This window comes from Phocoena sinus, chromosome 11, assembly GCF_008692025.1.
Source record: "Phocoena sinus isolate mPhoSin1 chromosome 11, mPhoSin1.pri, whole genome shotgun sequence".
In the NCBI taxonomy this organism is placed as follows: Eukaryota; Metazoa; Chordata; class Mammalia; order Artiodactyla; family Phocoenidae; genus Phocoena; species Phocoena sinus.
The window spans coordinates 52,079,978-52,140,925 of record NC_045773.1 but is presented as its reverse complement, the minus strand read 5'-3'; the positions used below and the strand labels follow the sequence as shown (position 1 = coordinate 52,140,925).

Below are 60,948 nucleotides of genomic sequence, written 5' to 3'. Positions count from 1 at the left end.
GAATGCTGATGTAAGATTCTGTAGTTCAAGACATGTTTATGGGGAAGATGTACTGATCAAGGTAAATTCCTTTGACAAGGCAGTGAATCTCATGTACTCGTCTCTTAGAAAGAAGATCAGAAAGCTTAATAATCCTATTAAGTCAAACACTTTAAAATACTAACAAATCTTATTCATTATATGATAAATACAAATTTAAATATAAGAGAATGCAACAAGTTATTTGAACCTGAATGCAGAGAATAAATACTTTATTAACTGATTATAGTTGAAAGTCACAAACAAAAAAGGGGTATATTAAGGCAGAGCCATATATATATATATCTATAGATATATATATATATACGTAGATATATATATATATAGACAAATCCAAAGACTGTTACCTCTTTACATTTTAACAACCTCTGCATTTTTCTTTTACACATTTAGGCAGTGTGCTTTCTTTTCTTCTCAGTTAAAGAAACAAATCTTGACCAATATTTCTAAATCATATTTTGATGACAACTTACAGGATCATGAATTGAGACAATGGCTAGTGTATGAAATGCTATCTGATCATTTTCTCAGCATATTCCATGTGTGGTGGTATATTTACGTTGGTGTGGAAAATCTGACAACTGATCTTCTTTTCCAGCAAAACTAACACATAATTTTTTTTAATGATTTTTTAATAGTCTTAACTAAAATAAGCTTGGACTTCCTTCCAAATAAGTCGAATGCCCAAAGCATATTATTTTCTGCCCTTCTCAAACCCTCCTATATGTTTTAAGTAGCCTTTAGAATATGATCACATGGCTGTATTTCAGATCTATAAATTTGAGTTCTTCAAAATCCAAAATTACTTCCTTACGCAAAGTGGCAATGCAAATAGCAATCCTACATAGTGTAGGATAATTTTTCTTCTGTATACTTCCCTTTTATAAAATGGGCAACCACATACACAAAAAAGACATGAATTTATTAGTCCATCTGAAAAAGCACTCCAGCTCCCTAATTCCACTTTTGAAGGAGAAGGCAGAGGCAAGTTTACATTATCCCAGAAAACTGAATAAATGGCTTTATTTGGTATCTTCAAGAAGCTTCTCCTTCCGTAGGAGATGTGGGTGTTGCAGGAGAAGCTGTAACTGGTTTTCGTGCAATCCTGTCTAGTTCCGCGTGAACATCTGATAGGACAGGTTTCTGGCCTATTTAAAGAAAAAGAAACCAAGATTTAGACATAAGTCAAAATATCCTTAACACCAATGTGTCTTCATTTAACAATTGCCAACAGTTTCATTAACTTTATCTAAAACACAGTTATATAAACATCCTTAATTTAAAAATAAATTCTCTTTTTCTTTTTTTCTTTTTTGGCCTCACCACGCAACATGCAGGATCTTAGTTCTCTGACTAGGGAGCGAACCTGCACCCCCTGCAGTGGAAGCACAGTCTTAACCACTGGACCGCCAGGGAAGCCCCTAAATTCCCTCATTTTAAATTGTGGGGTCTGTTATCAAATAGAAGTAAAACTAGCACCTACCATTTAATCTCATAAAGGTATACTTTTTTAAAGGCATAGAATAAGAACAGTAAAAGAGAAAAATAGCAACAAAATTTCGGAATTTGGAAAGATGAGTGAGTGGTAATTAAATCAGCAGTACTGAGAAAGGTAATCTTCAACACTGAGAAGCCAGAAAATAATTCAATTTATACCCAGAAACCTGTAAAATGTTCAAAAATGGTAGCTGCAGGTACTTGTGAAAAAGGTGGCAAGAAGGTGTGATTAAAAAAGGAGAATGGGGGCTTCCCTGGTGGCGCAGTGGTTGAGAGTCCGCCTGCCGATGCAGGGGACGCGGGTTCGTGCCCCGGTCCGGGAAGATCCCACATGCCGCGGAGCGGCTGGGCCCGTGAGCCACGGCCGCTGGGCCTGCGCGTCCGGAGCCTGTGCTCCACGGCGGGAGAGGCCACAGCAGTGAGAGGCCCGCGTACCGGAAAAAAAAAAAAAAAAAAAAAAAAAAAAAAAAAAAAAAGGAGAATGGGTTAAAAAGTCTGCTTGAAGAGCAATTATAAAAACAACAAAAGGAAAAGACTTCATCAAAATTCAAAACTTTTGTGCTTCATAGGACACTCAAGAAAGTGAAGGGATAACCAACACAGGGGGAGAAAACATTTGCAAATTCTATATCTGATAAGGGTCTAGTAAAGAGAATATATAAAAAACACTTAGAACTCAACAATAAGAGAAATAACCCGATTTTAAAATGGGCAAAGGATTTGAATAGACATTTCACCAAAGAAGATATACAAATGGTTATTAAACACATGAAAAGATTCTCAACATAATTAACTATCAGGGAAATGCAAATCAAAACCACAATGAGATACAACTTCACAGCCAAAATGATGGCTCTAACCAAAAAGATGGACAAGTGGTGATCATTTTATAATGTATAAAAATATCAAATCACTATGTTGTACACCTGAAACTAATATATTGTAAATCAATTATATTTCAATTAAAACACACACACACACACAAATAGAGAGACATTTTGGACTTGGTTAAGCAAAACCAAAAAAAAACAAAACAACTAAAACACAAAGATGAACAATAACAACTGTTGGAAGGGATGGAGAAAAACTGGGGCCCTCATAAACTGCTGGTGGGAATGTAGAATGGTATAGCATTTTGGAAAACACTTTGGCGGTTCTTTAAAAATTTAAACATAGAGTTACCACATGACCCAGCAATTCCACTCCTAGATATATACCCAGGAGAAATGAAAACATATGTCCATCAACTGATAAATGGATAAATAAAATATGTATGCATATCTATACAATGGAATTTTTTCAGCAGTAAAAAAAAAACAAAATATTGATACATATGCTACAACATGGATGAACCTCGGAAACATTATTTTAAAGAAGGCATATACTATATGACTCCATTTATATGAAATCTCCAGATAGGCAAATACAAAGAGACAGAAAACACTGTTTGTTGCCTAGGAGGACTTCAGGGGAGGGAAGAATAACTGCTAATAGGCTCGGCGTTAGGCAAGGATAACTGCTAATAGGTTGGATGTTTCTTTTTAGTAAGAAGAAAATGTTCTAAAATTAGATTACGGTAATGGTTTACGTATGTCTGTAAATATACTAAAACTTTGAATTGTACACTTTAAATGAGCAAAGTTCATGGTATGTAAATTATATCTCAATAAAGCTGTTTAAAAAAAAAAAAGCTCCAGGTAACTATACCTGACTTTTTGGCAGATGGTGGTAAACCACTGCTTCCACCTCCAGCCCCACCTCCAGGGCTACCACCACCAACACCAGGGCCTCCTGGGGAACCAGTCTTTTTACTCAGCAAACTATTGAAGAAATTTGCCAGGACACCTTCACTTGTAGCTCCAGCTACAAAAAAAAAAAGGTTAAGATAAAAAACTTGTACTCAAAGCATTCAACTTTTCTATAAATTATTATTGTAGAATTATACACAGAAAACGTTCCAAATTCAAGTTTAATCTTTTGAGGCTGGGTAACTTCTCTAATCTACTCATATATAAAACAAAATATGAGTGTTAAGAGCATAAGATAATTATTAAAAAATTAGAGAGTTATTTTTAAAAGGCATTTAAAACAGATTGTTAGATGCAAATATATCTCTCTTTTGAAAGGCATTCTTCAAAAATATAACTTGAGAAATATTTGCTTCAAGTATTACAAAAAGTTACCCAATGCTATATGAAAACCAGTAGGAGTTCTAAGATATTAATGGGCAAAGGATAGCAATAAACAATTCACAGAAGAAAAATACAAACAGAAAGGAAGTACTAGGGGGGAAAGCTCTTATTAGTTAGTACTTAGAGAATGCTGATTAGGTTGTGGGCAAACTGCAACACTCAATGTTGATGACATGTAAATTGAAAAATCCATTTGAGAAACATCACCAAAAGGCATAAAAAGGTACAAACTCTCACCTACTAATCCCACTTATGGCAATTATTCCTATAGAAATAACTATAACGCATATAGTTTTTTCCTTTATGTTAACTGCAGATAACCCATTATAGGAAAAACATGAATTTCTTCAATGACCTACCATAGCAGAATGATTAAATATAACACAAAGCTTTCATAAAGCTCACAGCACAGAGATGATATGTTAAGACTACACCGTAAAATGGTTCACAGTCTGATTAACTATGAGATTGTATTGACAGACACAAAGATTAGAAGCTATTGAATAAAAATGAAAATAGCTAAAGCAAAATGTGGAATGACTCTAGGTAGATTTCTATTGTTAAATGTATTGTGTTGCTTTCTCTAAGAAAGAGAGAAATGTACCTTTCATGTTTGGATCAATTTTTTTTGACCCAGCAGGGATGGGTGACACGCTGGCAACATTGGACGACACAGATCTGTTTGGTGTTCGAGGGGAGCCTCCTGGGACTCTTGGCGAGGCATCCTACGTAAAAATAGGAAAGCCATAATTACAGAACCCTGACACTTTCAACTTCACAGACATTATCACAAAAAGAAACTACTTTGCAACTGTCCCCCATATCTTCTACTGGTCCCTTTACGCTGCAAGCCCTGGGCAGAAGCGTTTAGCAATTGTGCCCTCATTATTAGAATACCAGAGACCCACTGCATTTTAGAATACTAACTTTCCCTTCAACGGAAAAAGAAGAACATATTGAATATGAGGTGTGGTTATGAGTATAAGCTTGGGAGTCAGATCTGGACTCCAATCTGGACTTGCATCCCATCCCACCAGCTGTAAAACCTCCGGCAAGCCATGATGTCCTCCAGAGCCTCCATCTCCCCACCAGCAAAATGGGGGACCTGCCTCATCTGGCTGTGGTGAGGATTTATAAAATAGCACATATAAATGGTTTGGCACAGTAACTCATGTGGGACAAATGTTGCAAAATAGATATTTATGATTTCAATATTCTAAAAGGGAGTGAAGTTTCATCTTTTAAAATCTCACAAATTCCAGGAGAATCCTTAATTCAAGTTTATATCAAAGCATACCCATTTGAGACAGGTATATAATTAAGAAAAAAAGAACTAAAACAATATGCACTGCATTTTAATAATTTTGTCAAAATCTGTAATACTGACCACAGGCCGTCCAGCTGCAGTTGGTGGTTGCTTTGCTAAAAGGGACTGAAAAACACACAAAAACTCTAGGTTAGATACTGAGGCATGTATTGCTGTATTTTTAAAGAAAATATGTACAAGAATAGTTTAACCATTAATCATACTAAGTCTATTTCTGATGTAATTTCATACCTGTAGCTTCATAAGAAACACTTGGTCATCTTCTGCCACAATTTCCTTCTCATGCACAAACTGAAATGAGCAACGCATAAATGAGCAAGTCTCATATATTATGTTAATGCCATTCACAACTTACTCTCTAGATTAGAATAATTTTTTTAAAAAACACCAAGAATATGAACATTACCTAAACCATATTTACATGGGTGAGCTGCCCTCCCCAAGGCCCTAAGCAGAGTTGTCCGATACCTATCTGCAATAATATAAATATTCTATATCTGTGCTGTGCAATACGTTAGCCTATAGCTACTGAGCAGCTGAAATGTGGCTACTGTAACTGAGAAACTGAATTTTAAATTTTATTTAGTTGTACTTAATTTATATTTAAAAGCTGTATGTGACTAGTAGCTACTGTATTAGACAGCACAACCTGAGAGCCACAGGCATATCAGTCATGCTTATAAAATCTGCTAAGCAACAGTTAGGTGTTTTAAAAGGGCCAATAACATCCCAGCTGAGTGAAAATCAACTTGTCCCTGGTTTCCCTGAAATAAAAACATAATGCCTCTTCTACCGGCTGAATAATAAGAAAAAAAAGGAGTTGCAAATGTCTCCTGCTCCTCCTATTTCTGCACAAGGCATGCCATAGTCTACTTTTCCACCCAGTAGCCAGAGCGATCCTTTGAAAGGTTAGGTCAGATTATATCACTCCTGTGCTCAAACTCGCCCCCCCACCCCCATCACTTTCCATCCCACTCAGCATGAAATCCAAAGTCCTGACTGCAGCCTAATGATGAGGCCTGTCTCTCCTACCACTCTGGTCCTCTGAGGCTCTTCTCCAGCCTCTCTGGCCCCCTCACACACTCCTGCCTCAGGGCATGTGCACTTCCTGCTCCCTGTGCCTTCAACATTCTCCCCTCTCATCAGAGACATGCCCTCATCATTTCTAAAACTGCAGCCCTCCCCACCTCGGTCCTCTCATTCACCCTTCCCTCACTCGGCTTCATTTCCATAGCACTGATCACCACTTGAGAGGTGGCATATATACTGATTCACTACTGCATCACCCTCCTATTCAGCACCTAGTGCCTGAACAGTGGCTCAATAAATATTTGCAAAATGAATAAAAGACAACTTAGAGCACAATTTTGCTGGTAAAAGAGAGAATGGGAAAAATTGGGTTTTTTTTTTTGATGTGTGCATTTCTTTTAACAGACATCCAAACCAAGTAACACACCAACTGATTTTTCATTTGACATTACTCTTCTTATTTCTAACTACTCAATGTAAATATTTGGGTTCTTAATTAAGAACTTTATTATATGTTAAATCAAAATTACTTTTTCCCGAAACACGTTCAAATTAGCCAGTGAGAAGTACTACATGCAAACACTCATTTTTATACAACTTTTCATAAGCATCTATACTATCTAACCATAAAACACCATATACTGCTTAGCAAAATCAATATATATAAAAGAAGAATACCTTCTGAAACGAGATTTAATAGTTATAAGAATGACATGTAACAGTACAGACTAAAATTAAATCTAGGAACCTGGCAGCCCCTGGACAGCCGTGGGCTAGTATGAATAACTAATGACCATGAAGATGCAAGATCTGCCTAGACAGACAGAAGCCAATACAATTATTCTAACAAGGTATTCTCGGCTTTTGGTTGAGCTCTAGGTTGTAAAGTACACAACTTGATAGAAAAGGACCCCCCTTACCTTTCTACCTACAATCTTAAAATTATGGACTTCCCCCTCAGTTTAAAAGCCTAAATATTAAGACTATATACTAAAACTGTTACCTTTCGGACAGGTGGTTTAGTTATGATGTCTTCAAAATTATCTTCTGCTTTTAACATTTGAAAATTTTCATGTAATATTCCTATCTTCTTATCATTATCCCACCCTGCTGGACTAGAAAGAAATGCACATGACAAATTCTCAAGCGTTTATATAGTCATTCTTTCATTCAATCCATGATCATATTAAGGGGAATATTTTTATGAAGTTAAATTTGACCAATTATGGAAAATTAATCAGTTTTATTATAATGCTCAAGTTTACTAATTTCTACTTAAAATTATTATCAATCTTCCTGATTTTAAAACTGTCATTACAGGTTTCTTGGGGAGAAGGTGGTAATTATTTTTACCTCCCAATTTATTCAGATAACTTTTCAAAGCATGTCTAGATTATACATTGGGTCCTTTATGTATCATAACCAATTAGTGAGTAGATACACTGATATATGCACCCAATAGATAGTTTAGTTATAATAGCAAGCCTTTCAAAAGGGTTCAGGCCAGCAGTAAAACTAAAAGGCAAAGATAAATCAAGGCAGGTTATAAATAAAACAATCTAGGAACAGATTCTCACCTACTCATCATGGAAAAGTCTACTGGTCTCACTTCAAATGAAAATGAGATGATGATGACGCACCATCGAACTGGAGCAACAACACATGATAAAACAATACATTTAAGAGTATACTTACATAAATACTGCATCTTTTTCCACAACAATAGCAGGAATCTTATAGGGAAATCCATAGAGTTTCTGAACAATGTATTTATATACTAAATCTATATTTTTGTTTTCTTTTACTGAAGTGTAAATAAGTGCTGCACCATCTGAATGAACACCGTTAAAGAAATTTTTGGACAAACTCCATCAACAGGTACCATAAAATTTTGTGTTCTCAGCTTAGCATTTATACATATTGGTTTCAAAAATAATTTCCAAAGGTATAATTACATGGTAATCAAGACTTTCAAAACTATAAAATACTTATATACAGGCTAAGATGCAAATAAAACTATCTCTACATAAGTGATTTAACTTAGGAGGGCAAAAAATCTCATTAGCCAAGAAAGTAAAGGTAAATTTAATAACTGACACCACTACTACCTCTACATTTAAAGCATATGAAGAGGCAATTTATTTTTGTCTTTAACCTTCATAAACTTCATGAAGGAGGGATATTTTTTACCAAAAACTGTTTTGCCTTTTCAACAAAAGTGGTTTGCACTAGTGTCTCTTATAGTTTTTACTAGTCCAGGAATTAAGACTTTGGGGAGAAAGCTCAGGAGATCCACTGAACAGAGAAGATGAACCATCAAGAACCATCAGGAAGCTTTCAGGAACAATCCAAGGCAAAAGTAGACTTCATGACCAAAATGCTAGCACTAGCCATTGGGTCTCAAGAGAGATGGTGACTCAGGCCAAGAGGAAATGATGAGAATAGTCTAACTTCTGAATTAGGATACTCGCACTTTCTAGGAAACAAACCAAGGCTTATGAACCTTAAAATGGTATTGGCTAAATACTACTTGTCATAATACTTAATTTGGTAGAAACAAACATCATAATCTTAAGTAAATGCTTAATTGTGTGAACTTTTCATGAATGATCTTTCTCACGAGAGCCAATTTATAATTTGGAAGATTTACACAGCTGGAAAATTTACAATGCAATTAAAATTTTTTAATTTTTAAAATACAGATGATTTTGAATTGTCCTCACTGACACACACACACCCCTCTTTTTTTTTTTTTTTTATTTATTTTTGGCTGTGTTGGGTCTTTGTTGTTGCATACAGGCTTTCTCTAGTTGCGGTGAGCCGGGGGCTACTCTTCACTGCAGTGCACAGGCTTCTCACTGCAGTGGCCTCTCTTGTTGCAGAACATGGGCTCTATGCGCATGGGTTTCAGCAGTTGTGGCTCACAGGCTCTAGAGTGCAGGCTCAGCAGTTGTGGCGCATGGGCTTAGTTGCTCCACGGCATGTGGGATCTTCCTGGCAGGGCTCGAACCCGTGTCCCCTGCATTGGCAGGTGGATTCTTAACCACTGAGTCACCAGGGCAGCCCCCCCTCTCACTATCTTGAAGTGATTTCTTGTTTTGTATTCTTTTAAAATCAACCAGCTCTACTAAAGGTCTGTAATTATTGTAGTGGACACTCTCCTTCCTGATTACATCTCTATATGTACATTTCCAAGTGTAGCTTTAAATAAATGTTTAAAGAGACTATTCTCAAATTTTCTAATCTGCAAAGATAACAAAAAAGGCTATCAACACCTACTTCAATTACTTCTTTTTGTTTTCTTTTGCAGACAAATGCCCTTTAATTCAATCCAACTAACCATTATGTGACATGAGAAGAGAAAGTGCCATGGAGGACAAAGTACTGAAGGAAAAAGGGAAAAGGGAAACTCCCAGTGTCAAGTGATCTTATTCATTATTCAACGAGGCTCTTGCCAAGTGGTCCTTAAATTAAACGTCCATTAATGACGATGAAAAACTACAGAGACTGTAAACATGTGTACATTACTTATTCCTGTCTACTCCTACTATCTATCATTTCTTCACTTTTCAGACCCAAAAGCTTTGATTGGTGAATGCAAATGCAAAACATCTGATCCAAGGGGGCAAGTGAGAACACCTCTCTTCGGTGCTCTCAAGCTGTCTGAAGTTTTCAACACGAAATTCTCTTAAAAGCATTCACTCATTTTATCCTTTGTTTAGTTGTAAATGTTATTCACTGGCTCATATAATCCTTGCAACCTAGACTACACAAGATTCCTTATGCTAGGTTTTTTAACCTTGTGATCATCAGAATTACCCAGAAAAGCTTTTTTAAAATTCAGCATAGATTCTCCAGCCTCCCCTTGGAATGTTCCAATTCAGTAAGTCTTAGATGAGCACAGCCAGATTTAAAAACCACTGCATTAGACTATAGTGGAGATAACACAGTAAACAAATTAAAAACAAAAACACACAAACCCAAATATTGATCTTTCCCTACCACCCACCCCCAAGAAATGAATACCAGTTTTCTGCAAGAATGTTTTCAATGCCAACTCATTAGAATTTTCTACATAAGTCTGATCATTATTTTTCTTAATCACAGTAGTTTAAAAACAGCAAAGTTACATATTTCAATACTTGCTTTTATATCTCAAAATACCTAGATATAAATGATTTGGGAATTGAAATTTCCAACCAGAGGCAGGAGGAAAAAAGTTTATGGAATTTCTGAAGTCATCGATTTATTCCTTTACTTAAACAAATAAACAAGCAAACAGCTAAGGAACACTGCGCCAATCAATGTATTAAAAGGATACACTGTAAACAAAACTTCCGGATATGAGACTGAATAAAATCGAAATGCTCATCTCTGTAGTCATGTTCTTTCTCCAACACACTAATGGCATCACACTAATGAGTTAAAATAATTTTAAAAACAATATTAACATTAAATAATAATATAATGATTTAAACAGTTCAATGCTGGGTGAGGGAATATCACAAAACTACCGCTCTGATACAGTGACAGATCAGTAGAACCTAGAATACTAATCACTCCTATATGTCTAGAGACTTTTAGTTGGAGTCGTAAGACTAATGAATACTTTTATTTCTTTAAAAAGCTCTGATTTCTATGATATATTGAATGCGATGAGAACACCAAAGAGGAAGTTTTAGTACATAAAGGAATGAAGAATAACAGGACAAGCTTATAATGGGCGGTCATACTTGCTAACTCAACGACTTATGTCCTAGAACAAAGTTTTTAAGATCTAAAATCTATTCTAGTTCTATAAAGCACTCTGTATATCCAGGGAGTCTGCACCTCTCACTATTTCCCCTTTGTTCCTCTGCTTATTTGATAGCTCTTAATTGACCTTTATTTCTTTTCTGGTGCTTTTATTCACTCTCACTTCAATTTCACCAACAGCAAAAAAGGGGAATTACAGGCTATTTCTGAAATGTCACCTGTACAATCAATGAAACAATTCTGAATTCTGCTTGCTACAAAAAAAAAATGTTAGGAAAAAAATTAAGGCATGTTCAAACATCATGATATCCAAATAACTTCATCAAAACTTTTGTGAATTGAAGGTTATGAAATTTAAAAATAAACAATGTCCATCATACCTAATATTAGTTTGGGGGCAAATTTCATGTCATTTTTTTTGATATGTAATTTTTTGTTATGCATATATATAACATAGGACAGTCTCCTTAAACATGATATAGCATACTGTCTATGTTATAGAACACTGAGAGTAATTATTTCAAAGTATTAAAGATACTTATTATATTGTTGACTTATGACATTTTTGGTGAAGCATAACAGTTTAGTAAACTTTTAAAAATATTTTTAACTGAAATATGAGGATCTGGCAAGAAACCTAGTCTCTCTGTCTCAATTTCAAGCGTCTTTAAACTGAGTTGAACAACCATTCTTCATCTATCCTGAGACACACATTCCCCCATCCCCCCACACACTTTAAAAGCTCTTAAACTGAAGCAGAACTGACGGTGTCTTAGATTCTGTGAAATACTGTAGATGATCTCTTTTGGCTTGAAAATTTTATGAATCTATGACTCATTTGATACTGATTCAGGTACCCTTAAAGCTTGACATTTTTTCTTTGAAAAATAAAGAGCTTTTTATAAGGCAAGTTGTGGTGTAAAAACAGGAAAATATCTGCCAATAAACAGCTCTTTGCCAAACAAAATAAAACCCAAACAAACCACAGACAAAAGGATTCTATTGTAAGAGTTTAAGCACAGTTTTATGCAAAAGATATAAGTAAGAATTAACTACACCTGACTCACCATTTGAAAAGCAGACAATAGACTTTGACTTAATTATTTTAAATGCTCCCCCCACATTCCTTTGTTATTGATAATTTTTGTAGTGTTTAAAGTAAAACTTAAGCTATATTTAAAATTTTTTATCATTTTTATTCCAAAGGTGAACAAATTCCACACCCTCCTTCACTCAGATGTGAAAATTTTACATTACAAAAGACATAATAATTTTAGATCTCAAAAGCGTTTATATGTTCTGTAATTATCTTAACTATTCCATGGCTTACACAGTAAAGACATACTACTTAGGACCAAATGGGGAGAAGATGAACTTTAAATTATTTTTTAAAGGAAATTTGATTGTATTATAAAGTGTATACAGTGACAGAACTAAATTAACAGAATTTTTATAATAGTAATCCTACCAGAATCTCTTAAATAAAAGGCCTTTGATAACTGCATATCAACTTTACATAATGAGTATTGATACATCTTTAAAATTAAGTCTATTTTATTTTAAGTACATTTTCTAATATCAAGATATTAGTATATAAAACTTACTGTGGAAAAATATTTTATTTTATGAAATTGATAGTTTTCATCTTACCTGTAACTATCTCCACTAAACTGACTATACAATTTGAAGTCTAACTGGAATTAGGAAAATGAAATTTGATCACAAATTTTAGAATATCTGAAGTAACATTTTCTTTCAAAGAAAACTATGATTAAGTTCACAAAACAAACATGTGAATATCATTCAATATTATAAACTACTATATCTACTTATTAAGAAAAGTTACCTAGGAAAACTAATGTGTCAACTCCAAAAGGAGCCTAGAAAATAAAACAGTTGTTCATCCTTGGTTAGTATCAGTAGTAGAATCTGTAGGAAGCAAACTAACCTTTGTGCAAACTACTAGTACTGGAATGCCCAAGTTCTGTGTAAGTGTATCTGCACCCAGAGGTAAAACCACACTGTCGTCTTTGTCTTCCTGTGATGCGGTAGTTCTTCTCTGAGGAGAAGCTGGGAAATCTTCTCCTGGCTCTACATATTCTTGAAAGTCTCTAATCACTGAAAATCAAAGTAAATAATTTAATACATAGTTTAGAAATGGCTTTTTATTTCAGCAGGTAGCTTTTCTGCCGTCTAAATACATATGTTACTAGAGTTCACACTTAGTCTTGTGTAAGAAACAAAAAGGTTTTGAGAAATCCAATTCAAAGACAGTACAGAAACTCTGGACCCACATTAATTATCAAGAGGCAGAATAAAACACTGAGTGGCTCCAAAGAGTGGGGTTCAATGCAGGCCTGGTTCAATCTGTGCAAATTACTGTGGGCAAGTCACAACTGAGCTCTGTCCCTCTACCCTCTCTAATTCACAAACAGCGCTGAAAGGATAGAAGAAAAAATAAATACGTGGTGGTGGGGGGAAGGTTTCCACAATCTAAAAGACAGTTCCAGATGGCTTTCTAATATTAACTTCCTTTCTCAAAACCCTTTATTCAGGTCTCCCCCTCTTTACCTAGGTGCAATCTTGAGCCATGTTTACCCTATAACCCCCATAAAAACTAGGGAGATATTATCAATACTAGTAAGTTTTTAGAAATCGTTTGCAAAATTGTCAAAACCTTTACTCAAAAAAAGTTAATGTGGGGGCTTCCCTGGTGGCGCAGTGGTTGAGAGTCCGCCTGCCGATGCAGGGGATGCGGGTTCGTGCCCCGGTCCGGGAAGATCCCACATGCCGCAGAGCGGCTGAGCCCGTGAGCCATGGCCGCTGAGCCTGAGCGTCTGGAGCCTGTGCCCCGCAACGGGAGAGGCCACAGCAGTGAGAGGCCCGCGTACCGCAAAAAAAAAAAAAAAAAAAAAGTTAATGTGGGAGAGGAACCAAGATGGCAGAGTAGAAGGACGTGCTCTCACTCCCTCTTGCAAGAACACCAGAATCACGACTAGCTGCTGTACAATCATCGACAGGAAGGCACTGGAACTCACCAAAAAAGATACCCCACATCCAAAGACAAAGAAGAAGCTACAATGAGACGGTAGGAGGGGGCCAATCACAGTAAAATCAAACCCCATAACTGCTGGGTGGGTGACTCACAGACTGGAGCACACTTATACCACAGAAGTCCACCCACTGGAGTGAAGGTTCTGAGCCCCACATCAGGCTTCCCAACCTGGGGGTCCGGCAATGGGAGGAGGAATTCCTAGAGAATCAGACTTTGAAGCCTAGTGGGAATTGATGGCAGGACTTCGAAGGACTGGGGGAAACAGAGACTCCACTCTTGGAGGGCACACACAAAGTAGTGTGCGCATCAGGACCCAGGGGAAGGAGCAGTGACCCCAGGGGAGACTGAACCAGACCTACCTGCTAGTGTTGGAGGGTCTCCTGCAGAGGCCGGGGGTGGCTGTGGCTCACTGTGGGGACAAGGACACTGGCAGCAGAAGTTCTGGGAAGTACTCCTTGGTGTGAGCCCTCCCAGAGTCTGGCATTAGCCCCACCAAAGAGCCCAGGTAGGCTCCAGTGTTTGGTTGCCTCGGGCCAAACAACCAACAGGAAGGGAACCCAGCCCGACCTATCAACACTCAAGTGGATTAAAGTTTTACTGAGCTCTGCCCACCAGAGCAAGAGTCAGCTCTACCCACCACCAGTCCCTCCCATCAAGCCTCTTAGATAGCCTCATCCACCAGAGGGCAGACAGCAGAAGCAAGAAGAACTACAATCCTGCAGCCTGTGGAACAAAAACCACATTCACAGAAAGATAGACAAGATGAAAAGGCAGAGGGCTATGTACCAGATGAAGGAATAAGATAAAACCCCAGAAAAACAACTAAATGAAGTGGAGATAGGCAACATTCCAGGAAAAGAATTCAGAATAATGATAGTGAAGATGATCCAGGAACTTGGAAAAAGAATGGAGGCAAAGATCGAGAAGATGGAAGAAATGTTTAACAAAGACCTAGAAGAATTAAAGAACAAACAGAGATTAACAATACAATAACTGAAATAAAAACTACACTAGAAGGAACCAACAGCAGGATAACTGAGGCAGAAGAACGGATAAGTGACCTGGAAGACAGAAAAGTGGAATTCACTGCTGCGTAACAGAATAAAGAAAAATGAAAAGAAATGAAGACAGCCTAGGAGACCTCTGGGACAACATTAAACGCAACAACATTCGCATTATAGGGTTCCCAGAAGCAGAAGAGAGACAGAAAGGAGCAGAGAAAATATCTGAAGAGATTATAGTCAACAACTTCCCTAACATGGGAAAAGAAATAGCCACCCAAGTCCAGGAAGCGCAGCAAGTCCCATACGGGATAAACCCAAGGAGAAAAATGCCGAGACACATAGTAATCAAATTGGCAAAAATTAAAGACAAAGAAAATTATTGAAAGTAGCAAGGGAAAAATGAAAAATAACATACAAGGGAACTCCCATAAGGTTAACAGCTGATTTCTCAGCAGAAACTCTACAAGCCAGAAGGGAGTGGCATGATATACTTAAAGTGATGAAAGGCAAGAACCTACAACCAAGATTACTCTACCTGGCAAGGATCTCATTCAGATTTGATGGAGAAATCAAAAGCTTTACAGACAACCAAAAGCTAAGAGAATTCAGCACCACCAAACCAGCTCTACAAGAAATGCTAAAGGAACTTCTCTAAGTGGGAAACACAAGAGAAGAAAAGGATCTACAAAAACAAACCCAAAACAATTAAGAAAATGGTAATAGGAACATACATATCGATAACTACGTTAAACGTGAATGGATTAAATGCCCAAACCAAAAGACATAGGCTCACTGAATGGATACAAAAACAAGACCCATCTATGTGCTGTCTACAAGAGACCCACTTCAGACCTAGGGACACATACAGACTGAAAGTGAGGGGATGGAAAAAGATATTCCATGCAAATGGAAATCAAAAGAAAGCTGGACTAGCAACACTCATATCAGATAAAACAGACTTTAAAATAAAGAATGTTACAAGAGACAAGGAAGGACACTACATAATGATCAAGGGATCAATCCAAGAAGAAGATAAAACAATTATAAATATATATGCACCCAACACAGGAGCACCTCAATACATAAGGCAACTGCTAACAGCTATAAAAGAGGAAATAGACAGTAACACGATAATACTGGGGGACTTTAACACCTCACTTACACCAATGGACAGATCATCCAAAATGAAAATAAATAAGGAAACACAAGCTTTAAATGACACAACAGACCAGATAGATTTAATTGACATTTATAGGACATTCCATCCAAAAACAGCAGATTACACTTTCTTCTCAAGTGCGCATGGAACATTCTCCAGGATAGATCACATCTTGGGTCACAAATCAAGCCTCAGTAAATTTAAGAGAATTGAAATCATATCAAGCATCTTTTCTGACCACAACGCTATGAGATGAGAAATGAATTACAAGGAAAAACACGTGAACAACACAAACACATGGAGGCTAAACAATACGTTACTAAATAACCAAGAGATCACTGAAGAAATCAAAGAGGAAATCAAAAAATACCTAGAGACAAATGACACTGAAAACACGATGATCCAAAACCTATGGGATGCAGCAAAAGCAGTTCTAAGAGGGAAGTTTATAGCTATACAAGCCTACCTCAAGAAACAAGAAAAATCTCAAATAAACAATCTAACCTTACACCTAAAGGAACTAGAGAAAGAAGAATAAACAAAACCCAAGGTTGCAGAAGGAAAGAAATCATAAAGATCAGAGCAGAAATAAATGAAATAGAAACAAATAAAACAATAGCAAAGATCAACAAAACTAAAAGCTGGTTCTTTGAGAAGATAAACAAAATTGATAAACAATTAGCCAGACTCATCAAGAAAAAGAGGGAGAGGACTCAAATCAATAAAATCAGAAATGAAAAAGAAGTTACAACAGACACCGCAGAACTACAAAGCATCCTAAGAGACTACTAAAAGCAACTCTATGCCAATAAAATGGACAACCTGGAAGAAATGGACAAATTCTTAGAAAGGTATAACCTTCCAAGACTGAACCAGGAAGAAACAGAAAATATGAACAGACCAATCACAAAGAATGAAATTGAAACTGTGATTAAAAATCTTCCAAAAAATAAAAGTCCAGGACCAGATGGCTTCACAGGTGAATTCTATCAAACATTTAGAGAAGAGCTAACACCCATCCTTCTCAAACTCTTCCAAAAATTTGCAGAGGAAGGAACACTCCCAAACTCATTCTTTGAGGCCACAATCACCCTGATACCAAAACCAGACAAACATACTACAAAAAAAGAAAATTACAGACCAATATCACTGATGAATATAGAGGCAAAAATCTTTCACAAAATACTAGCAAACAGAATCCAACAACACATTAAAAGGATCATACACCATATCAAGTGGGATTTATCCCAGGGATGCAAGGATTCTTCAATATACGCAAATCAATCAATGTGATACACCATATTAACAAACTGAAGAATAAAAACCATATGATCATCTCAACAGATGCAGAAAAAGCTTTTGAAAAAATTCAACACCCATTTATGATAAAAACTCTGCAGAAAGTGGGCATAGAGGGAACCTACCTCAACACAATAAAGGCCATATACAACAAAGCCACAGCCAACATCATTCTCAATAGTGAAAAACTGAAAGCATTTCCTCTAATATCAGGAACGAGACAAGGATGTCCACTCTCACCACTATTATTCAACATAGTTTTGGAAGTCCTAGCCACGGCAATCAGAGAAGAAAAAGAAATGAAAGAATATAAATTGGAAAGGAAGAAGGAAAACTGTCACTGTTTGTAGATGACATGATACTACATATAGAGAATCCTAAAAATGCCACCAGAAAACTACTAGAGGTAATCAATGAATTTGGTAAAGATGCAGAATACAAAATTAATGAACAGAAATCTCTTGCGTTCCTATACACTAATGATGAAAAATCTGAAAGAGAAATTATGGGAATGCTCCCATTTACCACTGCAACAAAGAATAAAATACCTAGCAATAAACCTACCTAGGGGAGCAAATGACCTGTATGCAGAAAACTGTAAGACACTGATGAAAGAAAGTAAAGATGATACCAACAGTTGGAGAGATATACCATGTTCTTGGATTGGAAAAATCAATATTGTGAAAATGACTATACTACCCAAAGCAATCTACAGATTCAATGCAATCCCTATCAAATTAACAATGGCATATTTTACAGAACTAGAACAAATCATCTTAAAATTTGTATGGAGACACAAAAGACCCCAAATAGCCAAAGCAGTCTTGAGGGAAAAAAACAGAGCTGGAGGAATCAGACTCCCTGACTTCAGACTATACTACAAAGCTACAGTAATCAAGACAATATGGTACTGGCACAAAAACAGAAACACAGATCAATGGAACAAGATAGAAAGTCCAGAGATTAACCCACGCACCTATGGTCAACTAATCTATGACAAAGAAGGCAAAGATATACAATGGAGAAAAGACAGTCTCTTCAATAAGCGGTGCTGGGAAAACTGGACAGCTACAGGTAAAAGAATGAAATTAGAACACCCCCTAACACCACACACAAAAATAAACTCAAGAGATGGATTCGAGACCTAAATGTAAGACCAGACACTATAAAACTCTTAGAGGAAAACATAGGAAGAACACTCTTTGACAAAAATCACAGCAAGATCTTTTTTGATCCACCTCCTAGAGTAATGGAAATAAAAACAAAAATAAACAAATGGGACCTAATGAAACTTCAAAGCTTTTGCACAGCAAAGGAAACCATAAACAAGACGAAAAGACAACCCTCACAATGGGAGAAAATATTCGCAAACGAATCAACGGACAAAGGATTAATCTCCAAAATATATAAACAGCTCATGCAGCTCAATATTAAAGAAACAAACAACCCAATCCAAAAATGGGCAGAAGACCTAAATAGACATTTCTCCTAAGAAGACATACAGATGGCCAAGAAACACATGAAAAGCTGCTCAACATCACTAATAATTAGAGAAATGCAAATCAAAACTACAATGAGGTATCACTTCACACCAGTTAGAATGGGCATCATCAGAAAATCTACAAACAACAAATGCTGGAGAGGGTGTGGAGAAAAGGGAACCCTCTTGCACTGTTGGTGGGAATGTAATTGATACAGCCACTATGGAGAACAGTATGGAGGTTCCTTAAAAAACTAAAAATAAGGCTTCCCTGGTGGCGCAGTGGTTGAGAGTTCGCCTGCCGATGCAGGGGACACGGGTTCGTGCCCCAGTCCGGGAAGATCCCACATGCCGCGGAGTGGCTGGGCCCGTGAACCATGGCTGCTGAGCCTGCGTATCCAGAGCCTGTGCTCCGCAACGGGAGAGGCCACAACAGTGAGAGGCCCGCGTACCGCCAAAAAAAAAAAAAAAAACTAAAAATAGAATTACCATATGATCCAGCAATCCCACTACTGGGCATATACCCAGAGAAAACCATAATTCAAAAAGACACATGCACCCCAATGTTCATTGCAGCACTATTTACAACAGCCAGGTCATGGAAGCAACCTAAATACCCATAGACAGACAAATGGATAAAGAAGATGTGGTACATATATACAATGGAATATTACTCAGCCATAAAAAAGAACGAAATTGAGTCATTTGTTGAGACGTGGATGGATCTAGGGACTGTCATACAGAGTGAAGTAAGTCAGAAAGAGAAAAACAAATATCGTATATTAACGCATGTATGTGGAATCTAGAAAGACGGTACAGATGAACCAGTTTGCAGGGCAGAAGTTGAGACACAGATGTAGAGAACAAACATATGGACACCAAGGGGGGAAAACCGTGGTGGGGTGGGGATGGTGGTGTGATGAATTGGGCGATTGGGTTTGACATGTATACAGTGATGTGTATAAAACTGATGACTAATAAGAACCTGCAGTATAAAAAAACAAACAAAAAAACTAACACTAAACTTTCTTTGGGTTATTTGTATGGAAATATGTTAATATAAATGTTTCAGACACTACATGAAATTTCTAAAAATCTTATATGTTCTGGTATAATGTTGTAAGTCATAATTCTAGTTATTTAAAATGTGTATCTCAGAAATAACTGAATTTCCTTGTCAACTGCATTATTATGAACTTTCATCAAATCTTTTTTTTTCTTTTTTTTCTTTTTAAGGATCCTCCAGTAGGAGCTGGGGCCTCAAGGATGCTTGCCTCTTTCAGAGTTTTGTTGTCTAGGGGATTGTCAGCCTCATGACTGCTCCTTTTTTTTTTTTTTAGCAGTACGCGGGCCTCTTACTGCTGTGGCCTCTCCCGTTGCGGAGCACAGGCTCCGGATGCACAGGCTTAGCGGCCATGGCTCACGGGCCCAGCCACTCCGTGGCATGTGGGATCTTCCCGGACTGGGGCACGAACCCACGTCCCCTGCATCGGCAGGCGGACTCTCAACCACTACGCCACCAGGGAAGCCCTCATCAAATCTTTAACCGTGGTCATTTTTAAGTCTTTTGTCATTTACAGGGAGTTCCGGGTGTACTCTGATGCTTTTGCAAAAATGTTCTTATAAAAGGGTTTCATCTTCAAGGAATTCATGGAAAAGACTCTGACAATACAGGTTTCTGGTAACTGACTATACTGCTGATCTGAATGAATGAGCATTTTCAGAACTCTAATGGAAAACTGACGGATTCATAAAAGTGCTAACAAAAGATCAAGATGAAAAAAATTAATTACATGGGACTGAGTGAACTGATGATGATTATAATTTTTGTGATTTTCTGTTTGAATAAAAAAAAAGTTAATGTGAATAAACCAAGAGCGTTAACAATGTATACTTTGATTTAGTAATTACTCTTCAAGGAATTCTTAAGGGACCAGTGACAGATACACACACACAGCGATTTCCATACAACTGATTTTCATGTTTAAAGGCAAAACAACCAATTTGGAAACAAATTATCCACAGCACAGGATTAAAACAGTATATGGGGGAATATTATACAGAGCCACAAAGAAGGAAAACTGTCCTGAACTTACATGGGGTCAGGAGGAGGGAATCTTGAACAGTTGAGCATGATTCCACCAGGAATAGAGGGGCATGCGTATACCTTTAGCAGCTCTGGTAGCTATTACCCTTCAAATCAGAGGCTGAAATCTAATTGGTTCTCAAGTTACAGCATGCACCAGATTTCAGCAGTTTCTGATTCAGCAGTCTGGGAAAGGGCCTGAGAATGTGTATTTCTCACAAGCTCTCAACTGTACTGATACTGATGCTGCTGGTCTTAGGACCACACACTGAAAACCACTGACTGCTATAGAATAAATTTTGAGAGGGGGGAGAAAAGCCCCAGAGGTAATGGCCAACAAGGAAAAAAAGGTATAGATTAAAAGCAGTTAGACATCCTTTTCAATAATTTAGGACATACATTCTCTTAAGTTTTTACTGTTTCCGTGCATATAAATTCCAGTAAGCTGTCAAATTTCCCCTAAAAGTTATCGGCTAACAATAGCAAAGAACAGCAGCATACTATCTGTTTATTTTCTTAAGCAAAGTGCAACACTGACATATGAAGAGCTCTCAGTGAAATTAAGAACTGTGACAAGTGGCTTACAACTTGTTAGAAATGACCCGTATCATTTTCATAATTTCCATGAAAATTTCCAACTTACATGGGCACGTACAAAATATATTATGTACTTTGTAAATCATAAAACCAGCTTAACATCTTTATATTCATGTTGTTACTCAACATCTTTATGGACATACTTCATTTTGACAAGGTTAATAAAGATTGCTCTACTTATCAAGAAACGAGACTACTGAAAATGAGCAGCTGAAGAAAGATTCAGATTTTTTTATCCTGAAAACCCGCTTTCCAAAACGAACACATACGGCCTTTTGGCGAAGAAGAAAAGGCGCCTCTACTAAAGAGTCTGCCGTTATGTGTATGTTTCCAATGTAAAACTATTAAAACAGCACATCATTCAAACTGAATTTCAAAAGCAGTACTCTCATTGAGTTTCCTTCATTAAACCTTATTCAAAGTCAAAAGTTCCTGACAATTCTGATAGTCAGCTAGGATATTTTGTCTTTGAAATCTATTTTCTAGACTACTCACACTTTTGTTCCATTTCTTTCATTTCTTCAGGAGGAATTTTCAATTTGTCAATATGTTCTCTAACAACACTTGCCCATTTCTGTAAAGAATCCAAAGCAGTCCAAGGCTTTGACATATCAACAACCAACGTAACTAGAGTGTCCTTCAGAGAAATGGCATCCAGTGAAAATTTAAGGAGGCCTTTGTGATACGGGTCTCCATCCAAGATCCATACATTACATCTTGTTTGATCTACAACAGACAAAAGAAAGTTACCAAGGCAACAGGATAAAGTCATTTCATCATCCAACTAACGATACTACTTGGTATTTTAAGGCATCTCCACAGGAGATGTCTCCTTTGGCAAGGTTCACCTACTTGAGTTACATCTACCAATTCAGTAAAGTCCTAATGAATACTCAAGAAAATGATTTAACTGCCAACACAGAAAATCAGCATCCTCTACTTCATATTTCTCAATCCCAAACCACAGACTGAATAACATGTTTCTATTCTTACCATCAGCAGATAGAGCCATGCATATTCAAGATATTATATACGAAAATGAGAAGGCAAGTGATCTATAGAAGAAAAAAATGGCTGATCAGATAAGAAAAGCTGGGGAGTAAATGCCACTTTCATGTCGAAAAATGAGACGATGGTAAAAAGAGGGCAAAACAATCATAGGATACTATTATTTCACTATCGGAGGGAAAATGAACTGAAAATTTGAGATTCTTCAAGGTTAGCAAGAAAGCTAAAGTCTGCACACCAATACCTTAAGACGTTTAAAAATACCACTATATGAATCCCAATCTCAAACCAATAAAAGTATGCCCTAACATAACTATTTACTGACTGGCATGACACAGTAGGTCTCCTAGTAAAAAATGACACACTAAGAAAAGTCAAAGACTAATATTAATATGGACAACAGTGCAACTTGGAAAGACTTCAGTAAATTTACATTACAAATAAACGACACTCACCATCCCTGTCTTCATCATGAACATTTAAGTACAAATATTCCAATCCTCTTCCTTTCTTGTACTCCTCTATTCCCTGAATTTTTCTTATTAAGCTTGTTTTTCCAGCTCCATCTTCACCTGTAAAAAAGGACAAATCTTTAAAATTACAATATGGATTATTAAAGAATGCTTTCTAGTGTGCCAAGAGAAAACCCAACTGGAACAAGCTTCAACCAAAAGGGTAATTTGATGGAAAATAACTAGGTAATTATACAGGTGAAGATGCAGACTTCACCTCCAGGATTCTCTCTCTTGGTATCTCTGCTCCTCTTGTTAAGTCTCATTTTATCCTATTACAAATGGCTTCCTCTATGGGTATTTTTCAGGAGGCTCAACTCTTATGCCATCCTCATTTAATCTACAAGGAACAAAAGACTCTCTCTGTCAGTTTTCAGTCTGCAGACTCTCAGGTAAAGCTGGCCCAGCTGGGGTTATGTGCATACCTAAGGGCCACTCATGGAGGAAGGATAATACATAAAAACTGACCTGGGCAGGGAACCGTGACTGTAGCCTCACCAAAACCATGAAGCCATAAGAAATATGTGCAAAGGAGAGGAGTGAGGATTGGGGATAGTGAGTTGGGCAAAAACAAGGGCACAGAGAATGTAGAATAGACAAAAATAAAATGTAGACTTAAAAAATATTAATAGCAAGAAATCATGTGATTTAAACTTGGCACAAATTTTAAAAGTTTAAAACTAGGCTAGCTAGTCAATGTTTTGGTGAGTTTCTTTTATATTGTGAATTTATTTAAATACTACATGTTACTATTTCATGGACTTATTTTGTTATTGGCAATATTGTGTTATTGGTACTTAATAAAGGTGAGTTTCTTGGATCTAAGGACTTATTTCTGAAGACTCATGAGTTCTCTGAGAATTTAAAAGTTATTTTCATTTTCATGTTAAGCACTTAAAAAATTCTATATGTCCTGGATCTTCTGAATAACTATCTTTATATCTAAATGCTGTCAGAAAATTGCAGTACCCACCTCTGCATTGGTGTTTATCAACCTTCTGGTACCAAGCTGAGGCCAAGTGATGCAGACGGAACAGAGAAGAGAGTGGCCACGTAGGTATGTATGCCAAACTCAAAAGAAAGTGTCCCTGAGCAGTCAGTGCTATTTTCAACTGTACTGGTCAGAATGGTTCTGAACCATTTCCAACATTTCACAGCAATAAGTATAGACTTAACTAAGCAATAAAGAACTTGCCATTAAATGAGTATTTACTTTTCAGTACTATTTTTGCAGTGAACCATTAAAATGGTCCATCAAAACACAGACTGGGTTGAAAACAGGAATATCTATGATAATGACATGAGTTCCATTATGATCATGCTTAAAATGGACATCATAAGGTTAACCAGTGAAAAATAAAATACATAAATACTTTTTTTAAAATTCATTTTATTTATTCATTTAAGCTGCGTTGGGTCTTCGTTGCTGCGCATGGGCTTTCTCTAGTTGCGGCAAGTGGGGGCTACTCTTCGATGCGGTGCGCGGGCTTTTCACCGTGGTGGAAACTCCTCCCCAGTGAATGCTGACCATCATTCATTTCACTGCACTAATGGTTCTCAAAAATGCATCAGGAGGGCTTCCCTGGTGGCGCAGTGGTTGAGAGTCCGCCTGCTGATGCAGGGGACATGGGTTCGTGCCCCAGTCTGGGGAGATCCCACATGCCGCGGAGCGGCTGGGCCCGTGAGCCATGGCCACTGAGCCTGCGTGTCTGGAGCCTGTGCTCTGCAACCAGAGAGGCCACAACAGTGAGAGGCCTGCGTACCGCAAAAAAAAAAAAAAAAAGCATCAGGATAACCTGGGGGGCTTGTTAAAACACACTGCTGGACCTCACCTCCTGGCTTTCTGAGTCAGTAAGTCTGGGGTGTGGCCCATGCATCTGCATTTCTAACAAGTTTCCGGTGTTGCTGATGCAGCTGGTCCAAGGACCACACTTTGAGAACTCAGACGTTTAGATGTCACTTAGACGTTTACTACACTAAGCCAAGCGCTAGGATTACAAAGATCCACAGGTCAAAGTTGCTGTCCTAGGAGCTCATAAATTGGAGAGGGAAAACAAACAGAAGACATTTTCAAGATACTGTCATTAGGACTGCACTAGAGATGTGCAACAAGCAGGAAACCAGAGCAAAGGGAAGATCCTGGATTTGCTTGGAAGTCAAAAAGGGCTTTGCGCAGAAAGTAACACTTCAGCCAGATCTTGTAGTGTTAATGAACCACAGAGAGTTAGTAATTCCAGGAAGTGAAAGCATATACAGAGGCCTGGAGACAAAGAAGTGTCCTTCTAGAAGGGACAAATAATTTGAATGCATGAAATTCAGAATGTAAGGGGGAAAAGGAGCCAGAAAGTGAGAATAAAAAGGGAATGCCAGATCACAAAGGGCATCCTATGCCAGGCTGAGATGGTTAGGCTTTATCCTGAAGAGTCACTGGCAGTATTTAGGTATTTTAGGAAGACTGCTATCACAGAGGTGTGGAAGAGTGACTGACAAGGGTAGGTTTGGGAGTAAGGAGACTAGATAACAGACAATTACTGGAGTCCTAGCAAGAAATGAGGTAGGCCTTAACTAAAGTATTAGTGGTGTGGTGCAACAGCTGAACTCAAAGGCTGATTTGGCTGGGAGCTGGCAGAGAGGTTAAGGGAAACACAGAGGGCAGAGAAGACCCTCCCTTGCCACAGCTACAGTCGCGCCACCCCTCCTGTTCTACCACTTACCTTTAGGTGGTTGGTCCTAAGTCTTCCTTGCAAGCTTCCACCCCCGCCCCCAACATTTGTGTCTCCCAGGGTTCCTTCTTCAGACCTCTATTCTTCTCGCTCTACATATAATTCTAGGGGAATCTCCACACAAGACTTCAACACCACCTATAATCTGGTGACTCACAGACTTCTTTCCAGCCTCAGTCTCTCCTGAACTACTTACTGGTCATCATTATTTGGATGTCCCATAAATAACTCACATTTCAATATGCACAGAAGTATTAATATCATTATCTTGCATTTTCCCCCCAAACATTCACTTACATAATTATTAATAAAAGAGTCCCACATCAAGGCCCTTATCCACTGTTCCCTCTATTTAGAACATACTCTTCTATGTGTTACCTAAGCTTCTTCATAACTTCCCTCAAATATCACTTCCTCAGGTAGGCTGTTGTCCCTAACCACCTCATTTAAAATCACAACCTCAATCAATCAATCAATAAAATCACAACCTCCTAACACCCCTACTGCTTCTTGTTTTTTCTCCATTGAACTTACTAACATAATACGGCTTTTTCTTTTTTTTGCTTAGTCACTCCCTACCCCCCAAAACTCCAGAGGAACAGGCATTTTTGTGTTTTGATAACTGCTGCATCTCCAGTGCCTATTAACTCTTCATAGTGAAAAGTATATTCCTAATCCTCCTACACAGTAGCCACTGATAGACTGTCTCAAACAACAAAAAAGTATGCCAAGATATTAATACAAGTTTCACAAATCCCTGAATGAACAAATACAAATTCTGTCCCCTTACCCACTTAGGGAGGGTTCTTTTTTTTTTGGCCGTGCCCTGTGGCATACGGGATCTTAGTTCCCCGATCAGGGGTTAAATCCATGCCCCCTGCAGTGGAAGCACGGAGTCTTTTTTTTTTTTTTTAATAAATTTTATTTATTTTTGGCTGCGTTGGTCCTTTGTTGCTGCACGTGGGCTTTCTCTAGTTGCGGCGAGCAGGGGCCACTCTTCGTTGCAGCGCACGGGCTTCTCTTGTTGTGGAGCATGGGTTCTAGGCGCACACGCTTCAGTAGTTGTGGCATGTGGGCTCAGTAGTTGTGGCTCGTGGGCCCTAGAGTGCAGGCTCAGCAGCTGTGGCACACGGGTTTAGCTGCTCCACGGCACGTGGGATCTTTCCAGACCAGGGCTAGAACCGGTGTCCCCTGCACTGGCAGGCGGGTTCTTAACCACTGTGCCACCAGGGAAGTCCCAGCACGGAGTCTTAAGCACTGGACTGCTAGGGAAGTCCCGGGAGGGTTTTTAAACTTTAGTGTGCATTAATGCAAAAGCCTCAGAAGTCAGGACAGAAAAGGGATGAAATTTCAAGTCCATCAATGTGCTTCTATATAAGAAAAATTAAAGGACTCTAGTTTACCTCCCTTTGCCCACAGCCTAGTCAAACAGAACCATCATTGGCTTCTGCTTCCATCTCTATGGAAGCAGCAGGAGCAGCAAACACACAGTGCCTACCGTATGCATTTAACCAGCAGTAATTCCAACACAACCACAACGCTAGCGGAATGATGATTACCTCCCATCTGAGGATACCTGGGGCTCAGAATTGTTAAAGTATCTTATCCAAAGTCTCAAACAGGTAGGAAATGACAAGGCCAGAATCTGAATTCATATGAATTGAACTCCAAAGCACCCTCTTTCCAATATACAACAAATAGACAATAATTAAATCTTTAGAAGACTATTAAACATACTTATTATTTTTGTATTATGACAAAAGAATAAGACACTCCTGCTTCCAGGGGTCACTTATTTTCAGAAGAAAAAGAAAAATGATTTAACGCATTCCTCTCTGTGGGCAGCCTCTGAGTGATGGATGGTTATGTTCCCATTCTCCTGATTCTACCTCTAAGGATTGGGAAAGAAGTTTGTTTTACTATACTAATTTCTTCTCTCCTGGAATTTTAAACCTTGGGGACCCTTTTTTTTTTTTTTTGCGGTACGTGGGCCTCTCACTGTTGTGGCCTCTCCTGTTGCGGAGCACAGGCTCCGGATGCGCAGGCTCAGCGGCCATGGCTCACGGGCCCAGCCGCTCCACGGCATGTGGGATCTTCCCGGACTGGGGCACGAACCCATGTCCCCTGCATCGGCAGGCGGACTCTCAACCACTGCACCAGCAGGGAAGCCCTTGGGGACCCATTTTAAGAAAAATTTTACAACATTAAATTTGGAAAAAAAGAGTATACTGCCAAATAAATGGAATACGGTAAATATGGTAGTTACAGATTTTTATACGGTAAATATGGTAGTTAGAGATTTTTTCCTCCCATTCTGTGATTTGAAATTTCTCATTTCTGGTAACAAATTATAAGTGTTCACAATGAGAATAAAGAACATTTCATAAACACATACAGGGTATAAGGAGCTCTAACGACATCCTCTCTACTTAGAGATGAGGAAACTGAGGCCAGGCCACAGTCACAAAGACTGTGGGAACATGGTGACAGTAATCCAAACCTCCCAAGAGAATCCAAGTCAACCTTCTCAAGAGTGCAACTCCCCTTTGTCCTCAGAAGAAAATACAACGAGGGAAGAAAAACAGAAGAATATCTTATTCTCAAGAATATTCTAAACCTAACAAGATTCTCAAGATGCTTGAAGACGCACTTGGCTTGCCGAAACAAAGTCTTTCTGGGAACAAAATTTCTCCCGTCTTCAACTTTAATGACATTTGGAAGTTACAGATGGTTGAAAATTAAACATTCATATTCTACACATTTTAAAATAAGTCTTAAGCCTCAATTATAATGACCATTTTCTGTTGCTGTCACTTTTTTTTTTTTTTTTACACCTAAATGAACTCTGACATGATTTGTCTTCAAATGCAGACATCTGAAAACAGATTTCCTGAAAGGTCTACAGAGGCCAATGAAGACATACTCTGTAAACAAAATCTCATTTGTTACCTACTATTTCCAGAAATCTCATCTGAGGTTATTTGCAAAGATACAGTCTTGTTCTAGGGTTATACACATCTTCCAACCACATTACTTGTTAGACTGCTTTTTCTCTCTGTCTTAACCCATCGGCCTCCCAGTTCTCTTCTCTCACTATATAAACATACCACTCAAAAGTGAACATTCACCAAGTTCATACCACGCTCTAATCCATTCCGTACCCTGCAGCTGAGTGATCTTCCTGAATCATGCCACTCTCCCTCTTAAGACCCTGAAAGGGATTCTAGTTAATGATATTCATAGGAAAATATACCAACATCTGCAATTTACTTTGAAATGCATTTTTTTTCATAGTTGCATGGTGGGACACATATGACAAGGCAAAAATAGTTAAATGTTAATGGAAGAATCTGGGTTTGGGTATATGAATATTAACTGTAAAATTCCTTCAACTTTTCCATATGTTGGGAATTTTCATAAAATGTCAGAAAAAAACCCCTAAGGGTCTTCCTGCTGTTCTCGCAGTAAAGGGCAAACTGTAAAGGCCAATGTCCCTTGCAAAGGCTCCCTCACCTTTCCTGCCCATCTCTCACCATGTCCCACCACCTGCACGCTAGGCTCCAGCCACTCACAACCTCTTCCAGTGCAGCAGAGGCCTTGCTCTCTCAACTCTAAATCTTCACACACACTTTCACTTCTTTCTAGAACATTCTTCCCCTCCCCTCACTGCACCTGGGAGAACCCTACCTTATCCTTCCTGTCTCAGTTTAGTCTCCTCTAAGAAGCTTTCTCTTACTCCAGAAGTCTGGTTAAGCACCCTCCGTACTTCCACAACATACCACACACTTCATATACTTCACTGTAGTGTGTCAGCTTATTTGTGTGTTTCCTTCAGTGTGTCACGTCTGTCCCCTTCTTTCAACAAATATTTTCTGGGCAAGTAATCTTAACAGTAAGCAAGATATAAAGTCCTTGCTTTTAAGATGCTTACAGGAAAGAAATTATCCCATTCTTAACGGGTACTTGCTTGCTTGCTCGCCAAAACCAGAAACCGTATCTTAGTCTCTCTGGGCTGCTATAACAAAAACACCATAGGCTGGGTGGCTTTAAACAACAGACATGTATTTCTAACAGTTCTGGAGGCTGGGAAGTCCAAGATCAAAGTGCTGGCAGGTTTGGTGTCTAGTAACGGCTGGCTTCCTGGGTCAGGGACAGTTTTCTCACTGTGTCCTCACATGGCAGAAAGGGTGAGAGAGCTCTCTGGAATCTCTTTTGTAAGGGCCCTAACCCCATTCATGAGGGTTCCACCTTCATGACCTAATCATCTGCCAAAGACCCCACCTCCTAATGCCATCATATTGGGGGTTAGAATTTTAACATGAATTTGAGGGGACTCATTCACCCTCTAGCACCTGTCCTATACACAGAAGATCCTTTACCAACATTCTTATCTCTTAATCACAACCACATGGAGTCTCTGTTTTCATAACTATACCTCATCTGTCATTGCTTATCCTGGGCCTTTACCACAATCCACTATAATAATTCATCACTCATACCTATAAAATTCAAGCGGCTCCCTCTCATCAATAACAGATCATAAAACACACCTCCTTCACTAAACTTAGGAAAACTTTCTAGTCACTGTACCGAGTTGTCAGTATTCAGCTGCCTTGCCACAGCCAAGCTGAACTAAGTTTGAAGATACTAAAAAGTCTGTCATGAACCTTCTCTTTATTCTATTATACAATTAGAAGGATCAAAAAATGTTAAAATTCAGGATGCCTATGTTTTGAATTGATGGACATTTAAAAATCGTCTTTAATGGCCTAACCATTCAATAAACAAAAGCCATTAAATTCCAAGTCATTTTTGGAAAACACAACACAGAGCCTAACAGTATGAGTAAAATAAAGTAAAAATTACATACATACTTCATTCTATCCAATTAATATACCTTTAGAGTGGCAAGTAGGACAATGAGGCCTGTGTGGCTTCAAACAATGGTGAAAGAATGCACCTACGTAACATCTATGAACTTTAAGAAAGTTTTATCTTCAATTCCTCAGCCTTCAGCTGGCAGCGAAACAGACACACCAGCATTAAGCGTGCCAGCCAAACAGTTAATGATCTGTAAACATATACCTGTACAAGCAGAGAGTTCCTGTTTAAACAGACTAAGATGAAAGCCCTTCTACAAAGCACTCTTTAGTGATGATGTTAAAATTATTCTCTAAATAGTTCATCTAAATGTGCATTTCTATATTAGGTTTTCTTAAAGAGGGCATATTTTAAAGGTGTTTTAAAAACAAATCAGGGAACTTCCTGGTGGTGCAGCAGTTAGCATCCCATGCTTTCACTGCTGATGGCCAAGGTTCAATCCCTGGTCGGGGAACTAGGATCCCACAAGCCATGGGGCACAGCAAAAAAAAAACCATAACTAGAGCTTCCAAGACAAGATGGCAGAGTAGAAAAATGTGAGCCCACCTTTTCTTACAAAAACACCAAAATCACAACTAACTGCTGAACAATCATCAACAAAAAAACTCTGGAACCTACCAAAAAAGATATCCTACATCCAAAGAGTAAGTCACAATGAGACAGTAAGAGGGGGCACAATCACGATAAAATCAAATCCCATACCCACCGGATGGGCAACCCACAAACTGAAAAATAATTATACCACAGAAGTTCTCCTACAGGAGTGAAAGTTCTGAGCCCCACATCAGGCTCCCCAGCCTGCAGGTCTGGCAATGGGAGGAAAAGCTCCCAGAGAATCTGGCTTTGAAGGCCATCAGGGTTTGATTGCAGCAATTCCACAGGACTGGGGGGAACAGAAACTCCACTCTTGGAGGGCGCACACAAGGTTTCATGCACATCAGGACCCAGGGAAAAGAGCAGTAGCCTCATAAGAACCTGGACCAGACCTACCTGCTGGTATTACAGGGTTTCCTGCAGAGGTGGGGGGCAGCTGTGGCTCATTGCGGGGACAAAGACACTGGCAGCAGTAGTTCTGGGGAGTACTCAGGGGCGTGAGCCCTCCTGGAGGCGGCCATTTTCTCACCAAGACATGGCCCCTCCCAACAGCCTGTAGGCTCCAGTGTTGGGATGCTTCAGGCCAAACAACCAACAGGGTGGGAACGCAGCCCCACCCATCAGCAGACAGACTAATACTTAAAGTTTTCCTGAGCACACAGCTCTGCACTAAACACACTCCCTGACACACCCTGCACACCAGACGGACAACACCCACCTCCACCCACCAGGGCAGCAGCCAGTCCCTCTGACCAGGAAGCCTCCACAAGCCTCTTAGACAGCTTCATCCACCAGGGAGCAGACAGCAGAAGCAAGAAGAACTACAGCCTTGCAGACTGCAGAATGGAAACCACAATCACAGTATGGTAGAGAAAATGAGGTGGCAGAGGGAAATGTTCCAGATGAAGGAACAAGATAACACCCCAAAAGAACTAAGTGAAGTGGAGATAGGCCATCTACCTGAAAAAAAATTCAGAGTAATAATAGTAAAGATGAGCCGAGATCTTGGAAAAAGAATGGAGGGACAGATCGAGAAGATACAAGAAATGTTTAACAAAGACCTAGAAGAACTAACGAACAAACAGAAATAAACGATAAATAACTGAAATAAAAAACACACTAGAAAGAAATAGTAGAATAAATGAGACAGAAGAACAGATAAGAAGACAGAATGGTGGAAATCACTGCCGCAGAACAGAATAAAGAAAAAAAGAATGAAAAAAAATGAAGACAGTCTAAGAGACCTCTGGGACAACACTAAACACACCAACATTCACATTATAGGGGTCCCAGAAGGAGAAAAGAGAGAGAAAGGACCTGAGAAAATATCTGAAGAGATAATAGCTGAAAAATTTCCTAACATGGGAAAGAAAGGAAACAGTCACCCAAGTCCATGAAGCACAGAGAGTCCCAGGCAGGATAAACCCAAGGTGGAACATGCTGAGACACATAGCAATCAAACTGACAAAAATTAAAGACAAAGAAAAAATATTAAAAGTAATAAATAATATACAAGGCAATTCCCATAAGGTTATCAGCTGATTTCTCAGCAGAAACTCCACAGGCCAGAAGGGGGTGGCATAATATATTGAAAGTGACGAAAGGGAAGAACCTACAACCAAGAATACTCAGCAAGGGGCTTCCCTGGTGGTGCAGTGGTTGAGAGTCCGCCTGCTGATGCAGGGGACACGGGTTCGTGCCCCGGTCCAGGAAGATCCCACATGCCGTGGAGCAACTAAGCCCGTGTGCCACAACTACTGAGCCTGTGCTCTGGAGCCTATGAGCCACAACTACTGAAGCCCGCACACCTAGAACCTGTGCTCTGCAATAAGAAAAGCCACCACAACGAGAAGCCCGCGCACTGCAACGAAGCGTAGCCCCCGCTCGCCACAACTAGAGTAAAGCCCACGCGCAGCAAAAAAAAAAAAAAAAAAAGCCCACACGCAGCAACGAAGACCCAATGCAGCCAAAGGGGGGAAAAAAATGCAATGAGATATCACTTTACACCACTCAGAATGGCCATCATCAAAAAGTCTACAAACAATAAATGCTGGCGAGGGTGTGCAGAAAAGGGAACCCTCCTACGTTGGTGGGAATATAAATTGGTAGAGTCACTATGGAGAACAGTATGGAGGTCCCTTAAAAAACTAAGAATAGAGCTACCATATGATCCAAAAATCCCTCCTGGGTATATATCCAGAGAAGACCAAGGTTCAAAAGGATACATGCACCCCAGTGTTCACTGCAGCGCTGTTTACAATACCCAGGACATGGAAGCAACCTCAATGTCCATCAACAGAGGAATGGATAAAAAGGATGTAGTACATATATACAATGGAATATTACTCAGCCATTAAAAAGAATGAAATAGTGCCATTTGCAGCTACATGGACGGAGCTGGAGATGATCATACTAAGTGAAGTAAGTCAAACAGATAAAGACAAATATCATATGATACCACTTATATGTGGAATCTATAAAAATGATACAGTGGGGCTTCCCTGGTGGTGCAGTGGTTAAGAATCTGCCTGCCAATGCAGGGGACACAGGTTTGAGCCCTGGTCCAGGAAGATCCCACATGCTGCAGAGCAACTAAGCCCACGCGCTACAACTACTGAGCCTGTGCTCTAGAGCCCGCGAGCCACAACTACTGAAGCCCGCACACCTACAGCCCGTGCTCCACAACAAGAGAAGCCACTACAATGAGAAGACCGCACACCGCAAAGAAGAGTGGCCCCTGCTCGCCACAACTAGAGAGAGCCTACGCGCAGCAACGAAGACCCAATGCAACCATAAATAAATAAATAAATTTTAAAAAATGATACAAATGAACTTATTTACAAAACAGAAACAGACTCACAGAATGAAACAAACTTATGGTTACCAAAGGGGAAAGGCAGGCGGTGGTGGGGGGGTGGTGGTGGTGGAGATAAATTGGGAGTTTGGGATTGACATGTACACACAACTATTTTTTTTTTTTACGCGTGCCTCTCCCTGCTGTGGCCTCTCCCGTCGCGGGGCACAGGCTCCTGACGCGCAGGCTCAGCGGCCATGGCTCACGGGCCCAGCCGCTCCGGGGCACGTGGGACCCTCCCGGACCGGGGCACGAACCCGTGTCCCCTGCATCGGCAAGCGGACTCTCAACCACTGCGCCACCAGGGAAGCCCCACAACTATTTTTAAAATAACCAACAAGGACCTACTGTACAGCACAGGGAACTCTGCTCAATATTCTATAATAACCTAAATGGGAAAAGTATTTGGAAAAGAATAGATACATGTATATGCATAACTGATTCATTTTGCTGTACACTTGAGACTAACACAACATTGTTAATCAACTATACCCCAACATAAAATAAAAATTTTTAAAAAACATAACTTCTCATTAGATCAAATTCTATTATAATAAAGTTATTTTCATGTCCTCATCCAGGCACTGGGCAACTTTTTCTGTAAGGGACTAGACAGCAATATTGTAGGCTTTGCAGGTCACATAAGGTCTCTGTCACATATTTATCTTTAGTTCCCCCCCTCCAACTCTTTAAAAATGTAAAAAACAAACGAACCCCATTCTTAGCTTGCTGGCCATACTAAAACAGTCTATAGGCCAAACCCTGTCCTAGTAGATGGACCAAAAGGAGAAAAGATTTGCTGATCCAATTACAATGAAATTCTCCATAGCAAATAAGCCTGTATTTCAAATTACTTGTCTGAACTCTATTCAAATAAGTCACTCTCTGTGAGTGAACCAAGTAGAGGATCCAAGCACTTAAAAGAACTTCGGTTTTACCACAAAGCAGTAACAGCCATCAACTCTCACTTCTCAGCTCAAATTTGAAAACCAAATTGATTACAAAAGAAAAACTCCACACAAAGTCACCAAAACAGTATAGAGGTAAAGGTGTGCTCATGATATTGTTTTACGTCCTCAAAAGATCTAATTCAACAATACAATGTACTGTCCATAAACTTTATAATGATAATTAATGAATTAAATATGTGAAGATCTAGGAGATGTGATTTCCAACTATAACACTGTCACCATAAGATGTGTGAACCTGGACAAGTCAGGTATTTCCATTTGCTCCCTGTCTTCTAAACAGAGGGGGAGGTAAATCCAGACAAATCTCTGAAGTGATGGATTTAAAATTCTTTGACTATTTATTACAATTCATACCTCCTTGATCAGTGATACACTAGAAAAAAATTTTTTATAAGACCTCAACAGTGTTTTAAAAAGATAACATAAAAACATGAATCATGAAAATGAGCAGTCAGAACACTAAGTACACACAATACGTTAGCAACAGCTATCTTGAACACTTCCCATGTATGCCACTGTTTGAAGTGTTTTACAAACATTACCTCATACAATCCTCAGGATAATCCTAAAAGGCAAACAGTATAATCTGAAAGATTAAGCAATTTGCTAAAGAAGGGTCGGTCAGGATTTAAATCCAGCAACGCTCCTCCACACTATTATCACTGTCACTGATCAGGAGCAGCTCCCAGTCTTCTCCCCCACAGCTCAAGACAGACAGGGATGACAAAAGGTAAAATCAAGCAGCACTCTGCCTCCCTTTCCTCCAGTTTCCTTTCCTGCTACTGTGGAAAGCTGAAGCACTGTACTCTTCCTGCTCGGCACAGGTTTGTGCCTGATGCCTGCTTTCTATGCAGGCCTTTGATTCACACTTCCACACTTCTGCAGGAAACTTTACAGTCCACAGCATCATGACAGAGAGAATTCTAACCTGCCATATTCCTTCTTTACCCAAGTAAGATACCAACATTGTAAAATTAACATTTTTGACTTGGCTTTGTATGATATAAAATAAATCATCCTATTTTACCTGAAAGCTCTGGTGACAAGAGCCATGAGGAGTCATCACTGGAGGTACTTTTGGGCTTGGACCCTCTGCATGGCCTTCCATAAATTATCTGATGACCCAGATAGGGTGGGGGGTTTTGATCTGCTGTCCATCTCACAAAGAGCATCTCCTCCCTTTCCTCAGCCGGCAAGAGCAGGGAGAAACTTAACCAGCTGTAGCATCTGCACCCGGTGACTCAAGACTACCTCCCTCCAACACGTCAAGGAGTGCACATACAGTGGAAAGTTAGACAAACCCAACCCTGAATCCTAGCTCAGCTGTGTAACCTGGGGTTCAAAGCCCTCTTCTCCAAAACAGTGAACATGCTACACAGTAAAGCACCTAGCAACACTCAAGTAACAAGCATAATATATGATACTCCCACCCCATCAGTTCCCCACCTTTGAATATCATTCAGTAATCCACATCACATTAAAATCATTTCTCTCACTCTTGCAGCCTGACTAGACATGATCTGAAAACCAGAGTTTAATTCAATAAACATTCACCAAAGCCAACAAGTGCTGATCCAATGGTTATTAACAGTTCCTAGGCTCCAGAAGGTCAAAGTCACACTAATGCAATAGTTCTTAATTAACAAACATGATATATATTGTACAATAAAACTGCCTTTAAATTAACATGCCAATTTTTAACCTACCTACTAGATAGGCAAAGATTAAAATGAATAATCCTTGGTGTCAGCAATAGTGCTAGACAAACAAGTACTTTCACATACTGATGGTAGGAATGTAGAATGGTACAGCTTTCCAAAAATACTGTTTAGTAATATACAAAAAGACTTAAAATATATATACTTTTGACCCAGCAATTCAACTTAAAAGAATTTATCCCAAAGATAATATCTGGCAAGTGGAAAACGGGGTATAACAATAATAATCTGCTTACCAATCTTATAATTATGATAGAACCATATATTTTATTCAGTCATTAAAAGGGAAGAAATCCATATCTACTGCCACACAAAAAAACCCCTCTGATACATAAAGAAAAAAAAATCTGACTTCAAAACACAAGGTATGAGCCTATTTTGTTAAAAAAACAAATATACACATAGAAAAAATGAACATTCCTATTCTCATAAATTTTTTTCTCTCTCTCTCTGGCAAGAAACACGTATTACTTTTATAATTTAAAATAGTGAACACTAATTTTAAGAGGAAGGTATGTTACACATAATTTCTTTCAGTTCTTTTAATCCCAGGAACTATGAAAGAATCTCAGTTAGGAGGCTGTAATTTGCCCCACAATCCCACAGCTTCGAATGGTAGGAAGGGCTGACTCCCACACCTGGGAGCCTCTAGTTAAGGACTCTTCCACACCTGAGCGCCCCAGGCCTTTTCACCAGGTTTTTAGCTACAGCAACACGTTCCCTTAGTCCTGCAGTGTCCTCCTCCCCACCCTACTTAGCAAAATTTTACTCAGATACCACCTTTTCCATAATAACTTATACAAGCTATTTAGCAATCATTTCAGACTGACATTTGATTTTTTTTACTATATACTTTGAGTCTTTCCCCACAGAAGGTTATAAGCTCCTGGAGGGCAGGGACCTAGTGAGCCCCGTTTCCTCCAGATGACCCAGCAGAGCATTTTATGCACAGCACGTTCTAATAAATGCTTGATGAACAAATAAATAAAGAGGTTACCTGTGCAGTGTAACAGCCACTGCCCTGACTTTACAAATAAGGCCCCAAAATGTTAGTCCATGGTCACTCAATAGTAACAGTCCCATGCTGAGCTTGGGTCTTTTCTTTTTCCTAACTCAAAGCTCCTGTGTGTTTTGCATTTTCAAAGTACTTTTGCTGACCTTCTCTCACATGGACTTCACACCAGCTGACTTACCACTGTATTGGCCGACATCTGTAGTTCTTCCAGCTCTGTTTTCTGTTTTTGACAGCAGCACTAAGGGGAAATATATGAACCACTCTTGACATTTCTTAAACCTGCATTGAAACTATACCTCTAGCTGGAATAAAGTAAAAGCTGGTCATCAATCATCCAATGTTTATTTACTGAGCACCTATTAGGGGCCAAACATAATATTCCATTAACCAGAAACCTCTATTAACTGGCACCTGTGCTTACTGATAAAATTGATGCCTGTAATAGCCTAAAGCAAGGGTCTACAAAGAGCCCACAGGCTAAATCTGGTCTGCTGCCTGTTTTTGCAAATAAAATTTTACTAAATACTGCCACACCCATCCACTTATGGATTATCTATGACTCTTTGGGGGCTACAAGGGCAGAGTTGAGTAGTTACAACAGAGACCGTTATGGCTCACTGAGCCTGGATTATTTACTATGTGGCCTTAATAGATTGCTGACCATCATAAAATACCAATATGCCACTGGACTCTCAAAAACATTTTTTAGCAGTAGTGACACATAACAGGCAATAGTTTCCTTAATCCTTTGAAAATTACCAGTCCAGTATCATATATGTGGTAACACTATTCCTTGCATCACATGCCCATAACCAATCATGCCAGAAAACAGCATCAACTGATAAAAATCTGTGTTTCCCACAAGTCATATAACCTTGGGGATCTTTAATCCCAACTTCTCCCAAAATTAAGTTTCTGACTGAACAATCTCATTATTTTTAGAGTAAGTCCTCACACAGAAAACCATTCACTTACTTGACAAGTTACTTCTCTTAACAGATCTCTAGTCCAGTGTATATCTTGAGGTTTCCTACTTGCAATAATTCAAACATAATAGAAACCAGTTTTACTCCTGATGATGCTCAGTATTTTGTGGGGTTTTTTTTGGCTGCACACTATCCTGAATTATCACCTTCGGGGAAAAATGCAGACTCGAGATTTCTTCCCTGAGTGGAATCAAACAGCCCACACATACAAAGAAACACTTTACTAATTTAAATCCAGTTGCAATATGTTCTCAAAACATTTCTTTAAAAATATACAACTCACAAGCTTTACAATTAGAAATAATTACAGAATGTCAGAAGAGATAAGACTTAAGAGATGACTAAATCCAAATATCTTAATTTACAGATGAGAAAAATGAGGCTTACATGATTTACCGGAAGGACCAACTAGTTTTCATTAATTCATGCTGGCCTTAAATCAGGAAGTTATACTGATGTCTTATCTGTAAGCCAGGCACTGTGCTGGGGTCCAGGGCTACATATGTATCTTCACCGACAATGAATTCAATTAATCTTTTATCAGTGAGATTTTTTTGCAGTGAGACAGATTACATCACAGAGAATCAGATAAAATTCCTTAATAACTGCTAGACATCTTTTTGCTTTTCCTACAAAGAAAGCTCTCTTCCTGCAGAGACAGTCCAGTGGAGCCAGGCCGCACAATTCAGAATCTTGATGTTGCCCCTTTCTGGCTATGTAACCTCACAGCAATTTACTTAACAGCTCTGTGTTTGTTTCCTGATCTTTAAGGGGATAATCACGGTATGTAAACAATCCTTATGTGGCTGGTACAGGTAAGTGCTCTATAAATTTTAAGTATCGTTGTTGTTATTTTCCTTAGGTAGTTTTCTTATCAAAACATGGTTAAGTAACCAAGGTATGGAGAAAGTGCCCTCAAAAACAGCTATTGAAATACATGTAATTGCCATCACTGTAGTAAAGTTTGATTAAATATAAAGGGTAAAGAGGAAAAAACAGTTCTTAAAAGGTCCATTTATAAGTTAAATCCTACTTAAAATACATGCACAAGAAATTTTGCCTTTTAGGGACTTCCCTGGTGGTCCAGTGGTTACGAATCCACCTTCCAATGCAGGGGACACAGGTTTGATCCCTGGTCAGAACTAAGATCCCACATGCAGTGGGGCAACTAAGCCAGCGCACCACAACTACTGAGCCCGCGTGCTCCAGAGCCCACAAGCCCTCGCGCCACAGCGAAAGACCCCTACGTGCCACAACTAAGACCCAATGCAGCCAAATGAATAAATAAATATTAAAAAAAAAAAGATTTTCCTTTTAATATTACGAACAAACAAGTTCATTAGCAAAATCTTTCATGAAACAATGGTTAAATGCTAATGCCATAGTGTTTCTGGGTTTCACTGGGGGTCAGGCCCGGGTAGAGTAAATGACTGCTTCAACACAAATGCCATGGCAACGGACGTGTCCCTCATTAAGCTACATCCTAGAATCCAACAAATATTTGGATTTTACTTTAAAATAATCATTAGTATTTTTACTCAAAGATGGCCTTTTAAAAAAAGTGATGCAGTAGGAAGAGTACGTGGCACTTCCTCCCTCGAAGGGACTTCTATCAAGTTGGAAAACCAGGCCAGAGTCACAGAAGGCAGGGTCTTTACAGCTGTGTGACCTCGGAAAACTCACTGAACAGGTCTCCAAGATTCAGTACCTCATCTATAATTGGTGTTAACATCTATCTCCCAGGTTTTGGGGGGGATGGGGAAAGGGGGACAGAGGAGGCAAACTAAGATTCGTATGAAAATGCTTTGAGGATGGCTAACACACATGCACACATTGCTAGTTCTGACCCCTTTCACCCACAGGCAGTGGGAAGGGAGGCCGTGTAGCAAGGTAAAGTTAAACTGCAATTTGTGTTTGGGGTACTTAAGCCTTGATCAATGTTCCTATTCTATACAGTTGTTGGAAATGTAAAACCTTGTCTCAGATTTGGTTTTTTAAATATGAGACTCCAGAGATCACCGTAATTCATGAAAGACATGTTAGGGCCAAGCATCCTCCTGCCTAGCACCTTCAAACTCGTAACAAAGAAAACCACAATCCCTATTTCTCTATTTCTCCCCTCTACCAGCATAAACTGAATGCGGCCGTAATATGTGATGGTAAAATGTCTTTAAGAAATCTTTAGAGGTATTCTAGAAAATTAACCCTATGTATGTAATCAGTATAAAAATCTGTTATCAGCTTTTTCCAAAGCTGAAAAGGACTTTGATGAAAATCCCAATAGTAACAGTACTCAAAAAATTTTTTTAATTTTAAGCTTGTATAACTTGATACTAGGTGGAGCTTTATGAACTATTAAGCTCATATAAGGGACTTCCCTGGTGGCCCAGTGGTTAAGACTCTGCACTTCCACTGCAAGGGGCACACGTCTGATCCCCGGTTGGGAAATTAAGATCCTGCGTGCCGCATGGTGTGGCCAAAAAATAAAATAAATTAAAAAAAAAAAAAAAGCTTATATAAAAGGAAATTTAGGGCTTCCCTGGTGGCGCGATGGTTGAGAGTCCGCTTGCCGATGCAGGGGACATGAGTTCGTGCCCCGGTCTGGGAAGATCCCACATGCCGCGGAGCGGCTGGGCCCGTGAGCCATGGCCGCTGAGCCTGCGCGTCCGGAGCCTGTGCTCCGCAACAGGAGAAGCCACAACAGTGAGAGGCCCGCGTACGGCAAAAAAAAAAAAAAAAAAAAAAAAGCATGGTGCAACCTCAGTGCAAATTAGGAAAGTTAAGAAATGAACATCTATTTAAAAAAAAAAAAAAGAAATGAACAAAACTGTCACTTTTGTTTCACTAAAAACAGAACCATGTAACTAACATCTAATGCACAGGAATAATTGGGAGGAACTTATAAAATGAAAACAAAATTCAGGAATCTTATCTTTACAATGGCAGTATTTGATTTTTTTTTTTTTGGTTTTTTTTGCGGTATGCGGGCCTCTCACTGTTGTGGCCTCTCCCGTTGCGGAGCACAGGCTCCTGACGCACAGGCTCAGCGGCCATAGCTCACAGGCCCAGCCGCTCCGCGGCATGTGGGATCTTCCCGGACCGGGGCATGAACCCGTGTCCCCTGCATGGGCAGGCGGCCTCTCAACCACTACGCCACCAGGGAAGCCCTACAATGGCAGTATTTGAAAAGAAGTCTTATTTAACTTAGAGTATTTGAAATATAACCCACTTCAATGAGGTCACTTTGTGTTAGGTCCATTTTAGTTTAGCACTTAATAGTAATTTGTTTAAACTAGTAATCTGAAAACATTTTCTGAATTTTTTTTTGCTCTTGGATCCTAACCTATATCTGCCCTATAAATATCAGTTATGTAGGCACTAACTCAATTTTTAAAGAGTTCTGATAAAATATTTTCTAATCCAGTTAAGAGACTCATCACAAAAAGTCACTGTGCTGTTATCACTTCATAAACATTACCTCATTCAGTTCTCCCCGTAACACTAGGAAGTAGCATTATTATTTCTGTAACATCCATTTTAAGGAAGAAGAAATTGAGGGTCATATAAGTCAAAGAACTTGCTTAAGATCATAGGACTAGTATGTGATAGGGTCATGAATGAACCCAGGTGAATCCGCAGTAGGTACTTTCAATCACATTAAAAACAAAGGTAGGGACTTCCCTGGTGGCACAATGGTAAAGGATCCGCCTGCCAATGCAGGGGACCCGGGTTCGAGCCCTGGTCCGGGAAGATCCCACATGCCGTGGAGCAACTAAGCCCGTGTGTCACAACTACTGAGCCCACGTGCCACAACTACTGAGGCCCACACGCCTAGAGCCCAAGAGAAGCCACCGCAATGAGAAGCCCACGCTAGCCGGAACTAGAGAAAGCCAGAGCGCAGCACCGAAGACCCAACACGGCCAAAAATGAAAATAAATAAAGTGATATATATTTAAAAAAAAAAAAGGTAACACTAATTTTTCAACTAGCTCCAGTAACTTTAAATAAGGCCAAGAATCATATACTGTAGACTGTCAAGAGTTCATGAAAAATGATTTGTTTCTATCTAAACATTCCCATTAAAAGCGGACCCTGACAAGTATCATTTGACTTCTTTGTTTCCCCTCCTGTTTTTAAATGAACATTAAAAAGTCTTGAGACATCAAAACCAAAGTTTTAAAATTCAACGATCATCCTATAAGCCAAACTTCAAATTTTCACATCTAAAGAATATGAAAGAAATTCTAAGTTACTTTGGAGCTAAGCCTGCAAATATGTGAACCTGTGAATTGTTCTCCACGTCCACCCCCAGAGTCAGTAAAGAAACAAAATACATAACTTCCAGAGAGCAGAGGGAATATAGATCAGGAGATTTGAGACGTTAGACCATTTCTCATTATTACACCCATCAGGCCGAAGGGACTGAACGAAAGGTAAACGTTTACTGCACTTTACAAATTTCAGAATTATAAGTGACAGTGAAAAAGACAGCTGCAACACGAGCCCACTGTACCCGTAAAAGCTGAATCAAATAATTACATTTATCACGACTACAACAGGCCTCATTTCTAGCTTCTGTAAATTATACAAAGAGCCAGCTATTAAATATTGATGGCATGCCATTTGCACTGGAGCTGTCGCGAAGAGCCTCCTGCTACCAATTTTTGTCATGAAAGAAAAAACGTCCTTATTTTCTAGGTAAACCCCAAGCCACTAGAATCTCTCAGATGGGGCTATCGCATTGTCCTTACCGGAGGAATCTGTCAGGGCCAACCCCAGACACCCAGGGGAGGAGAAACTTTCAGGGGAGGGCGGGTCCCTGCAGGTCCCGGGGCAGGGGTCCCTGTTCTCCTTCTCCCCCAGCTGTCAGCCACAGGTCGGGCGGCGGGGCGGGGCCAGCCCCGGCTGTCCGCACAAAGCGAGCCAGAGAGCGGCGGGCGGACACAGACCCAGGCCACGCTGGGGGGCCGCGCAGGGGGGAGCAGGTGGGAGCACTTACCCAGCAGCAGCACGTTCTTCCCCGCGGGGAGCTTGGAGCGCGAGCGGGTGGAGACCTCGCTGAGGATGCAGGACCTGGCGGGGAACAAGGCGCACGCTCAGGCTGGAGCCCAGCGCGGGAGGAACGGCACCGGCCTCGCGCGCCCGGGCGGGGGCGGCCGAGAACGCGGCGGCCTGGGCAGGGCGCCGAGCTCCGGCGGGCACGCGACCCCGGGGCGTCCCCGGCCCGGGGGTGCCGGCGGGGACCGGGAAAGGGTGCGGTCCTTACCAAAGGTTCTGCCCGTCCTCGTCGTCCCCTGCCGCGGCGCCGCCGTTGCCCGAGGTTAGCTCGTTGGCCAAGGGACCGCCCGTGTAAGTCGAGGTTAATCCCGCCGTAGAGGAACCGAAAGAGCCGACTCGCCCCACAGCCGCCATCTTAGTCGGGAACACACCGGTCCCAGCAAAGCTGAATGAGCCAGGCGGAGGCGGCGGCGGCGGCGGCGGCGGCGGAGGCGGAGGCGAGAACCCGGATATACAGCGTTCGGCGCACGGCAGCGGGGCGGGGCCTCGGGGGTGGGGCCCAGGCACTGCAGGGACTGACGGAGCGAGAGACGGCGAACTGCGCGTGCGCAGCAGGCCGCCGGCCGGCGAAGGGGGAAATGCGCGTGCGCAGGTGGCTCGGCGGGACGTCGTCCTGCAGCCCCAGTCATCCTGAGCTCAGCGGGCTGAAGCGCTTCTGGCCACCGCCTCCGCAGCCCTAGGCTGCAGCTGGGCGCGCTGGGGTGTGTCAGGTGAACAGTGCTCCCTCCCACTCTTCAGTCGGGTCCACAAACCCCGCAGCGGGTGTGGAATTCCTGCACTGTCACTGCCGTCCCGCCTGCTGCAATTGGAATTGGTTGTTCTTTGTACGTAATACAAAAGAGATTCCTAATTTAATCCTGAAATCTCCTTTCACCATTGTTCTGCAGATTCTCTTTGCCTCATTCCTGTGTCGTCTTCTTTCTTATCTTAGTGGAGAACTTTCTCCATTAGTTTTATGAGATAAAAGTGTATGGCTACATTTTTGGAGACCTGTGTATTCAATCAAGGCCCAGATGAAAGCTTAATGAAGGAACTATTCACAAAGGTGTGACTGATCTGAGGAGATGCGGCTAGCAACAGCAGGAAGATTTAGGGCTGAAGGGATGTTTGCTAGAATCCAGAGAGCTGCAGCTATAGGAAAAGCGTTGATCAGCAAGATCTTTGGCTTTGAGTAAAGGAACACAGCAGTAACCGCTCTTTCTGCCCTGCGGTATCCTGCCAGTGTCTCACATTTGCAACCCTACCAGAAGCCAGAGGGCAATCAGTGATAGTTTGCCTGGGTGTAGAATTCTTAAGTGGCAAATTATCTTCCCTTAGGTTTTTCAAGGCCTTGACCCCTTGTCTGCTAGATTTTAGTGTTGTCCCTGAGAAATCCAAAGTCATTCTGACTGCTAATCCTTTGTTACGTGTTCTTTTTTTTTTCCCCCTACTTGGAGACTTTTAGAACTTCCACAGATTTCCACTAACCCATATACCCCCTTCCAGTGCCTGCACTGGCATAATAATTATCCTGCCAGTTATAGACAATCCATACCCTTACACTAAAGCAATCTCTCCACTTGTGCAGTAGATTTCATTTCCTCTCCTCCACTGTGCTCCAACAATTCTCCCCCCTTTCGCTATATAATCATTTATTGATTTCAACTGGATCATTTTCTCTTAACCCTGCTCCTTCACCAGCTACTGCTATATTTCTTTCCTCCCTTTTACAGCAAAACTCTTTAAAATATTTGTCTTTATATGCTGTCTTCGATTCCTCTTCCCCTTTGCCCTTAGAACCCACTTCAATCAGACTTTTACCCCATGACTCCACAGAAACTGCTCTTATTCTTCTTATCAATGATCTCCTTGTTGCTAAATCCAATGGTAAATTCGCCTTCCTCATCTTTCTTGACCTTTCAGCAGCATATGGTACAGCTGATCACCCCTTCTAAATATCCTTCTTCACATAGCTTCCGAGTCACAATGTTCTCTTGGTTTTTTTTCCTGCCTCACTAGCTCAGTCTCCTCCACCATTTCCTCATTTTCCTGACCACTTAATGTTACAGGACTCCTGGGCTCAGCCTTTGTTCCTCTTATCTATACTCACTCCTTTGGTGATCTCATGCAGTCTTGTTACTTTAAATTCCATCTGTATGATAAAAACTCCCAGGTTTCTCTCTGCAGCCCAGAGCTCCATCTAGAACTCCAGATTAATACATCCAGCTGCTTTTTTTTTTTTTTTTTTTTGGCTGCACTGGGTCTTCGTTGCTGTACACAGGCTTTCTCTAGTTACTCTTCGTTGAGCAGGGGCCACTCTTTGTTGCACCGCGTGGGCTTCTCATTGTGGTGGCTTCTCTTGTTGCGAAGCACAGGCTCTAGGTGCACAGGCTTCAGTAGTTGTGGCACGCAGGCTCAGTAGTTGTGGAACATGGGCTTACTTGCTCCGCGGTTGCTCCGCGGCATGTGGGATCTTCCCAGACGGGAGATCAAACCCATGTCCCCTGCACTGGCAGGCGGATTCTTTTTTTTTTTTTTTTTTTTTTTTTTTTTTGCGGTATGCGGGCCTCTCACTGTTGTGGCCTCTCCCGTTGCGGGGCACAGGCTCCGGACGCGCAGGCCCAGCGGCCATGGCTCACGGGCCCAGCCGCTCCGCGGCATGTGGGATCTTCCCGGTCCGGGGCACGAACCCGCGTCCCCTGCATCGGCAGGCGGACTCTCAACCACTGCGCCACCAGGGAAGCCCCAGGCGGATTCTTAAACACTGAGCCACCAGGGAATTCCCCCAACTGCTTCTTCCACATCTCCATTTGGATGTCTAACAGCACGTTTCAAACTCAACATGCTCCACATTGAGCTGCTGACCTCTCCCCTCAAATCCCACTTCACCCATCACCTTCTCCACTAGGTAGCAGCTCCTTGTTGCCTGAGCTATTCTTGACTCCACCATTCCTTTCACACTCCACAATTGAATCCATTAGGAATCCTGGAGTCTCTAACTTCACAATATACCCACAATCCAACTTCTTATCACTCATTCTCTGATACCACTTTGAGCTATCATCTCTTGCCTGAATTGCTGTAAAAGGCTCTTCAACATGATAGCTGGAGAGATCCTTTAAAAAGGAGTTCCCTGGTGGACCAGAAGGGAGTTCACTGGTGGTCCAGTGTTCAGAACTTGGTGCTTTCACTGCTGAGGCCTGGGTTCAATCCCTAGTTGGAGATCTAAGATCCCGTAAGCCAGCGTCACCCCCACGCACCAGAAAAAAAAAATCAGATCATGTTACTCCTCTACTCAAAACCCCACAGTCACTGCTCATTTCAATCAGAGTAAATGCCAAAGTCCTTACAATGACCCACAAGGCTCTACAGAATCTGGCCTCCACTGCCTCTCTGGACTTTTCTGCTCCACCCTGTCCCTCAGTTTCTCCCATCCAGCAACACTGGCTCCACTGCTGTTCCTTAAACATATTGTGTGTCCTTTTGTATGTTTCTTTTTTTTTTTTTCTTTTGCGGTACGCGGGCCTCTCACTGTTGTGGCCTCTCCCGTTGCGGAGCACAGGCTCCGGACGCGCTGGCTCGGCGGCCATGGCTCACGGGCCTAGCCGCTCCGCGGCATGTGGGATCTTCTCGGACCGGGGCATGAACCCGTGTCCCCTGCATCGGCAGGCGGACTCTCAACCACTGCGCCACCAGGGAAGCCCTGTGTATCCTTTTGATTTAGCTGTTCCTTCTGGCTTGAAGGAGATAAGGAGCTGCCCAAACCAATATCTTCCCCCAGATAGCTACTTGGCTAACTCCCTCTCCTCCTCCAATGTCTTTGCTCAGTTCTCAGCCTCTCAATGAGGTCTACCCTTACCACCTCATTCAACGCTGCAACTTAAATCTTCACCCCTGCAATTCTAGGTTCTTCTTACCTTGCTTGCCTTTTTGTTTCCCATAACACTTACTACCTTCTAACATAGTATAAAATGAACTGATTATTACCTCCTAACATAGTACTGTCATCCCTCGATATCTGCAGGGGATTGGTTCAGGACCCACCCACAGATACCAAAATCCATGGATGCTCAACTGTATATAATGGGGTAGTATTTGCATTTAACCTATGCACATCCTCTCATATACTTTAAATCATCTCTAGATTGCTTATAATACCTAATACAATGTAAATGCTGTGAAAATAGTTGTAAATACAATGTAAATGCTATATAAATAGTTGCCTGCACATGGCAAATTCAAGTTTTGCTCTTTGGAACTTTCTGGAATTTTTTTCAAATATTTTACATCTGAGGCTAGCTGAATCTGTGGGCGTGGAACCCGCAGATACAGAAGGCTGACCGTAGAATTTACTTATTTATTGGAACTTAAGCTCTTGAGAGCTTCACTAACGTACCCCAAGCACTTTGTGCCTAGAACATAGCAGACGTTCAGTGAAGATTTGTTGAAGGTATGAATAAAGGAACAGATTTACTGCTTGTCACCAGGTTTCTAAAATTTCAGAATGATGATGATGATGATGATGATGATGACGATGTGTGTGTGTGTTTCAAGAGGAGAAGGGGATGCAAAACAATTCTTCAACACCGGAAAGCAGGAGCTCTCTTTTACAATATTTTAACCACTTTTTGATATAAAAGTATCCCACATCCTCTTGCTACTTTAACAGGTTGCCTGAGCACTGATTTACCTATTCTTGAAGGCTCTGGGCCTCTTTAGGTTTCTCAATGATATTCAATAGTATCCTATGGGGAAGTCTTAGATCCTGCTGGGATACCCCAGGGTGTACCCCAGATATCCTTTTTGGTTTCGTTTCAGCTGAGCCTGGGCGCCTGGAAGTGGGAAATGGAACACTAGTCAGAGAAGGGACAGCTCCTCTCTCCATCTTACCATCTCTCGGGAGCTACGTCTCTCCTCTCTCTCTGTCAACCATCATCCTCTGCTTACTCATCAGCTTCCTCAAGGCCACAGTTAGGTATTTCTGTATCTCAAGAAAAGCAATCATTTGTCAGGTACAAGAGCTCTGCAGAAAACTGCTTAGGGAGGGGAACCTTCTGGAGGGCTGAGGTGGGGGATGCAGGCCACTTCCTCTTTCTGCCAGGGATGCCTCCCTCTGAGTTTGAGAGCTGAGACAAAACAGCCACCCCTCAAGCTGCTTCCTGTCGTACCAGCTTCCACAGGCCGCCTCTGGCAGATTTTCAAACAAGACTTGCTTCACCCACTGCACCAAATGCTGGCAATCACAGTTGATAGAAATGCCAGCTGAAAAGCCAAAACCAAAAGAAAATAAACAAGGCAATGAGTGGCCCCTTAAAATCTGACTTTGTGAACAACTTGAAAAATAAAAGTGTCAGAACGAACTTCAGAGTTTAAAGAGTGCCCTCCCCTACATGGTATGAATTTTTTGTTGTTGTTGTTAACATCCCGGACATTTGAGACAAAACGGTAATGCTAGAATTGGCAGAGTCCTTGCTTACAAGTAAGTAAGAGTAAGTCCTTTCTTACTCTCCAGCAGGAGATCCAGGGATCCAATTAGAGGGAAAAGAGACACTGAATCTTGGTTTCTTTGCTTTCCTTTGAGTCGTTTTTATCTCACTCTAAGTACCTCCTTAGAATGAATACAATGATGGGTATTTAATTCACTTTTCAGTCACCAGTCCCTCTAAATTACAGGTCTAACCTCTCTCCTACCACTCACCTAGGATTTTTATCAGGTGAGCCCTGACAGAACTTCATATCTTAGACAAAGAAAGAGATGGGGAAATACCTGACCCCCTTCATAGGAAACAGCAGAAGAGAATCTCCTCTATTTCTGGGTCTAAAATGAAATCCATGCCCCTCCTTTTTAAAAAAACAAATGCTTGTGTATGCATTTGTGTGTGTTTGTTTGTGTACAAGCATATTTGAGGATTACAGTTTACAAAGAAAAAAATGTTTCATTTGCTTATAAATGTATCACTGAAAAATAATATGCCCTGAATAGTTTTTTAAATTCCAGAATAAGACAATAATTAGAATTGTCTTTTCATTTTTGACTGAGCTCCTCACCACAATATCCATGTTCATTCCTGGAAAATGGGTGATGAATAAAAGGGTAACAACCTGTAAATCAATCCACATTCATATGGAGTAGATGCTCTGTGAGACACAGGGAAAACAAAGAGACTTATCTTTTAGGCTAGAAGAATGTTTCTTCATTTTTAATACAGAACAATTAGGATTTTTAGAATGCTTAGTTGTCATTGTTGTTTTAATCTGTTCTTTCCCACTAAAAAGAAGAAAGAAAAAGCTTCACTGATTAATATATTCTTAGCTGGATACTTCTCACATATGTTTTTGGAGGATCTCATTTCCTTGTAATCAGATACTCCGAAGTTCAAGTCCATTACCTTTTCAAAAGAATAGTGATTTTAATGCCACTTGCTTCTTAGATTTCCAGAATTACACTCTGCCAGCCTCTTTACTTCCTAAAGGAGAAGATATCTAATAACTGACTTTATAGATTGAGATCTGCCAACACTAGATCATCAAGGTCATTAAGTTTTTCTGCTCTGGGGGCTCTACATGAGGCAAGAAATATGAAATTCCATGGCATTTTTAGAAATGCACTGTCTTTTGGAGCCGCAGGTGATTTCATGTTCATAACAATTTAGTCTACTTTAGTCTAGAGCTAATTGTGGTCTCTTATTGCTTTTACTAAAAGTAAGCCTAGAATATAACCTATTATATTCTGCACCAACAAAAACATTACATTTTCCCCACATGGGAAAGAGGATGAATGAATTGCCCAGTGGGAAGTTTCTTATAAGCAGAATGAATCAGTTATTTTACATCATGTAAGATTAAAGAGTTGTTTATTCGAAGGTGTTTAAGGAGATTCTAATGATCTTCAACTTTTTACTATAAGAAAACAGAAAGTTAGAGTTGCCAAGTACTGTAAAGGTGAAATCGGGAAGCAGAATGTCCTATCTGATTCTTCCTCAGAAAATCTCAGGATTGTGTTGAAGAATCAACCTCATCTTTTATTTCAGTTCATTGGTAAATGATGACAGGTAATCTAATAGAATTTTCACCCTAGTACATATATATTTTTTAATACACCGGCTCTAGCCTAAGGAGTATATTGTCATGTGACCTCATGGTTTAAATTTTTGCTTTTATTATTTTATTTTATTTTATTTTTTTGCGGTACGCGGGCTGCTCACTGTTGTGGCCTCTCCCGTTGCGGAGCACAGGCTCCGGACGCGCAGGCCCAGCGGCCATGGCTCACGGGCCCAGCCGCTCCGCGGCATGTGGGATCTTCCCGGACCGGGGCACGAACCCGTGTCCCCTGCATCGGCAGGCGGACTCTCAACCACTGCACCACCAGGGAAGCCCTAAATTTTTGCTTTTAAATAGCAGCAATATTATATTGAGTCTGACATTTTAGACTCTGTCCACACCATCAAACCTAAGTATTGGATTAAACAATGTTAATGATAAATCAAGAGATAAAACAGCTGATTTGCAGGGACTTCCCTGGTGGCACAGGGGTTAAGAATCTGCCTGCTAGTGCAGGGGACACGGGTGTGATCCCTGGCCCAGGAAGATTCCACATGCTGTGGAGCTACTGAGCCCATACTCACCAACTACTGAAGCCCTATAGCTCTAGGGCCCATGTGCTGCAACTACTGAGCCCGCATGCTGCAACTACTGAAGCCCGCATGCCTAGAGCCCGTCCTCCGCAAGAAGAGAGAAGCCACCACAATGAGAAGCCCACACACCGAAACAAAGAGTAGCCCCCCATCGCCACAACTAGGGAAAGCCCGCACAGCAATGAAGACCTAATGCAGCCAAAAAAAAAAGAAGAAAAGAAAAGAAAGAAAGAAAAAGATAGCTGATTTGCATCGTTTAGATGAAATAAAGTGTTTGGATTCAGCGTTTGCAGTGAGGTGCATGGGGTCACGGGTACAGCCCAGGCTCCAGAATCAGACCAATTTGAGTTCAGATCTAGACTCTGCCACTTATTATGTGACTCTGGAGTCGTTTAAACTGTAAAGCCTGTTTCCTCACCTCTAATAGAGTTGTGAGGTAAATAAATGGAATCTGACATATAGTGAGGACTCAGCAGAAATATTTACTGTTATTCTTATTTGAAATAAGGTTATTAGGTGTTTTGTAGAGCAGGGTTTCTCAACGTTGAAATGGTTTAAATGTGCACACGAATTCCTTAGAACCTTGTTAAAACGCAGATTCTGATTTAGTAGAACTGGCATGGAGCCTGAGAGTGCATCTCTAACAAGCTTCCAAGTGGGTATCTATACTGCTGGACCACAAAGCAAGGATATGCGGCAGAAAGAACTCAGGCTTTGGATTTATCCATCTGCAGACTGAGATCCTGGCTCCAAACATGTTAGCAGTATGACCTGGGCAAGGTCAAGCTTTCTCATCTCTAAGATGGAGATAATAATATGTATTTCTAATTAAATCAATCTTCGTTAAATAAAAAATAGTGAACTCAAATAATACCTGACATATTGTAAATACTTAACAAATCTGAGTTCAGTTTTTCTATAAGAAATGCTTTACTGGTCCATCCAGTATGGGAGACTTATGGTAGTTTTGAGACTATAGTAGTTTTCCTCCGTGGAAAAGCTGAAAATTCCAATCTTTGAAAATTTCTTAGAATTCGATCATTATGAAATCCACTTCAACGTTGATTTAAAAGTTTGTCATTGCATGGCAAGCAAATGTTGTAGGAACAGATTGGCAAAGTGCGCCAGGCAAGTGGTGGCACCTAAAGTCAGAGTGGGTAGAATTTCTACAAGTAACTGAGATAACTGAGGAAAGAAGCTAGCTTGTGAAGCATTTTATTTTACCGACAGTATTTTTACCTTTTATAGTATGGAAAATGTCAAACATATATCACAGTAGAGAGGAGGTATAATGAACCCATCACTCAGCTTCAGTAGTTACCAGCACATGGCCAGCCTTATTTTAGTTTGATTCTCACCCTCTTCTTCCATCTCTGAATTATGTTAAATCAAATCCAAGACATAGTATTATTTCACCCATAAATATTTCAATACATATTTTTAAAAACCAAGGACTCTTTTTCTTTAAAAACATAACGATTATTGGGGACTTCCCTGACCATCCAGTGGCTAAGACTCCAAGCTTCCAAGTGCAGGGGGCGCGGGTTCGATCCCTGGTCAGGGAACTAAGATCTGGCATGCTGCACGGCACGGCCAAAAAGACAAACAAAAACCATAACCATTATAATAATTATTTCAAACATACTGCAACTATTGAATTTATAGCATATATTTAAATTACCATCCAATTTTTACTATAGTTAATGAGATGCATGTATACATGCTAAAGTAGAATTCAAAATAGCCCCACATTTAAGAACAAAGTAAATAATGCTTGTTTCCTAAACATAGCTGTTGTCAAAGAGGGCAGGGCAGTCATTGTCTTACCTGCAGGACTGACATCCTCAGCATCCTTCCCCTCACTGCCAGTTCTTAATTGATCTGCCAAGTCTAGGTGTTGATTTCCTCTCCACATTGTCCTCTGTATTCTGAGCCTTCCCTGTTTGATTCTCTCCAGCTGACAGAAAAGAGACTGCTTTTAACTTTTGCCAGGAGCAGGCCCTTCCAGGCAAGCTGATCTGAGTTCGAAGCTCACACGAAGAGCGTAGGGTTCTAGGATCTCATAAAATGTTAGACCTGGATGGGACTTCTTAGTTCAGCCACTAGATCTGAAAACTGAGGTGCAGGATTGTTAAGTGACTTGCCCTGTTTCAGGATTACCTAAAAACCTCTCAAAATACGGGCAAGTTATTGCACATCTGATCTGATCTTTCCATAATGGTAAAATTTCAATCAGGGAGTTTGATCTCTTATTTTACAACATTTGGTTAGCCTCTCTAGCTTCCTGCTAAGGACCAAATTTTCGTTTTCCTTTTTTTGTCTTGGACATTTAGAAATATACATGATTAGAGCAAAATAAAGTAATTAAAGAAGATGAAAGGTTTTTCAGCGTTATCTCATTGAAATCCTTTTTTGAACCCATATAAAATTTCCATTTCAATTTCTAATTATAAAATATTTCAAACGTATAAACACCAAAAAGTAATATATATCTATTGTTATATTAATATGCATTAATAATATGCACATTATATAAAAGTAACATAATATCACCATAGAACGTCTTTCCCTCTTAGAAATTATTTTTATCGAATATATTTGACATATAACACTGTATAAATTTGAGGTATATAATCCTCTTAGAATTTTTTAAAGGAAGTCCACTTTTCCAGTCCTTTCTTTCTTAGAGGTAGGCTCATCCTGAAAATAGGTGAATTTTGGGACTTCCCTGGCAGTCCAGTGGTTGAGACTTCTTCCAAAGCAGAGTGCGGGTTTGATCCCTGGTCGGGGAGCTAAGATCCCACATGCCTCATGGCCAAAAAACCAAAACAAAAAACAAAAGCAATACTGTAACAAATTCAATAAAGACAAAAAAAGTCCACATCAAAAACAAAATCTTTGGGCTTCCCTGGTGGCGCTGTGGTTGAGAGTCCGCCTGCCGATGCAGGGGACACAGGTTCATGCCCCAGTCTGGGAAGATCCCACATGCCGTGGAGCGGCTGGGCCCGTGAGCCATGGCCGCTGAGCCTGCGTGTCCGGAGCCAGTGCTCCGCAACGGGAGAGGCCACAACTGTGAGAGGCCCGCATACCGCAAAAAAAAAAAAAAAAAAAAAAAATCTTTAAAAAAAAAAAAGGTGAATTTCATTCTCATGCAGACGCATATTTGTATATTCAATTGTAGGTTTAAAATTTTTACATAAATTTTATTTTAATAAATTTATTTATTTTATTTAGTTTTGGCTGCATTGGGTCTTCATTGCTGCACGCGGGCTTTCTCTAGTTGCAGCGAGCTGGGGTGGGTGGGCTACACTTCGCTGCGGTCGGTGCGTCTGCTTCTCATTGCGGTGGCTTCTCTTGTTGCGGAGCACGGGATCCAGGCATGCGGGCTTCAGTAGTTGTGGCTCGAGGGCTCTAGAGCTCAGACTCAGTAGCTGTGGCGCACGGGCTTAGTTGCTCTGCGGCACGTGGGATCTTCCCGGACCAGGGATTGGACCCATGTCGCCTGCATTGGCATGCGGATTCTTAACAACTGTGCCACCAGGTTAAGTCCCTACAGGAATTTTATACTATGTGTACATTTTACAAATTGCTTTTTTCACTCAATATTATATTTTCAAGATTGAGCCATGTAGATATATAGGAGGGTCTTGGATCTTTCATTTTAGTTGCTATACAGAATTCTGCTCTATGAATAATCCAGTTTATTTAATCCACTCTCCCTCAAAGGAAGAGTTAAATTGTTCTATTAGATATCTTCTGTTAGACTTATCACTAGGTACCCTATAGTTCTGGTTAAATAGGCTAAATGGCATTGATTCATTTGTTATTTATTAATGGAATAATAATAAATTAAGGTTATGTAATTGTTGGTTTCTGGTATATCAGCATGCTATTGCTGTTTGTATATTGATCCTTTATCCACCAATTTTGCTGAACTATTTTATTCATTTCAAGTAGATTTTCTTGTTGGGGAATGGTATCATAGCCCACCACTTTCCTTAGTACTTCTTACAGTAACAAGATAGAGAAATTTGGATTTATCAGAATTTTAGGGGAAAGGGTAGCTGAAAGCTAGAGAAACAGATGGCTTGGTGGGCCTGGTCCTCTTGAGAGAAGCAGCCAAAGCTTGGGGACTGCACACCCAAGGCTCTGTGTACAGAGGGTGTCGTGGTTTTGGAAAGAGGGGGGTGACCTGAGGCGCTGGATGGGGCCTCGCGAGATGGCAGAGACTGTGTGATCTGCGATGTGATCCCCTCCTCTGTGTCTTAACATGTTTTCAGTAAAAATAGAAAACAATCGTATGCTTAGTCTCATTGATACTCTTGCAGGAGCCACCAAGGAGATGGAGTTTTGTATCCGGACACGATGCAGGAACGATAGAACCGAAGCTGCCAGGATCCAAACGAGCATGAGGAGGCGGAGTCTGAAATCCTGGGGAGGAACCTGGTAGGAGGGCCCCCCTCCGCGACACTCAGGTGTGCATTGACAGTCATGTGATTTGCATGTGGAGAACGCACTGTCCAAAGACAAGAGTCACTTCCTTTTTTTGCCAAAATTTCTTCTTTCGAAGTCTGAGTTTGCTAATTCTTTGGCCCTCTTGAAATTAGAGTATGATCCGAGGGACATGGGGAAAAAATCTCCTTCAAATTAGCTACGTAGTGGCATGTCACAGGGCGAAATTCCATCATTAGATTCATTTCTTCAGGGCGCCCTTTGCACATGTAATGAGTTATGGCCTTATGGTTTTGGGGGGTTTATTTGGCCCCGCAGCACGCGGTTCCCCAACCAGGGATTGAACCCGCGCCGCCTGCACTGCCAGCGTGGAGTCTTGACCACTGGACCACCAGGGAAGTCCCTGACATTATGGTGTCTGAGGAAATAATAAACCAATACTGGATACCTAATTAATGTTAACGTAGATTAGCTGATTCATTTAACCCACCACTAAAAAGGAAAGGACAACGGCAAAGAGCTTGGAGTGGAGGCTCAAATTACCCGGCTTGAATCCTCACTCCTCCACTTACTAACCCTGTGCTATTTGGAGCCATTACTTAATTTCTGTTGCCTTAGTTCTTCATCTACAGAATGGAAATTAATAAATAGTACTTACCACATAGACGGCTGTGAAAATTAAATGAGTTAAACTTTGTCAAGCACTTAGAACATTCCCTACCTCGTAGAAAGCACTATTTATTATTAGCTTTAATTAATATCATCATTGGAGAGGAAGTAAAACTCTGAGGAATGGCCCAAAGGACAGCTCATTTTGAGGAAATAAGGAGATGGGGAAAATCTACCCACAGTGTATGACTGAAACCAAACAATCGGGGGCAATGGAGGGAGGGGACATCGAGAGTGAGAGTGGAGGCTTTAAAGAAGAGGGACCAGATAGAAATGGTTTCTCTTTTGAAGTTTCACACAAAACAATGTCTAGATGCCTGGCCCTTGCATTTAGGAAATTATAAAAGTTTGTCACCAGATGTACCGGGTGGTCAGCTTTCGCTGCAATAATGCTGCATAAAAGGGCACCCCGCAACTCAGCAGCGTACGACACTAAGCATGTATTTATGGCTGTGGGTCTGCAGGTCAGCTGGAATTGGTTTCAGACCGTGGGTCTGCTTCACAGGGCTCCTTCTGTGGTCCAGGATGAGGGCTAGTGGCTACCCGGGTCACGTTCTTCTCCTGGTGGAGGTCAGAATCTTCCAGAGGCCCGGGTGCAGAGCTCACAAACACACACACACACAGAATTGACAGCGTGTCGGCTCTGCCCACATTCCATTGGCCAAAACAAACCACGTGGCCAAGCCCAGCATCCATGGGATGTGGAGGTACTGTTTTCCCATGCAGGTGGGGCAGAGAAGGAAGGAATATATCCTGAACAAAATTCTCACTTTTCACACCTTCTGTCTAAGATTTTATAGTTGTTTTTCTTTTTTAACTTATTTATTTATTGGCTGCGTTGGGTCTTCGTTGCTGCGCACGGGCTTTCTCTAGCTGTGGCGAGCGGGGGCTACTCTTCATTGCGGTGCGCGGGCTTCTCATTGCGGTGGCTTCTTTTGTTGCGGAGCACGGGCTCTAGGCGCGCAGGTTTCAGTAGTTGTGGCACATGGGCTCAGTAGTTGTGGCTCGCGAGGGTCTAGTGCACAGGCTCAGCAGTTGTGGCTCCTGGGCTTAGTTACTCCGCGGCATGTGGGATCTTCCCGGACCAGGGCTTGAACCCGTGCCCCCTGCATTGGCAGGCAGATTCTTAACCACTGTGCCACCAGAGAAGTCCAAGATTTTATGGTTTTGATTGTGTCTCCTCTCGGCCTTTATTTTCTTAGACTGAAGAATTTCAGTCTCTTTCTTCTCCCCTGATTTGCTTTCATTTTTTGGTCTCCTCACCTTGTTAGATGTGACCCATTTTGTTGGCCATCTCAATTATATCCCTTCTCGATTATATGTACACATTGAACAACTGAGCATAAAGGTAAAGTTGGAAATAGATGCCAACGTCCTTTTCTGGGATCAAGATGAATAAACAGAGTGAAAGGAGACTAACATTTTTGGAATCAACTGCATGCCAGGCACCAAGCTAGATCCTTCCATGTTAGGGATTCTTCATACACTGTCTCTTTCAATCCTCACAGATCAAACACCTGTAGGGGTGAGGCAGGCACATGAGTGAAGTGAGTGGGATGTTCTCAACCTTGAGTGAGCATGAGAATCAGCTGGAGAGCCTGTCCAGACACAGAGTGCTGAGCCCCACCCCAGAGTTTCTGATTCAGGAGGTGGGGGTGGGGCTACGTAAGAATTTGCATTTATAGTCAGTTCCCACATAATGCCGTTGCTTCTGGCCTGGGGGACACACATTAAGAACCGCTGGACTAGAATTGGGTTCTGGCTCCTAGAAGCAGCCCAGACAACAAATTGACAACTTAGGGAGGGTCACTTGGCCTCTAAGTTTCCATTGCCTTGTCAGTACAATAAGCATTTTGGATGAATTCTACCATTTTATGAGCCTATGATTAAGAATTATCTTTAGAAAAACAACAACAAACATTAAAATACCTGGGGCAGGGAATTCCCTGGCGGTCCAGTGGTTAGGACTTGGCACTCTCACTGCCAAGGGCCCGGTTTCAATCCCTGGACCGGGGCCTAAGATCCCATAAGACGTGCAGCACAGACAAAAATAATAATAATAATAAAAAAATACCTGGGACAGGTGGCCGGGGCGGTGTGGGGGTGTGTGTGAGCGGGGCACATACTGACTGGGAAGGAGCATAAGGAAGACTTCTGGGATGCTGGAAATGTTCTAGGTCTTGATCTGGGTGTTAGTCGTGTGTGTATACCTAGGTAAAAATTCCTTAAGCTGTACATTTAAGATTAATGTGCCTCATACACTTTAATATATGCATATTGACCTTAATAAAAAGATCAAGAATATGATTCTTGCCAAAAAAAATTTTAATGCTTTTATACTAATTCTAATTTTTTATTTTTAGTGGGATACAGCTAACATACTTTCTTTTTATTACCTTGCATAAATAATATCCACCAACATAACAAAAAGTGATGGAAAATAAAGTTTCAACATCCACACATCCGTGCACGTAGGGGATATTAAAGTTGCTGCCAGCATGAAGCTGGCTCCTCATTCTGTTTGCCTGGAGAGACCAAGGCAGATAGGAATCTGGGGGTATTGCTGAGACTGAGGTAGAGATGGAAGAACACATTCTTCGGTGTTTCGTAAATTCAGCCCGGCCATCACAGGGACCTTTGGTTCCCAAGTGACCACAGTATCATCTAAGTGATCCACTTTATCTGAGCATGAAAGAATTTACCTGTTTCTCAACTAAAGGTGAGACAGACATCAGAGGTACAATTCATTTGCATTGACTCAATTAAATGCATTTGACCAAAAAACAAAACACAGAAAAGAACAAAAATATTCAATCATGCAGCTAATTATGTCTGATATTCAGGACGTATGCTCTGGAGTTCTGAAATTAGAGGAAAGTGGGAGATAGAATCCACTGATCTCTGAGTCAGGTAAGTCAGTCCTCGGCTCTCAGTCGGGTACTGGAGCAAACGTGCACATCTCTTCCCAACTCTGTGTTCAGTGACATCGTGTTGGTAGCTTGAAATTGGCTATGGTGGGAGTATTCACCCCATAGATGTCACAAATGCTACAAATCAGGATGCTTTATTTCAGAGAGCCAGCTAACTGGCACATCACTGCTCACCTGCCTCTCGTAGGGCGCTGGCTGGCCACACTGAATGTGCTTCTAGTAAAGGTACGGGTTTTTTTCATACAACATGAAGCCTAACTGCAAATCAGCTACTTCATCTGGTGCTCAGTGGAAGAAACAGCTCCTGCATTGCAAAAAAAGCTGGCTGCTTGGGGCTTACATATAAAACTGGTTTTGTGTCTACAGCCCTGTAGAGTAATACTTAGTCTAAAGCTATGTAGTGATTGATTTCAGGCTTTTTTCAAATATCAATTCAGGGTAGTTCAAAGGTAATCACGTGGGCTTCCCTGGTGGCGCAGCGGTTGAGAGTCTGCCTGCCGATGCAGGGGACGTGGGTTCGTGCCCCGGTCCGGGAAGATCCCACATGTCGCGGAGCGGCTGGGCCCGTGAGCCATGGCTGCTGAGCCTGCGTGTCCGGAGCCTGTGCTCCGCAACGGGAGAGGCCACAACAGTGAGAGGCCCGCGTACCGCAAAAAAAAAAAAAAAAAAAAAGGTAATCTCACCTTTAGTTGAGACAGTAGCTGCTGTGCAAGCTCTGGCTTCTAGGTGAACTCATTCCTGTACTAATATGCAGGTCCTAGAGCAGCCAGTGATTCATTTTGGTGTTAATCAGTGGGAGTCTGGGCCAGATCTAAGTAGCATCCAGTGTTGCATCTTGATACACAAACCAAGGATGTTTTAGGAGGAGCGTTCACTCTGCCAGAGGTAAGCGGTTTGGGGGTTTAGTCTAGGACTTGTATCTAACTAACTGAGATCTTGGATTACATTGTTTCACTTCTTTGGGCTTTGGAGACTTTATGTGAGGGATGGGGGTACGTAATAGTGGATAACCTCATGTCCTTTCTACCTCTGAAAGAAATGAAAAATTTAAACCAGCTTGCAGCCTGTGTGTAACCTGAAGCTGTAAAAAGACAGTTGCACTAAGAGTCCATTGACAGATGAATGGATAAAGAAGATGTGGCACATATATACAATGGAATATTACTCAGCCATAAAAAGAAACTAAATTGAGTTATTCGCAGTGAGGTGGATGGACCTAGAGTCTGTCATACAGAGTGAAGTAAGTCAGAAAGAGAAAAACAAATACTGTATGCTAACACATATATATGGAATCTAAAAAAAAAAAATGGTTATGAAGAACCTAGAGGCAGGACAGGAATAAAGACACAGATGTAGAGAATAGACTTGAGGACATGGGGAGGCGGAAGGGTAAACTGGGACGAAGTGAGCGAGTGGCATGGACTTATATACACTACCAAATGTAA

General features: G+C 40.8%; 1 protein-coding gene across 2 annotated transcripts; it reads right to left on the bottom strand.

The window, feature by feature from the left end:
• Positions 1-222: 222 nt before the first annotated feature.
• On the bottom strand, positions 223-44,326 carry DYNC1LI1 (dynein cytoplasmic 1 light intermediate chain 1). 2 transcript variants are annotated; one of them, XM_032649597.1, is made up of 13 exons: positions 44,048-44,326; positions 43,781-43,854; positions 22,983-23,099; positions 22,015-22,245; positions 12,788-12,957; positions 10,406-10,499; positions 7,780-7,915; positions 7,088-7,199; positions 5,287-5,346; positions 5,116-5,160; positions 4,333-4,453; positions 3,244-3,399; positions 223-1,187 (listed from the first exon to the last, which is right to left on the bottom strand). In XM_032649597.1, exons 1-13 carry the CDS (start codon positions 44,191-44,193, stop codon positions 1,075-1,077), a joined length of 1,575 nt encoding a protein of 524 aa, XP_032505488.1. In that variant the 5' UTR covers positions 44,194-44,326; the 3' UTR covers positions 223-1,074. The 2 variants fall into 2 exon arrangements, with proteins under 2 accessions (XP_032505488.1, XP_032505489.1); XM_032649598.1 differs by lacking the exon at positions 22,015-22,245 and having other exon boundaries at positions 44,048-44,292.
• Between the last annotated feature and the right edge of the window lie 16,622 nt (positions 44,327-60,948).

Excerpts from the sequence above, each read along its gene's own strand:
- DYNC1LI1 (XM_032649597.1), bottom strand. The coding sequence starts at position 44,193 with ATGGCGGCTGTGGGGCGAGTCGGCTCTTTCGGTTCCTCTACGGCGGGA. Across the intron at positions 10,500-12,787 it reads TACTAGTAGTTTGCACAAAG|TGTGATGCCATTAGTGTGTT; the intron begins GTTAGTTTGCTT and ends TTAACTCATTAG. Across the intron at positions 7,200-7,779 it reads GAAAAAGATGCAGTATTTAT|TCCAGCAGGGTGGGATAATG; the intron begins GTAAGTATACTC and ends ATTTCTTTCTAG.